Source organism: Protomyctophum bolini, assembly GCF_963924005.1.
Source record: "Protomyctophum bolini genome assembly, chromosome: 17".
In the NCBI taxonomy this organism is placed as follows: domain Eukaryota; kingdom Metazoa; phylum Chordata; class Actinopteri; order Myctophiformes; family Myctophidae; genus Protomyctophum; species Protomyctophum bolini.
This window is the reverse complement of record NC_137878.1, coordinates 1,271,050-1,343,138: the sequence shown is the minus strand read 5'-3', so window position 1 is coordinate 1,343,138 and position 72,089 is coordinate 1,271,050. Positions and strand designations below refer to the sequence as shown.

At 45.6% G+C, this 72,089-nt stretch overlaps 1 protein-coding gene and 1 long non-coding RNA gene across 2 annotated transcripts; both read right to left on the bottom strand.

Moving 5' to 3' along the window:
- Positions 1–30,858: 30,858 nt before the first annotated feature.
- On the bottom strand, positions 30,859–32,688 carry LOC308331546. Its single transcript, XR_013965616.1, has 2 exons — positions 32,639–32,688; positions 30,859–31,638 (listed from the first exon to the last, which is right to left on the bottom strand). It is a non-coding gene; the product is annotated as an uncharacterized lncRNA (long non-coding RNA).
- Positions 32,689–33,637: 949 nt separating this feature from the next.
- On the bottom strand, positions 33,638–63,489 carry LOC308332476 (receptor-interacting serine/threonine-protein kinase 3-like; the record flags this gene model as incomplete). The annotated part of the gene is made up of 9 exons (XM_080788383.1): positions 63,445–63,489; positions 42,869–43,030; positions 42,544–42,727; positions 36,156–36,305; positions 35,403–35,542; positions 35,240–35,289; positions 34,988–35,146; positions 33,726–34,408; positions 33,638–33,655 (listed from the first exon to the last, which is right to left on the bottom strand). The coding sequence occupies exons 2-9, from the start codon at positions 43,015–43,017 to the stop codon at positions 33,638–33,640; spliced, it is 1,533 nt and encodes a 510-aa protein (XP_080644509.1). The 5' UTR covers positions 43,018–43,030; positions 63,445–63,489.
- Positions 63,490–72,089: the final 8,600 nt, after the last annotated feature.

The following is a 72,089-nucleotide window of genomic DNA, read 5'->3' as shown; positions in this document are numbered from 1 at the left end:
TCTCTTTTCAGTGGAGTCAGTCAAGCACTGGGTAACTATGCAAAGATATAGGCATTAGGCAGCTTTACTCAAAGGCAGCACATTTAAATGATAAGCATTGTATTCAACCAGGGACTAATGTCATTTCTGCCAGTTGACCCATTTTTGCAGTACATCAGGTCAACTTGTGGCTCCAACATTTTCACTGCAAGCATGCATGGAAGAGCCTGAACAGGGACTTGAACCCTGGACCCTCAGATTAAAAGTCTGATGCTCTACCGACTGAGCTATCCAGGCTCTGCTTGGAAACCCAAGCAATCTTATTAGGAGCCACATGTGCATTACAAACATGCACAGGACAATTGAAGGGTTTTTCCTATGTATGACTCCTCATGTGTCCCTTTATTATGCTTTCTAGTCCACATCCTTTTGACCACAAACGGTGCAACTGAAGGGTCGCACCATTATTCTGACGATTGGCCTACCGTTGATTGAGCTTCTGATACACTTGCACTTAAGGGGAATTAGCTCAGATGGTAGAGTGCTCGCTTAGCATGCGAGAGGCAGTGGGATCGATACCCACATTCTCCAAGTTGTCATTTACCATGGCAATGCCTTGTCTCAATTTAATTCAAAATAGCCTTTCACAAACATTGAGTCCTACAAATGATGCTAGATTAGATAGATTATTTCCAATTTGTACTAATATTGTGTCATTTTAAGGTCACAAGTAATGTAAAGCTGTGGTTTGTTGCAATACAATGGATTTTTTTGTTCAAAGGTAAGATTCCACTTAACATTTTCTGGTGGAACATGTAGGCTTATTACCTCAGATTCTAGAGCGCTCACTTTGCATGCGAGAGGTGGTGGTTCTGATGTCTGCATTCTCCAAACCAGAATGTTCTATGCAAAAGTCTGGTTTCTCTTTTCAGTGGAGTCAGTCAAGCACTGGGTAACTATGCAAAGATATAGGCATTAGGCAGCTTTACTCGAAGGCAGCGAATTTAAATGATAAGCATTGTATTCAAGCAGGGACTAATGTTATTTCTGCCAGTTGACCCATTTTTGCAGTACATCAGGTCAACTTGTGGCTCCAACATTTTCACTGCAAGCATGCATGGAAGAGCCTGAACAGGGACTTGAACCCTGGACCCTCAGATTAAAAGTCTGATGCTCTACCGACTGAGCTATCCAGGCTCTGCTTGGAAACCCAAGCAATCTTATTAGGAGCCACATGTGCATTACAAACATGCACAGGACAATTGAAGGGTTTTTCCTATGTATGACTCCTCATGTGTCCCTTTATTATGCTTTCTAGTCCACATCCTTTTGACCACAAACGGTGCAACTGAAGGGTCGCACCATTATTCTGACGATTGGCCTACCGTTGATTGAGCTTCTGATGCAGTTGCACTTAAGGGGAATTAGCTCAGATGGTAGAGTGCTCGTTTAGCATGCGAGAGGCGGTGGGATCCATACCCACATTCTCCAAGTTGTCATTTACCATGGCAATGCCTTGTCTCAATTTAATTAAAAATACCCTTTCACAAACATTGAGTCTTACAAATTATGCTAGATTAGATAGATTATTTCCAATTTGTACTAATATTGTGTCATTTTAAGGTCACAAGTAATGTAAAGCTGTGGTTTGTTGCAATACAATGGATTTTTTTGTTCAAAGGTAAGATTCCACTTAACCTTTTCTGGTGGAACATGTAGGCTTATTACCTCAGATTCTAGAGCGCTCACTTTGCATGCGAGAGGTGGTGGGACTGATGTCTGCATTCTCCAAACCAGAATGTTCTATGCAAAAGTCTGGTTTCTCTTTTCAGTGGAGTCAGTCAAGCACTGGGTAACTATGCAAAGATATAGGCATTAGGCAGCTTTACTCAAAGGCAGCAAATTTAAATGATAAGCATTGTATTCAACCAGGGACTAATGTTATTTCTGCCAGTTGACCCATTTTTGCAGTACATCAGGTCAACTTGTGGCTCCAACATTTTCACTGCAAGCATGCATGGAAGAGCCTGAACAGGGACTTGAACCCTGGACCCTCAGATTAAAAGTCTGATGCTCTACCGACTGAGCTATCCAGGCTCTGCTTGGAAACCCAAGCAATCCTATTAGGAGCCACATGTGTATTACAAACATGCACAGGACAATTGAAGGGTTTTTCCTATGTATGACTCCTCATGTGTCCCTTTATTATGCTTTCTAGTCCACATCCTTTTGACCACAAACGGTGCAACTGAAGGGTCGCACCATTATTCTGACGATTGGCCTACCGTTGATTGAGCTTCTGATACACTTGCACTTTAGGGGAATTAGCTCAGATGGTAGAGTTCTCGCTTAGCATGCGAGAGGCGGTGGGATCGATACCCACATTCTCCAAGTTGTCTTTTACCATGGCAATGCCTTGTCTCAATTTAATTCAAAATAGCCTTTCACAAACATTGAGTCCTACAAATTATGCTAGATTAGATAGATTATTTCCAATTTGTACTAATATTGTGTCATTTTAAGGTCACAAGTAATGTAAAGCTGTGGTTTGTTGCAATACAATGGATTTTTTTGTTCAAAGGTAAGATTCCACTTAACCTTTTCTGGTGGAACATATAAGCTAAATTCCAATACCGCAACTTTCACACTCGCTCACTCTCCTCGCGTCCTCCACTCGCTCCTCGGCTCCGCCCCCAGCGAGGAGGAGAGGAGGAGGAGAGGATTCGATGCGAGGACAGAGTGGTGGTCGAATTTTCCTCTAGAATCGGAATGTACTAAGCTGTCATTTCAAAGCGACGGCACATTCCGCGATCACTAATGACGTGTATCAATTCAATTCAATTCAAAGGGCTTTATTGGCATGGGAAAACATACGTTTACATTGCCAAAGGAAAAGTGGTGGAACAATACAGTGTCACACAGCTGGATCACTGGAACTCCGAACAGAGCAGTACAGTCTACAGAATAGACAATTCATCATCTTGTGCATGTAACCGAGGCCAATGTGTATGTATTGGTAACATGTGCAAGGCAAGGCTATTTATTCCTGAAATAGTGAATAAGCGCCAGGAAGGATGCGCACACGTATAAATCCCCCCCCCTCCTGACAGACAGTCCTCCTCCGACAGTCTTTGCAAATAACGGACACTATAACAGGAATTAGGTATAGTCTCTCTGACTTACATATTCAGTACAGTCCACATATAAATAAATACATTTGTCATTCATAGCAGTCTGTGCATTCAGGCATGCACAGAGATAAATTAACTATAGCTTTTGAGGTGCGCACAATATAGCCGGCCTAATTTATATATCCTACTTTTATTATGCTTAAGTTATATCACACAACGCTTGTTGTGGTCCTTTCACTTTCACGGCACAGTGCGTGCGGTGCATGTGTGTGTTGGGTCAGCGACTCAGCCGGCCGGTAGATGGGGGGGGGGGGGGTGCATGTATCGGGTTTCAAGCAGTGTTTTCTGTGCCACACGTGGAGGAGGCGGACTTATGTCACTGGAAAAGGAAAAAAAACATGTACACGTGATGCGGAAATCCGCTGCGAGGAGACAAAATACCCCACCGAGCCTGCACCCGATGTACACTCGCTATATGCGGTCTCCTCGAGCCCACTCTGCTCCTCCACTCGACTATCCTCTCCTCCTCGATGGAGCACTTTAACAATCGGAACGTTAACCATTTCCGGGTCACGCTGGAATGACCCCGAGTGACCGAGTGGGAGTGAGCGAGTGCCCGAGATTTTGGGTATTGGAATTTAGCTGTAGGCTTATTACCTCAGATTCTAGAGCGCTCACTTTGCATGCGAGAGGTGGTGGGACTGATGTCTGCATTCTCCAAACCAGAATGTTCTATGCAAAAGTCTGGTTTCTCTTTTCAGTGGAGTCAGTCAAGCACTGGGTAACTATGCAAAGATATAGGCATTAGGCAGCTTTACTCAAAGGCAGCAAATTTAAATGATAAGCATTGTATTCAACCAGGGACTAATGTTATTTCTGCCAGTTGACCCATTTTTGCAGTACATCAGGTCAACTTGTGGCTCCAACATTTTCACTGCAAGCATGCATGGAAGAGCCTGAACAGGGACTTGAACCCTGGACCCTCAGATTAAAAGTCTGATGCTCTACCGACTGAGCTATCCAGGCTCTGCTTGGAAACCCAAGCAATCTTATTAGGAGCCACATGTGTATTACAAACATGCACAGGACAATTGAAGGGTTTTTCCTATGTATGACTCCTCATGTGTCCCTTTATTATGCTTTCTAGTCCACATCCTTTTGACCACAAACGGTGCAACTGAAGGGTCGCACCATTATTCTGACGATTGGCCTACCGTTGATTGAGCTTCTGATACACTTGCACTTAAGGGGAATTAGCTCAGATGGTAGAGTGCTCGCTTAGCATGCGAGAGGCGGTGGGATCGATACCCACATTCTCCAAGTTGTCATTTACCATGGCAATGCCTTGTCTCAATTTAATTAAAAATACCCTTTCACAAACATTGAGTCCTACAAATTATGCTAGATTAGATAGATTATTTCCAATTTGTACTAATATTGTGTCATTTTAAGGTCACAAGTAATGTAAAGCTGTGGTTTGTTGCAATACAATGGATTTTTTTGTTCAAAGGTAAGATTCCACTTAACATTTTCTGGTGGAACATGTAGGCTTATTACCTCAGATTCTAGAGCGCTCACTTTGCATGCGAGAGGTGGTGGTTCTGATGTCTGCATTCTCCAAACCAGAATGTTCTATGCAAAAGTCTGGTTTCTCTTTTCAGTGGAGTCAGTCAAGCACTGGGTAACTATGCAAAGATATAGGCATTAGGCAGCTTTACTCAAAGGCAGCAAATTTAAATGATAAGCATTGTATTCAACCAGGGACTAATGTTATTTCTGCCAGTTGACCCATTTTTGCAGTACATCAGGTCAACTTGTGGCTCCAACATTTTCACTGCAAGCATGCATGGAAGAGCCTGAACAGGGACTTGAACCCTGGACCCTCAGATTAAAAGTCTGATGCTCTACCGACTGAGCTATCCAGGCTCTGCTTGGAAACCCAAGCAATCTTATTAGGAGCCACATGTGCATTACAAACATGCACAGGACAATTGAAGGGTTTTTCCTATGTATGACTCCTCATGTGTCCCTTTATTATGCTTTCTAGTCCACATCCTTTTGACCACAAACGGTGCAACTGAAGGGTCGCACCATTATTCTGACGATTGGCCTACCGTTGATTGAGCTTCTGATACACTTGCACTTAAGGGGAATTAGCTCAGATGGTAGAGTGCTCGCTTAGCATGCGAGAGGCGGTGGGATCGATACCCACATTCTCCAAGTTGTCATTTACCATGGCAATGCCTTGTCTCAATTTAATTAAAAATACCCTTTCACAAACATTGAGTCCTACAAATTATGCTAGATTAGATAGATTATTTCCAATTTGTACTAATATTGTGTCATTTTAAGGTCACAAGTAATGTAAAGCTGTGGTTTGTTGCAATACAATGGATTTTTTTGTTCAAAGGTAAGATTTCAACATTTTCTGGTGGAACATGTAGGCTTATTACCTCAGATTCTAGTGCGCTCACTTTGCATGCGAGAGGTGGTGGGACCGATGTCTGCATTCTCCAAACCAGAATGTTCTATGCAAAAGTCTGGTTTCTCTTTTCAGTGGAGTCAGTCAAGCACTGGGTAACTATGCAAAGATATAGGCATTAGGCAGCAAATCTTAAATGATAAGCATTGTATTCAAGCAGGGACTAATGTTATTTCTGCCAGTTGACCCATTTTTGCAGTACATCAGGTCAACTTGTGGCTCCAACATTTTCACTGCAAGCATGCATGAAGAGCCTGAACAGGGACTTGAACCCTGGACCCTCAGATTAAAAGTCTGATGCTCTACCGACTGAGCTATCCAGGCTCTGCTTGGAAACCCAAGCAATCTTATTAGGAGCAACATGTGCATTTCAAACATGCACAGGACAATTGAAGGGTTTTTCCTATGTATGACTCCTCATGTGTCCCTTTATTATGCTTTCTAGTCCACATCCGTTTGACCACAAACGGTGCAACTGAAGGGTCGCACCATTATTCTGACGATTGGCCTACAGTTGATTGAGCTTCTGATGCAGTTGCACTTAAGGGGAATTAGCTCAGATGGTAGAGTGCTCGCTTAGCATGCGAGAGGCGGTGGGATCGATACCCACATTCTCCAAGTTGTCATTTACCATGGCAATGCCTTGTCTCAATTTAATTCAAAATAGCCTTTCACAAACATTGAGTCCTACAAATTATGCTAGATTATATAGATTATTTCCAATTTGTACTAATATTGTGTCATTTTAAGGTCACAATTAATGTAAAGCTGTGGTTTGTTGCAATACAATGGATTTTTTTGTTCAAAGGTAAGATTTCACTTAACATTTTCTGGTGGAACATGTAGGCTTATTACCTCAGATTCTAGAGCGCTCACTTTGCATGCGAGAGGTGGTGGGACTGATGTCTGCATTCTCCAAACCAGAATGTTCTATGCAAAAGTCTGGTTTCTCTTTTCAGTGGAGTCAGTCAAGCACTGGGTAACTATGCAAAGATATAGGCATTAGGCAGCTTTACTCGAAGGCAGCAAATTTAAATGATAAGCATTGTATTCAAGCAGGGACTAATGTTATTTCTGCCAGTTGACCCATTTTTGCAGTACATCAGGTCAACTTGTGGCTCCAACATTTTCACTGCAAGCATGCATGGAAGAGCCTGAACAGGGACTTGAACCCTGGACCCTCAGATTAAAAGTCTGATGCTCTACCGACTGAGCTATCCAGGCTCTGCTTGGAAACCCAACCAATCTTATTAGGAGCCACATGTGCATTACAAACATGCACAGGACAATTGAAGGGTTTTTCCTATGTATGACTCCTCATGTGTCCCTTTATTATGCTTTCTAGTCCACATCCTTTTGACCACAAACGGTGCAACTGAAGGGTCGCACCATTATTCTGACGATTGGCCTACCGTTGATTGAGCTTCTGATACACTTGCACTTAAGGGGAATTAGCTCAGATGGTAGAGTGCTCGCTTAGCATGCGAGAGGCAGTGGGATCGATACCCACATTCTCCAAGTTGTCATTTACCATGGCAATGCCTTGTCTCAATTTAATTCAAAATAGCCTTTCACAAACATTGAGTCCTACAAATGATGCTAGATTAGATAGATTATTTCCAATTTGTACTAATATTGTGTCATTTTAAGGTCACAAGTAATGTAAAGCTGTGGTTTGTTGCAATACAATGGCTTTTTTTGTTCAAAGGTAAGATTCCACTTAACATTTTCTGGTGGAACATGTAGGCTTATTACCTCAGATTCTAGAGCGCTCACTTTGCATGCGAGAGGTGGTGGTTCTGATGTCTGCATTCTCCAAACCAGAATGTTCTATGCAAAAGTCTGGTTTCTCTTTTCAGTGGAGTCAGTCAAGCACTGGGTAACTATGCAAAGATATAGGCATTAGGCAGCTTTACTCGAAGGCAGCGAATTTAAATGATAAGCATTGTATTCAAGCAGGGACTAACGTTATTTCTGCCAGTTGACCCATTTTTGCAGTACATCAGGTCAACTTGTGGCTCCAACATTTTCACTGCAAGCATGCATGGAAGAGCCTGAACAGGGACTTGAACCCTGGACCCTCAGATTAAAAGTCTGATGCTCTACCGACTGAGCTATCCAGGCTCTGCTTGGAAACCCAAGCAATCTTATTTGGAGCCACATGTGCATTACAAACATGCACAGGACAATTGAAGGGTTTTTCCTATGTATGACTCCTCATGTGTCCCTTTATTATGCTTTCTAGTCCACATCCTTTTGACCACAAACGGTGCAACTGAAGGGTCGCACCATTATTCTGACGATTGGCCTACCGTTGATTGAGCTTCTGATACACTTGCACTTAAGGGGAATTAGCTCAGATGGTAGAGTGCTCGCTTAGCATGCGAGAGGCGGTGGGATAGATACCCACATTCTCCAAGTTGTCATTTACCATGGCAATGCCTTGTCTCAATTTAATTCAAAATAGCCTTTCACAAACATTGAGTCCTACAAATTATGCTAGATTAGATAGATTATTTCCAATTTGTACTAATATTGTGTCATTTTAAGGTCACAAGTAATGTAAAGCTGTGGTTTGTTGCAATACAATGGATTTTTTTGTTCAAAGGTAAGATTTCACTTAACATTTTCTGGTGGAACATGTAGGCTTATTACCTCAGATTCTAGAGCGCTCACTTTGCATGCGAGAGGTGGTGGGACCGATGTCTGCATTCTCCAAACCAGAATGTTCTATGCAAAAGTCTGGTTTCTCTTTTCAGTGGAGTCAGTCAAGCACTGGGTAACTATGCAAAGATAAAGGCATTAGGCAGCAAATCTTAAATGATAAGCATTGTATTCAAGCAGGGACTAATGTTATTTCTGCCAGTTGACCCATTTTTGCAGTACATCAGGTCAACTTGTGGCTCCAACATTTTCACTGCAAGCATGCATGAAGAGCCTGAACAGGGACTTGAACCCTGGACCCTCAGATTAAAAGTCTGATGCTCTACCGACTGAGCTATCCAGGCTCTGCTTGGAAACCCAAGCAATCTTATTAGGAGCCACATGTGCATTACAAACATGCACAGGACAATTGAAGGGTTTTTCCTATGTATGACTCCTCATGTGTCCCTTTATTATGCTTTCTAGTCCACATCCTTTTGACCACAAACGGTGCAACTGCAGGGTCGCACCATTATTCTGACGATTGGCCTACCGTTGATTGAGCTTCTGATACACTTGCACTTAAGGGGAATTAGCTCAGATGGTAGAGTGCTCGCTTAGTATGCTGAGAGGCGGTGGGATAGATACCCACATTCTCCAAGTTGTCATTTACCATGGCAATGCCTTGTCTCAATTTAATTCAAAATAGCCTTTCACAAACATTGAGTCCTACAAATTATGCTAGATTAGATAGATTATTTCCAATTTGTACTAATATTGTGTCATTTTAAGGTCACAAGTAATGTAAAGCTGTGGTTTCTTGCAATACAATGGATTTTTTTGTTCAAAGGTAAGATTCCACTTAACATTTTCTGGTGGAACATGTAGGCTTATTACCTCAGATTCTAGAGCGCTCACTTTGCATGCGAGAGGTGGTGGTTCTGATGTCTGCCTTCTCCAAACCAGAATGTTCTATGCAAAAGTCTGGTTTCTCTTTTCAGTGGAGTCAGTCAAGCACTGGGTAACTATGCAAAGATATAGGCATTAGGCAGCTTTACTCGAAGGCAGCAAATTTAAATGATAAGCATTGTATTCAAGCAGGGACTAATGTTATTTCTGCCAGTTGACCCATTTTTGCAGTACATCAGGTCAACTTGTGGCTCCAACATTTTCACTGCAAGCATGCATGGAAGAGCCTGAACAGGGACTTGAACCCTGGACCCTCAGATTAAAAGTCTGATGCTCTACCGACTGAGCTATCCAGGCTCTGCTTGGAAACCCAAGCAATCTTATTAGGAGCCACATGTGCATTACAAACATGCACAGGACAATTGAAGGGTTTTTCCTATGTATGACTCCTCATGTGTCCCTTTATTATGCTTTCTAGTCCACATCCTTTTGACCACAAACGGTGCAACTGAAGGGTCGCACCATTATTCTGACGATTGGCCTACCGTTGATTGAGCTTCTGATGCAGTTGCACTTAAGGGGAATTAGCTCAGATGGTAGAGTGCTCGCTTAGCATGCGAGAGGCGGTGGGATCCATACCCACATTCTCCAAGTTGTCATTTACCATGGCAATGCCTTGTCTCAATTTAATTAAAAATACCCTTTCACAAACATTGAGTCCTACAAATTATGCTAGATTAGATAGATTATTTCCAATTTGTACTAATATTGTGTCATTTTAAGGTCACAAGTAATGTAAAGCTGTGGTTTGTTGCAATACAATGGATTTTTTTGTTCAAAGGTAAGATTCCACTTAACCTTTTCTGGTGGAACATGTAGGCTTATTACCTCAGATTCTAGAGCGCTCACTTTGCATGCGAGAGGTGGTGGGACTGATGTCTGCATTCTCCAAACCAGAATGTTCTATGCAAAAGTCTGGTTTCTCTTTTCAGTGGAGTCAGTCAAGCACTGGGTAACTATGCAAAGATATAGGCATTAGGCAGCTTTACTCAAAGGCAGCACATTTAAATGATAAGCATTGTATTCAACCAGGGACTAATGTCATTTCTGCCAGTTGACCCATTTTTGCAGTACATCAGGTCAACTTGTGGCTCCAACATTTTCACTGCAAGCATGCATGGAAGAGCCTGAACAGGGACTTGAACCCTGGACCCTCAGATTAAAAGTCTGATGCTCTACCGACTGAGCTATCCAGGCTCTGCTTGGAAACCCAAGCAATCTTATTAGGAGCCACATGTGCATTACAAACATGCACAGGACAATTGAAGGGTTTTTCCTATGTATGACTCCTCATGTGTCCCTTTATTATGCTTTCTAGTCCACATCCTTTTGACCACAAACGGTGCAACTGAAGGGTCGCACCATTATTCTGACGATTGGCCTACCGTTGATTGAGCTTCTGATACACTTGCACTTAAGGGGAATTAGCTCAGATGGTAGAGTGCTCGCTTAGCATGCGAGAGGCAGTGGGATCGATACCCACATTCTCCAAGTTGTCATTTACCATGGCAATGCCTTGTCTCAATTTAATTCAAAATAGCCTTTCACAAACATTGAGTCCTACAAATGATGCTAGATTAGATAGATTATTTCCAATTTGTACTAATATTGTGTCATTTTAAGGTCACAAGTAATGTAAAGCTGTGGTTTGTTGCAATACAATGGATTTTTTTGTTCAAAGGTAAGATTCCACTTAACATTTTCTGGTGGAACATGTAGGCTTATTACCTCAGATTCTAGAGCGCTCACTTTGCATGCGAGAGGTGGTGGTTCTGATGTCTGCATTCTCCAAACCAGAATGTTCTATGCAAAAGTCTGGTTTCTCTTTTCAGTGGAGTCAGTCAAGCACTGGGTAACTATGCAAAGATATAGGCATTAGGCAGCTTTACTCGAAGGCAGCGAATTTAAATGATAAGCATTGTATTCAAGCAGGGACTAATGTTATTTCTGCCAGTTGACCCATTTTTGCAGTACATCAGGTCAACTTGTGGCTCCAACATTTTCACTGCAAGCATGCATGGAAGAGCCTGAACAGGGACTTGAACCCTGGACCCTCAGATTAAAAGTCTGATGCTCTACCGACTGAGCTATCCAGGCTCTGCTTGGAAACCCAAGCAATCTTATTAGGAGCCACATGTGCATTACAAACATGCACAGGACAATTGAAGGGTTTTTCCTATGTATGACTCCTCATGTGTCCCTTTATTATGCTTTCTAGTCCACATCCTTTTGACCACAAACGGTGCAACTGAAGGGTCGCACCATTATTCTGACGATTGGCCTACCGTTGATTGAGCTTCTGATGCAGTTGCACTTAAGGGGAATTAGCTCAGATGGTAGAGTGCTCGTTTAGCATGCGAGAGGCGGTGGGATCCATACCCACATTCTCCAAGTTGTCATTTACCATGGCAATGCCTTGTCTCAATTTAATTAAAAATACCCTTTCACAAACATTGAGTCCTACAAATTATGCTAGATTAGATAGATTATTTCCAATTTGTACTAATATTGTGTCATTTTAAGGTCACAAGTAATGTAAAGCTGTGGTTTGTTGCAATACAATGGATTTTTTTGTTCAAAGGTAAGATTCCACTTAACCTTTTCTGGTGGAACATGTAGGCTTATTACCTCAGATTCTAGAGCGCTCACTTTGCATGCGAGAGGTGGTGGGACTGATGTCTGCATTCTCCAAACCAGAATGTTCTATGCAAAAGTCTGGTTTCTCTTTTCAGTGGAGTCAGTCAAGCACTGGGTAACTATGCAAAGATATAGGCATTAGGCAGCTTTACTCAAAGGCAGCAAATTTAAATGATAAGCATTGTATTCAACCAGGGACTAATGTTATTTCTGCCAGTTGACCCATTTTTGCAGTACATCAGGTCAACTTGTGGCTCCAACATTTTCACTGCAAGCATGCATGGAAGAGCCTGAACAGGGACTTGAACCCTGGACCCTCAGATTAAAAGTCTGATGCTCTACCGACTGAGCTATCCAGGCTCTGCTTGGAAACCCAAGCAATCTTATTAGGAGCCACATGTGTATTACAAACATGCACAGGACAATTGAAGGGTTTTTCCTATGTATGACTCCTCATGTGTCCCTTTATTATGCTTTCTAGTCCACATCCTTTTGACCACAAACGGTGCAACTGAAGGGTCGCACCATTATTCTGACGATTGGCCTACCGTTGATTGAGCTTCTGATACACTTGCACTTAAGGGGAATTAGCTCAGATGGTAGAGTTCTCGCTTAGCATGCGAGAGGCGGTGGGATCGATACCCACATTCTCCAAGTTGTCTTTTACCATGGCAATGCCTTGTCTCAATTTAATTCAAAATAGCCTTTCACAAACATTGAGTCCTACAAATTATGCTAGATTAGATAGATTATTTCCAATTTGTACTAATATTGTGTCATTTTAAGGTCACAAGTAATGTAAAGCTGTGGTTTGTTGCAATACAATGGATTTTTTTGTTCAAAGGTAAGATTCCACTTAACCTTTTCTGGTGGAACATATAAGCTAAATTCCAATACCGCAACTTTCACACTCGCTCACTCTCCTCGCGTCCTCCACTCGCTCCTCGGCTCCGCCCCCAGCGAGGAGGAGAGGAGGAGGAGAGGATTCGATGCGAGGACAGAGTGGTGGTCGAATTTTCCTCTAGAATCGGAATGTACTAAGCTGTCATTTCAAAGCGACGGCACATTCCGCGATCACTAATGACGTGTATCAATTCAATTCAATTCAAAGGGCTTTATTGGCATGGGAAAACATACGTTTACATTGCCAAAGGAAAAGTGGTGGAACAATACAGTGTCACACAGCTGGATCACTGGAACTCCGAACAGAGCAGTACAGTCTACAGAATAGACAATTCATCATCTTGTGCATGTAACCGAGGCCAATGTGTATGTATTGGTAACATGTGCAAGGCAAGGCTATTTATTCCTGAAATAGTGAATAAGCGCCAGGAAGGATGCGCACACGTATAAATCCCCCCCCCTCCTGACAGACAGTCCTCCTCCGACAGTCTTTGCAAATAACGGACACTATAACAGGAATTAGGTATAGTCTCTCTGACTTACATATTCAGTACAGTCCACATATAAATAAATACATTTGTCATTCATAGCAGTCTGTGCATTCAGGCATGCACAGAGATAAATTAACTATAGCTTTTGAGGTGCGCACAATATAGCCGGCCTAATTTATATATCCTACTTTTATTATGCTTAAGTTATATCACACAACGCTTGTTGTGGTCCTTTCACTTTCACGGCACAGTGCGTGCGGTGCATGTGTGTGTTGGGTCAGCGACTCAGCCGGCCGGTAGATGGGGGGGGGGGGGTGCATGTATCGGGTTTCAAGCAGTGTTTTCTGTGCCACACGTGGAGGAGGCGGACTTATGTCACTGGAAAAGGAAAAAAAACATGTACACGTGATGCGGAAATCCGCTGCGAGGAGACAAAATACCCCACCGAGCCTGCACCCGATGTACACTCGCTATATGCGGTCTCCTCGAGCCCACTCTGCTCCTCCACTCGACTATCCTCTCCTCCTCGATGGAGCACTTTAACAATCGGAACGTTAACCATTTCCGGGTCACGCTGGAATGACCCCGAGTGACCGAGTGGGAGTGAGCGAGTGCCCGAGATTTTGGGTATTGGAATTTAGCTGTAGGCTTATTACCTCAGATTCTAGAGCGCTCACTTTGCATGCGAGAGGTGGTGGGACTGATGTCTGCATTCTCCAAACCAGAATGTTCTATGCAAAAGTCTGGTTTCTCTTTTCAGTGGAGTCAGTCAAGCACTGGGTAACTATGCAAAGATATAGGCATTAGGCAGCTTTACTCAAAGGCAGCAAATTTAAATGATAAGCATTGTATTCAACCAGGGACTAATGTTATTTCTGCCAGTTGACCCATTTTTGCAGTACATCAGGTCAACTTGTGGCTCCAACATTTTCACTGCAAGCATGCATGGAAGAGCCTGAACAGGGACTTGAACCCTGGACCCTCAGATTAAAAGTCTGATGCTCTACCGACTGAGCTATCCAGGCTCTGCTTGGAAACCCAAGCAATCTTATTAGGAGCCACATGTGTATTACAAACATGCACAGGACAATTGAAGGGTTTTTCCTATGTATGACTCCTCATGTGTCCCTTTATTATGCTTTCTAGTCCACATCCTTTTGACCACAAACGGTGCAACTGAAGGGTCGCACCATTATTCTGACGATTGGCCTACCGTTGATTGAGCTTCTGATACACTTGCACTTAAGGGGAATTAGCTCAGATGGTAGAGTGCTCGCTTAGCATGCGAGAGGCGGTGGGATCGATACCCACATTCTCCAAGTTGTCATTTACCATGGCAATGCCTTGTCTCAATTTAATTCAAAATAGCCTTTCACAAACATTGAGTCCTACAAATTATGCTAGATTAGATAGATTATTTCCAATTTGTACTAATATTGTGTCATTTTAAGGTCACAAGTAATGTAAAGCTGTGGTTTGTTGCAATACAATGGATTTTTTTGTTCAAAGGTAAGATTCCACTTAACATTTTCTGGTGGAACATGTAGGCTTATTACCTCAGATTCTAGAGCGCTCACTTTGCATGCGAGAGGTGGTGGTTCTGATGTCTGCATTCTCCAAACCAGAATGTTCTATGCAAAAGTCTGGTTTCTCTTTTCAGTGGAGTCAGTCAAGCACTGGGTAACTATGCAAAGATATAGGCATTAGGCAGCTTTACTCAAAGGCAGCAAATTTAAATGATAAGCATTGTATTCAACCAGGGACTAATGTTATTTCTGCCAGTTGACCCATTTTTGCAGTACATCAGGTCAACTTGTGGCTCCAACATTTTCACTGCAAGCATGCATGGAAGAGCCTGAACAGGGACTTGAACCCTGGACCCTCAGATTAAAAGTCTGATGCTCTACCGACTGAGCTATCCAGGCTCTGCTTGGAAACCCAAGCAATCTTATTAGGAGCCACATGTGCATTACAAACATGCACAGGACAATTGAAGGGTTTTTCCTATGTATGACTCCTCATGTGTCCCTTTATTATGCTTTCTAGTCCACATCCTTTTGACCACAAACGGTGCAACTGAAGGGTCGCACCATTATTCTGACGATTGGCCTACCGTTGATTGAGCTTCTGATGCAGTTGCACTTAAGGGGAATTAGCTCAGATGGTAGAGTGCTCGCTTAGCATGCGAGAGGCGGTGGGATCCATACCCACATTCTCCAAGTTGTCATTTACCATGGCAATGCCTTGTCTCAATTTAATTAAAAATACCCTTTCACAAACATTGAGTCCTACAAATTATGCTAGATTAGATAGATTATTTCCAATTTGTACTAATATTGTGTCATTTTAAGGTCACAAGTAATGTAAAGCTGTGGTTTGTTGCAATACAATGGATTTTTTTGTTCAAAGGTAAGATTCCACTTAACATTTTCTGGTGGAACATGTAGGCTTATTACCTCAGATTCTAGAGCGCTCACTTTGCATGCGAGAGGTGGTGGTTCTGATGTCTAAATTCTCCAAACCAGAATGTTCTATGCAAAAGTCTGGTTTCTCTTTTCAGTGGAGTCAGTCAAGCACTGGGTAACTATGCAAAGATATAGGCATTAGGCAGCTTTACTCGAAGGCAGCAAATTTAAATGATAAGCATTGTATTCAAGCAGGGACTAATGTTATTTCTGCCAGTTGACCCATTTTTGCAGTACATCAGGTCAACTTGTGGCTCCAACATTTTCACTGCAAGCATGCATGGAAGAGCCTGAACAGGGACTTGAACCCTGGACCCTCAGATTAAAAGTCTGATGCTCTACCGACTGAGCTATCCAGGCTCTGCTTGGAAACCCAAGCAATCTTATTAGGAGCCACATGTGCATTACAAACATGCACAGGACAATTGAAGGGTTTTTCCTATGTATGACTCCTCATGTGTCCCTTTATTATGCTTTCTAGTCCACATCCTTTTGACCACAAACGGTGCAACTGAAGGGTCGCACCAATTATTCTGACGATTGGCCTACCGTTGATTGAACTTCTGATACACTTCCACTTAAGGGGAATTAGCTCAGATGGTAGAGTGCTCGCTTAGCATGCGAGAGGCGGTGGGATCGATACCCACATTCTCCAAGTTGTCATTTACCATGGCAATGCCTTGTCTCAATTTAATTAAAAATAGCCTTTCACAAACATTGAGTCCTACAAATTATGCTAGATTAGATAGATTATTTCCAATTTGTACTAATATTGTGTCATTTTAAGGTCACAAGTAATGTAAAGCTGTGGTTTGTTGCAATACAATGGATTTTTTTGTTCAAAGGTAAGATTCCACTTAACATTTTCTGGTGGAACATGTAGATGTTCCACCAGAAAATGTTAAGTGGAATCTTACCTTTGAACAAAAAACCTCTCACTTTGCATGCGAGAGGTGGTGGGACTGATGTCTGAATTCTCCAAACCAGAATGTTCTATGCAAAAGTCTGGTTTCTCTTTTCAGTGGAGTCAGTCAAGCACTGGGTAACTATGCAAAGATATAGGCATTAGGGAGCTTTACTCAAAGGCAGCAAATCGTAAATGATAAGCATTGTATTCAAGCAGGGACTATAATGTTATTTCTGCCAGTTGACCCATTTTTGCAGTGCATCAGGTCAATTTATGGCTCTAACATTTTCACTGCAAGCATGCATGGAAGAGCCTGAACAGGGACTTGAACCCTGGACCCTCAGATTAAAAGTCTGATGCTCTACCGACTGAGCTATCCAGGCTCGGCTTGGAAACCCAAGCAATCTTATTAGGAGCCACATGTGCATTACAAACATGCACAGGACAATTGAAGGGGTTTTCCTATGTATGACTCCTCATGTGTCCCTTTATTATGCTTTCTAGTCCACATCCTTTTGACCACAAACGGTGCAACTGAAGGGTCGCACCATTATTCTGACGATTGGCCTACCGTTGATTGACCTTCTGATACACTTGCACTTAAGGGGAATTAACTCAGATGGTAGAGTGCTTGCTTAGCATGCGAGTGGTGGTGGGATCGATACCCACATTCTCCAAGTTGTCATTTACCATGGCAATGCCTTGTCTCAATTTAATTCAAAATAGCCTTTCACAAACACTGAGTCCTACAAATTATGCTAGATTAGATAGATTATTTCCAATTTGTACTAATATTGTGTCATTTTAAGGTCACAAGTAATGTAAAGCTGTGGTTTGTTGCAATACAATGGATTCTTTTGTTCAAAGGTAAGATTCCACTTAACATTTTCTGGTGGAACATGTAGGCTTATTACCTCAGATTCTAGAGCGCTCACTTTGCATGCGAGAGGTGGTGGGACCGATGTCTGCATTCTCCAAACCAGAATGTTCTATGCAAAAGTCTGGTTTCTCTTTTCAGTGGAGTCAGTCAAGCACTGGGTAACTATGCAAAGATATAGGCATTGGGCAGCTTTACTCAAAGGCAGCAAATCGTAAATGATAAGCATTGTATTCAAGCAGGGACTAATGTTATTTCTGCCAGTTGACCCATTTTTGCAGTGCATCAGGTCAACTTATGGCTCTAACATTTTCACTGCAAGCATGCATGGAAGAGCCTGAACAGGGACTTGAACCCTGGACCCTCAGATTAAAAGTCTGATGCTCTACCGACTGAGCTATCCAGGCTCTGCTTGGAAACCCAAGCAATCTTATTGGGAGCCACATGTGCATTACAAACATGCACAGGACAATTGAAGGGTTTTTCCTATGTATGACTCCTCATGTGTCCCTTTATTATGCTTTCTAGTCCACATCCTTTTGACCACAAACGGTCCAACTGAAGGGTCGCACCATTATTCTGACGATTGGCCTACCGTTGATTGAGCTTCTGATGCAGTTGCATTTAAGGGGAATTAGCTCAGATGGTAGAGTGCTCGCTTAGCATGCGAGAGGCGGTGGGATCGATACCCACATTCTCCAAGTTGTCATTTACCATGGCAATGCCTTGTCTCAATTTAATTAAAAATAGCCTTTCACAAACATTGAGTCCTACAAATTATGCTAGATTAGATAGATTATTTCCAATTTGTACTAATATTGTGTCATTTTAAGGTCACAAGTAATGTAAAGCTGTGGTTTGTTGCAATACAATGGATTTTTTTGTTCAAAGGTAAGATTCCACTTAACATTTTCTGGTGGAACATGTAGATGTTCCACCAGAAAATGTTAAGTGGAATCTTACCTTTGAACAAAAAACCTCTCACTTTGCATGCGAGAGGTGGTGGGACTGATGTCTGAATTCTCCAAACCAGAATGTTCTATGCAAAAGTCTGGTTTCTCTTTTCAGTGGAGTCAGTCAAGCACTGGGTAACTATGCAAAGATATAGGCATTAGGCAGCTTTACTCAAAGGCAGCAAATCGTAAATGATAACATTTTCTGGTGGAACATGTAGGCTTATTAGCTCAGATTCTAGTGCGCTCGCTTTGCATGCGAGAGGTGGTGGGACCGATGCCTGCATTCTCCAAACCAGAATGTTCTATGCAAAAGTCTGGTTTCTCTTTTCAGTGGAGTCAGTCAAGCACTGGGTCACTATGCAAAGATATAGGCAGCTTGTGTGGCCCCTCTGGAGTGAGTGTTCATTAAGTGAAGGTGGGGGCCGCATGTGGCCCCCGGGCCGCCAGTTGCCCACCCCTGGTATAGGGTAAAGAAAGTCAAGTATACTAACTAGACTACCAGGTAGTATACAGTCAACAGCGACATCTGCTGACCAAAAGGCCACTACCTTAAATCTGGAAGAATATATAAGTAATATCTTTTCAACTGATTTTGAGCAGGCACGATCGTATAAATACATAATGTTGTTTTCTTTTGTTGGTTTGTTATTTTAAATGATTCAACAATTTTTATAGCTATTTTACCTATTATTGAGTGGTGCAACAGCAATGTCCCTATACAGTAGTGGTGTGTGTCCCTACAGTAGTGGTGTGTGTCCCTACAGTATGTCCTAAGCTGACTACTCCTATGGTCACTGATACGTGTGCCAAGGGCTCATCCACACGCAAACCAGTGTCGATTTCGTCGACTAAAACTAAGACGAAAATGTTCGTCGACTACCTTTTTCCACTGACGAAAACTACATGGAAACTAAATAAAAAATTAAGCTATAGGCCTAATGACATTTTAGTCTTAAATTACATTTTTAGACTAAATATACAAATACAAATTAGACTAAAATGTTAGGAAGGGACTAGTGGACAAGAGATCCACTATGAGTCATTTTACAATTAATTGCATGCTGAAAATAGACGATCTACAAGCTCACAAGTTGTGGCAATACATTTTGTTCGACTAAATCAACTGTAGATGTAGTTATATTATATGTTGTCGACTAAAACTAGACTATAACACTAAAACATTCTGGGTGACTAAAATGTGATTAAAACTATTCAAGAGACTATATGACTAAAACTAAAATCTAAATTAGCTGGCACATTTCTGGCCACTTTAAATCACTATCTTTGAGAGTTATTAGTGAGGACTAGGCATGCCACGGTATGATATTTTACAGTACGGTACGGTGCCGGTATTGATAATCTATACCTCGGTATTCCACGGTATTTATAAAAAAAAAAAAAAAAGACCCCCCCCCCCACCTATGTCTAGACTACTACCCCCACCTCCTTATAAGCCCTTCTTTGTTCCCCAACCTGCAGGCCTACATATCTTATTTTTTTATTTTTACCTTTTATGATAATTTGAATTTTGTTATTTGTCATGATTATGAATTGATTGAAAGTCCTTGTTGTCTTGTTTCCATTCGGTCCTGGGCCAGGGACGAATGGAACAAGACAGCAAGGACTTTTTTCAGTGATCCCTTTGTATTTGTACCCTATACTGATTACATTTCTGCCAATGAAGTATTCAATCAATGAATCAATAGATATTCCCCACTGTATTTCACTGTACTATTGCTCCCCCTAATGGCCGTTTTAATGGCGTACCCTGTACGCTGTAGCAGCTGGTAGTGCAATCTGCGCATGCTCACAACTGTCACTGTATGCCTCGTGTTTGTTGACACTAGTTCACTCTTATAGTACATATGGAAATATGGAATATACAATTGGATCTGGGTGTCTTTCAGCAACACTAATTCAAAGGTAGGAAGCAACTTTTCAATCTACTGCAGCTGTGTGGTGAAAATAAATGTTTTGCCTTAGTGTGCGAGTGGAGTTGCTTTGCATATGCGCAGCATGCGCCGCCCACCGACGCTGTATTAAAATACCGTATGCTCGGAAATCTCACGGTATCAACACCGTGGCTGTTCCTGTTGCGGTATTACCGAAATTCGGTAAACCGTGGCATGCCTAGTGAGGACCTATTATATGAAGAGAGGTTGAAAAGTGGTGAAGTGGTCCTTTAACCAACTTGATTTGGACCAAACCCAGTTTCATCACAAACACTTTATTGATCAATCAGTCTGTGGTGTTAAAATGAAACAGATGGCTGTTATTCATTGATTACATGTTACATTACATATGAATAATGGAAATATGAATTATCCTCTTGAACCCCAGCATGAATATTCTGGGGGGAACATTTCCCAAAATAGCACAATACTCAATACCCCCCCCCCCTGACGGGTGGTAGCTCCAGGCACCACAAAGGGTTAATCAGGTGCTGCACATACACATAACTATTACTAGTCAATGCATACTGTAACTCTATAAAACTATTTCACAAATCCAATAGCGTGTCAAACCACATGAATAGTCGTACCATCCTTCATCATAAGCATACCACGCAGCACAGTCTTGTCCTTCACCACCATTAGGCTCATCACGCCGCCAGTACCTGTAGAAGTAGACACATGAATACATTACAATACCTTCACAACGAGGATTCTATCTGAATGTTTAGGTTTTTTTTTACTTCAAATTATATCACATTATAATATAATGTAATATAATTTGAAGTCATGATTAAAAAAAAAAAAACATTCAGATCAAATATATATATAATGATTATATATGTACGTACAAATTAACTGGACAATGAAATAGACAACGGATACAGAGTAACTGTTGTATTATAGCCTTTGATTCCATGTAGAAATAAATATGAAGATGAAATAATGTGAAATGTAGTTTGCTGAAAATAAATGTAGTTAAAATGTTTTCTTTAACCCATTCTGGGTACAGTATGTAGGCCTACGGTATTAAAAAAATAAGAAAATGTGATGCTGCTATATTAGTTTTTCAGAAAACTCAGGTCAGTATTTAGAAGGAGTTTTTAGAATGGGCCTCAGTAGAATAATGAAGGTAAAGTCTTACGTTGGTGTGGTCAGTGGTGTTCCATCCACCCACTTCCACACTCCTTCCTCGTCCCTGTCGGTCAATCCAATCCACACAGACCTGGATCTGACGAGTCTGACAACAAAGTCCTGGACAGACGGAGATGGAGTAGGTTACAGCATGCACTAATGCACGCATGCACTAATGCACGCATGCACTAATGCGCCTGCACACACACACACACGCACGAACGCACACACTAAAGCGCACACGCGCACACACACACACACACACACACACTGCACCTGCTTCTCTCTGCTCTTTATGGTCATCAGGTCAGATTGTCCGGCTGTACAGTTTGCTCTGCTGTCCTCCCAGGTCTTCTTCTCAGTAGAGTAGTAGTAGTAACACACACCATCACCAAATGTAAATCCATGTGATTCTAACCACAAAATATAATGTTAGACACTGTTTTTAATGTGATGATGAAAATGATGAACAACATGATATAAGAATGTATAAACACAGTGACGTCTCACTGACCACAATGAACCCTCTTCAGTTCGGTCAGGTTGGTATGTCTGCTCAGTAACTCATCAAAACTGGTCTGCAACTGGTCTCTCTGGTCAGTCATGGTGTTAAGGCTGGTCTGCAACTGGTCTCTCTGGTCAGTCATGGTGTTAAGGCTAGTCTGCAACTGGTCTCTCTGGTCAGTCATGGTGTTAAGGCTGGTCTGCAACTGGTCTCTCTGGTCAGTCGTGGTGTTAAGTCTGGTCTCTAACTTGTCTCTCTGTTCGGTCATGTTGTCAAACATAGTCTTCCACTGGTCTCTCTGGTCAGTCGTGTTAAGTCTGGTCTTCCACTGGCCTCTCTGTTCAGTCATGTTGTTAAGTCTGGTCAGTAACTGGCCTCTCTGTTCAGTCAGGTTGTTAAGTCTGGTCAGTAACTGGCCTCTCTGTTCGGTCAGGTTGTCATGTCTGGTCTGGAACTCATCAAAACTGGTCTTCCACTGGTCTCTCAGTTTAGTCAGGTCCAAATCTGCAAGAAAGATGATCAACAAACTGATTAGTATTACATCCAGCTTCATTGTGATCGTAAGTCTGCATTTGACAATGAGACAAAGAGAGGTGTCTGGTTGCTACAGGGGTTGAAGTTCTAGGAGTCTGAATCTGCCATGTTGCGTTTGTCATTGTAAAGTTTCTATCTATGTGTCCACATGGACAGACTTAGTGAATCTGCCATGTAATGTTTGTCATTGTAAAGTATCTATCTACAGTATGTGTCCACATGGACAGACTTAGTGAATCTGCCATGTAGCGTTTGTCATTGTAAATGTGCATAACATTTGCACTAAACCTTTTTTTTCTTCTTTTTTACATAATGTCCTCTGCAAAGTCCTAGTAGTAGAAAGTAATAGTAAGGTTGAAATCTCTTTTTTGCAAGTAGAAATATAATTATCCAGGTCTTGCAGGGTTAAGTCCACTATAGTGTCCACAGGGACAGACAGTCATTCTGTTATGTAGCGTTTGTCATTGTAAAGCCATTAAGTCCACTATGTGTCCACATGGACAGTTAGCAGACAGGACCAGGTCCTAAAGGTCCACACTGCAGTCATTTATTTTGGTGTTGGTGGATACCTGTTCATGACAAAATGTCTATAATGTTGGCTGTATATGCTCTGCATGCGTCAATGCACTCCTATTGTGACATATTGCATAGACACACACACACACACACACACACACACACGCACACACACTCATTCATCCTCATCTACAGAATGTTCTGCTTTTCCCAATAATAATAATAATGATACATTTTATTTATAAGGCGCCTTTCAGGGCACTCAAGGTCGCCGTACAGGTTAAAAACAGTACAAGAACACAGTTAAAAGCAGAACAAAACTAGGGCACAGATTGCCATCATGGGCACACTTCCCATACACTGATCCTGCTTTGATGTATAGCAAATGTCTGATGCTTTTTAGTCACTAGGAATTTCCGTTGCTTAGTTTTTATTTATTAGTCCTCATTGGTCGCGTTACTAAACGTTCCTGTAATCACTTTGAGCTTCTTCGGTAGTGGGTACTGTATTTATGAGCATTGTATGTCTGTCCTGTTTTTTGTTGTGTTTATACAGTAGTGTTTATAAAATGCTACTCACTGAGTATGCCCAGGACAATGATGCCAGCCAATAGGAGCAGCCCCACACACGCTGCAACAGCTTTGAAGAAATTCTTTTTAAATCCTGAATGTAAACATCAGACACATTTTCACTATTATTGTATACATTAAGGCATAATGTGAATAAAAGCGAATTCCATTAAACACAAGAGAGGCACTGTGAGGTGGCTGCCGACAACTGCTATTGCGTAAGATCGATAGATGTGTTACTTAAATCCTTTTATTATTATTATTATTATTATTGAAGTAGTAGTATAGTGGTATTATTTTTTCTTTTTTTTTACCTCCATGCTGTGCTGTGTTCCCAGGGTCAGAACCTCGGAGGTTTTGGTAGACGGTTAGTTCTATACCTCCACCTCCATGCTGTGCTGTGTTCTCAGGGGCAGAAACACGGAGGGTTTCATAAGTGTCGTCGGTCGGCTCTGGTGTGGTGTAGATGTCTTCAGACATTTTAGGTTGAGTTGAGTTGAGTTTCTGAGTTGAGTTGACTCCAGTTGAGGTGTACACGTCTTCAGATATCGTAGTGGGTTTTCAGACTGCTCTCCTTGCACGGCTTGATCGGACAGAAGTCACAAGAGGACGTTTGAAGATGGACTCTTTGAGAGAACAGCGATGTGGTCAAATTGCACTGCTTCCAGCCAATCAGAAAGCAGCTACTGTGGTGTGAATTTCCTCAGCAATGACACCGGTGGATTGACTCATAATATGTGTCAATCCACCGGCATCATTTCTGAGGAAATTCAAAACAAAGACATGCATGCACTGCCCACTTTGACAGGCTGGCATGGCTTAGGGTCGACGACAGAGTACAGCATCTTGCAATGGGTCTGGTCCACAAGATTCGATACACTACCAAGATACCCATGTACCTGTCTAAATACTTCCTTAATGTAAACGAAGTCCACACCCACAACACCAGAGGGAGTGCAACAAACCATGTGCAACCCAGATTCGGCACAAACAAGGGACTAAATTATTTTCGCTCCTATGCCACCAAAATGTGGAACGCCCTACCAACAGTCATTAAGACATGTGAATTTACTCCTTCAAAACCGCTCTCAAAGGGCACCTATACGGACGGCTGCAATTCGAAACTGGCCCCTGTAAAATCTGAACACTACAGATCCTGCTCTGGGGGCCCTCGTCCGTCCCCTAGGGTCCCCTGGCTACACTACAGATCCTGCTCTGGGGGCTATCATCCGCCCCCTAGGGGCCCCTGGCTATAGACTACAGATCCTGCTCTGGGGGCCCTCATCCGTCCCCTAGGGGCCCCTGGCTATAGACTACAGATCCTGCTCTGGGGGCCCTCATCCGCCCCCTAGGGCCCCTGGCTATAGACTACAGATCCTGCTCTGGGGGCCCTCATCCGTCCCCTAGGGGCCCCTGGCTATAGACTACAGATCCTGCTCTGGGGGCCCTCATCCGTCCCCTAGGGGCCCCTGGCTATAGACTACAGATCCTGCTCTGGGGGCCCTCATCCGTCCCCTAGGGCAGTGTTTCCCAACCTGTGCTACGTGGAGCTATGGTGCTCCTCTTGATGTCTCCAAGTGTTCCGCCTGATTTTAACTAAATTAACACTATCCCTCCCCCGAAAGCAAAAGCTATTGAGCTGCAGGCTATTCCTATTGTTGCGTCGTTGTTGTCACACGTCTAACCATTAGACATGCGCCGATAACTACAACACGGAACAATAGACTCTAACGACCCTCGGCCATTGAAATGTTAATGCTTAGATGCATGCAGAAGACGCTACATTTCACTCCCTCCAGAAAGACTGGAGCGCGCAGAGTGCATATGCACGTAGACGGCAGACACACACAGTCCCGACCCAAACACTGAGGAGGTAAAGTAAACGTGACGTTGTTGTGATTAAACATAATGTGCCACGAAAAATAGCTGTCCAAAATAGCTTTCCATAGATGTCCAAACATGATCGCCTCGTTCGGCCAACAAAATATATCTCCCTCCCTTCACAGAAGCGCAGCGATGCCTGATTTATTCTTCCTTCTTCGTGGTACACGTGTTATGCTTGCATGCTGAAAATGGCTGATCTGCAAGCTCACAGCGCGTTGCGGACGCAACGCGTTGTGAGCTTGTCGATCAGCTATTTTCAGCACGTGGAAATAAGCAGGCTGTGAGAACTGAGACCCTTCACAATAAAAACATGCAGCATTCACAAGTTGGCTCATAATAAAGAAAGGAAAAGGATTAGGTGGCATTTCACATTTCATATGAGCAATTTTTTTTAAACTGAGGCTCTGTCTCTGTCCTTTTCTTTCTCTTTGAAGTTATTTGATGAGTGCTGTCATGTGTGTTTTTAAAAGTATATTTACTTTTACGTTTTACTATATATTTAATATATATATATTTAATATATATATATATATATATATATATATATATATATATATATATATATATATATATACACACACCCCCCCCCCCCCTAGGTGTTCCCCGAGATTTTAGGGCTATGAAAAGTGTTCCCTGGGACAAAAAAGGTTGGGAAACACTGCCCTAGGGCCCCTGGCTACACTACAGATCCTGACTAAATCACTTCCGGCTCTGGCAGAAGTGACTCTTCTTCTCTGTATATTTTCGCTCATTTCTGTGGCACTATAGCGCCACGATCTCTCCTAGAGGTCTGGGCATTGATGTGACACTTTGGAGCATTGGAGCCCTCAGTGTGTGTTTCTTTATGACGGATATAAACGGAACAGACAACATGACGTCTAATGATGACTTGACGTGCCATTAAGCCTCATTGTAAACAGAATACAGTTCCGGTGTTCCACTCTGGAGGGAATCCCATGAATGAAAATTACCCGTAAGATATTATGGACTACACTATGTAAATATCTGATATGCTGTGGCCATAATATTGAGTTGTCATGCATGTCTGGTTGTTCTGCTCTTGGTCTCATCGGGGCTTAATTGTCCAATGAAATAGAAATGGAGGGGGAAAATAGCCGATCTACAAGCTTCGTGGATTAGACAGTTTCACTATTGCAGATATAAGTTCTCATGTAGGATACAATTGTTTCTTTTGGGCATGTTTTCATAGTAGTAGGCCTACCTGAGAGAGAGAGGTTTGATATTGTTTTCTGCTTTTGCTGCATTTGATGCTTTCAATACTGTAGTTGTACCAGTGTTGATTTTCACAGATTGTTTTCATTTATTTCGTTTTACTCATATAGCCTTTTTAATAAAACTTGTTTTAGTCATATTTTAGTCACCTAAAATGCTTTAGTTTTAGTCAACCAACTATCATAAGATGACTTGACGTGCCATTAAGGCTCATTGTAAACAGAATACAGTTCCGGTGTTCCACTCTGGAGGGAATTCCATGAATGAAAATTACCCCTAAGATATTATGGACTACAGGACTAGTACACTATGTACATATCTGATGGTGATCCTTATCTGTTGCTACATTTAAAGAAGTCCCACCTACAGTCATTTGAATTTCATACACCTTTTTTTGTGTTTCATTCTCATGATGTGAAAGAGAGACTGTTTCAATTGTATTAAATTCTTTGAAGAGTCTGTTTTCACACATTTGCCATTCATACAAAGACAATATATTGGACTGTAGGCTGTAGGGGTCAGGGTCAGGGTCAAGGTCGAGGTCAGGGTCAGGGTCGAGGTCAGGGTCGAGGTCAGGGTAGTTTGTATAAGTGGTGACCCTCTGAAGCACAGCTCTGCAGCAGATAGAACCCTTCAGAAAGGCCTAGTTGAACTGAAAGGGTCAATTACCTTTATTGTGTCTTGTGTGTGAGAGAGAGAGAGAGAGAGAATAGAGAAGTTGGTATAGTGGCATTACTGATGAAGACATGTCGGTGTGAGAGAGAGAGAGAATAGAGAAGTTGGTATAGTGGCATTGTTGAGAAAGAGACTTACTGTCAGAATCAAGGGAGAGACGGGAACCCACAGGGGAGACGTTGTCAAGGGTGGAGCTGCCAACTGCAGAATTTCAAGTACAACTCAATGCAAAAAAATACAAAAACTGCATAAAGCATTACACTTGTGCGCCTGATGGAGGGGAAAGGAATGGGTTGGAATAATGTGTTCCCTTCCACGCGCTACGTCCAACCATGCAGGGAAACTCCCCCCTGTCAGGTGTAAAGGAGCAACTTGGACACTCGGGCATGAAGGAAGCATGAGTTCAAGTCCGTTGCTCTCCCCAGGTTGGCGTAGGGTATCACATTAGATGATTGACACAGGGGGTGAAAAATTACTGACAAAATCGTGGAATAAAAAATAATAAAAAGTTTGGGAATCTATACAGTAAACAAAGTACATCAGTGGTTTTCAATATTTTCTTTAACAAGGTCCATTCTTTTCTCAGCATCTGAGCCACGGACCACCATTTGATGGCATTTAGCCTCTCGGACCCATTTGAGCCACGGACAAGCTCACATAACGTTGTTGTGAGCTTGTAGATTGGCTCTGTTTTTGGATAAGGTTCTAGAATTGTAGATGCTGCATGGGTTCAAATGAAGTGTTTCTTCCACCAGGTGGCAGTAAAGGGTTACAATGAGGCGTTGTGTAAAGTTTGGTGGCAGTGACTCAACTCTCTAGTGATGTCTAGACTACAAAACCTTGTTTCAACTGCACGTTTTACACAAATAGGCCTATACTGACAACTTAAACATTCAATGTGTTTTATATCAACAAGCTACAGCTGCTGAACAATGGACACAAACTCACAGCAAACCACATGAACATTTATTAATTAAACTTGGAAACAAAAGAGTTTAAACTACAGAAATGAGAGTAGCCTATAGGCTAGTAGCCACCACACCACAGCAGGTGAACTCAATGCTCCAACTATAAGTCCAAAGTGTGTCAACTCTTATCTGAGACATTTAAAGGATTATTTTACAAACGGACACAACGAGAGATGAACTTGTGGATTCTACAAAGAGCAGACAGACAATAAACAAAACCAACTGAAGAACAATGCAGGAGCAAAAGGCAGGGAGGAAGCGCCACTTCATCTTAGAAGGTAAGGCTCATCTAGAATATAAATATAAATTATGTTTAATTTAGTTACAATGCTGTGTGTTGCCGACATGACGTGTTGGTGCTACTTATTGCGCAGCTGTGCACTTTGATGAGGTTAATTATGCTGTTTGGCTGCTGGTGCTTGTAGGTCCCCATGAATAAAAAGCATAAATCACAGACATGCTTGGTTGTGTATTTAGAAGAACATTGTTTGATTTGTGGTGCATATTTGTTTACATTATATTAGCTGTGGCCATATTGAGTTGAATGTCTGGTTAACCGGGTGCCCACCCGCAGCGCAACCCCCCCTCCCCCCCTGGTGCGCTTTCAGTTCACAACGAACACATTACATTGTTTCAGCATCTTGTTTCAACATTTCAGCATGATCAATGAGTAAATAATTAAATTGTTTCAGCCATAGTGGCGGGTGGAGTCCAATAATTTAATTATTTGCACCCGGTGGACTGTACCTTTAGGTAGGCTAGAATTGCGTGGGACGACGACGAAGATTTATTAATTTCCCAGAATCCAGATGGTCTTAACCCTTGGACTACTAAACCCGGAATAAACGGAATTAATCGAAAAATATAAACATGCCACATACGGAATAAACGGAATGTATTGACTGTCAGTTATTGGGGCTTCAACAGAGAAAAAATTAGCATTTCTTAGCTAATATCGCTAATGTTGGATGTAATCTACCAAAAAACGGCCGAAATCCGCGTGATCGTGCGCCATCGCGCACGCGCGCCGTCTCTATGTGCGTCGCTGTGAAAAAATGTGATATTTTGCGATGTTTTGGGGTTGATTTGAGGTTAATATGACTTAGTTATAAAAATATGGCATTAGCCTAGCATCCCCGAAAGTCACGGCAGTGACTCGGGTCAAACTACTGCCGGATGTTGATGATCATTTGAACCGGAAGTGACTCCCCTAGATTCCTCTATTTTTGTCAAAATCAGCATAATGGTGCATTCTCGCCATCTGGTGGCAATTCCGGAGAAGACACTAGGGTCGTCAGTCTCATCTAAACGATCTATTCAAACCATCAGATCTTTCTATTAATGTTAAAATGATGAATTAAAAATAAGCCAATTTGTTACCCAAACAAAAAAATTGGGGGTGGCTGTCCAAGGGCAATGCCATGATTTGACCAACGCGAACGTATTACCAATCTCGTACACCATTGCTCACAAGATCCTTATTGACCCAATTGCAGCCACTGCATCTTACCTTTTTAATTAAAAGTAAAAGTAGTCTGAGGAAAAGGAACAGTTTGAACTGTTAACCGGACACTGTTTTGGGATATTTTGGCTGAGATGGCTCTGTTAGTCAAGTCTCAAGTCAGCGTGGAGATTTCCCGGCGGTGTTGCTGCCCTCCCCTCCCCTCCCCTCCCTCCCGGCTCAGGGCTCTCTACAGACGGGCCGACAGCTCTGCTGACCGTGTCAGTGTAGTGTTGCTGTAGCCCTGGTCTCGCTGTAAGGACTGGACCAGGGCTAGTGTTGCTGTAGCCCTGGTCTCGCTGTAAGGACTGGACCGGGGCTAGTGTTGCTGTAGCCCTGGTCTCGCTGTAAGGACTGGACCGGGGCTAGCGTTGCTGTAGCCCTGGTCTCGCTGTAAGGACTGGACCGGGGCTAGTGTTGCTGCAGGAGTGTGAATGAACCCGTGCGGTCACTGGAACAAAGCCACGTTTGAATACCTGTTCTGTGAACACCGCAAAGGTGTGTGTGCAAAATGACCAGGGGGAGGGGAGCTTCAGCCTTCAGTCAGTGGGTGCTATTTGGCTTACTATTGTGTCAGTGGGTGCTTAAGCCCTCAAGCACTCCCGGATAATTTGTTTACACAATGCTGTACCTCCTCCAACTGTATATACTTTATGTTTACACAATACTGTACCTCCAACTGTATATACTTTATGTTTACACAATGCTGTACCTCCTCCAACTGTATATACTTTATGTTTACACAATACTGTACCTCCTCCAACTGTATATACTTTATGTTTACACAATGCTGTACCTCCTCCAACTGTATATACTTTATGTTTACACAATGCCGTACCTCCAACTGTATATACTTTATGTTTACACAATACTGTACCTTCAACTATATATACTTTATGTAAATATTTATGTTTCAACATTAAACACAGGAAAGAAAAGTCAAATGATGCTGTTCTGATATTTATTTATTTTTTAGCTTTTTGAATCTCATCCCTGAGTGACACCAATACATTAGGCCGACAATAAAAACTTAAACTAATTAAAAAGAAAACACATTTTCACAGAATCTAAACTAAACCTGCTTTAAAAACAAAGGAAATTTAACATTTTCCTAGACAGCTCCAAGTACAGACAGAGCCCTGGAGAACCCCGCTCAGCTTTTAGTATAGAGGTTCAACATGTTCACCAGATCTCACAGACCTTTGCTGTAGATCCATGACCAACATATAACCCTGCATACAGAGGTCGTGTGAAGGTCGTCCTCTCTGTGTGAAGGAGACTCATTGTGTTTCCGCACACATCATAGAAACACAGAACACCTGCTGGGGGGTCTATATACACCCCCACCCTGTGGCTCCCCCTTGTGGAGGGAACCGGTCCTGACACTGCAGTAATAATGCTGTTGTGACGGAACATGTATCGTTTATTACTATCCGAGTAATATAACTTCCATGACTGAGGAGTGGCTCCAAAGCATGATAGACCCCCCGTTCTGCTGACGTCATCCTGGCAGAGTGCTATACCAACCCCCCCTCCACTCCATTCCACTTCAAAGTAAAACAGGTCAGATATACATTCTTTACTCAACACATTAAAGTAAATGGTGAACCTCTTGGGATGACGTGCATAACCTTGGTCTACATCTGTCCCAGTCACCTTCCTGTTGTTCTTTGACAGGCGGAGTTCTCTGAACGCTGTGTTTGGATCCAACGACAGAGGAGAGGAATCTGTTGGAGGAAACACAGGAAAACACACGTGATGAAATGGACTGACACGCGCACGCACGTTTCAACCTCATAACAAACTGTGTGTGTGTGTGTGTGTGTGTGTGTGTGTGTGTGTGTGTGTGTGTGTGTGTGTGTGTGTGTGTGTGAAGACTGACACGCACGCGCACGTTGTGTGCGTCTCTATCTCTCTATCTCTCTCTCTATGTCTCCCCACCTCTCTCTCTATGTCTCTCTCTATGTCTCTCTCTGTCTCTCCCCCCCTCGCTCTCTCTGTCTCTCTCTCTCTCTGTCTCCCCCCCTCTCTCTCTCTCTCTCTCTCTCTCTCTCTCTCTGTCTCTCTCTATTTCTCTCTGTCTCCCCCCCCCTCTCTCTCTCTCTCTCTCTCTCTCTGTCTCTCTCTGTCTCTCTCTCTCTCTCCCCCCTCTCTCTCTATCTATCTCTCTTTATGTCTCTCCCCCCCTCTCTCTCTCTCTCTCTCTCTCTCTCTCTCTCTCTCCTGGACTGACAAGGAAACACAGCATTACGATGGCACAGTTTTTTTTGGCACATCTAAGCTAGCAAATATAAGACAATATCTTCAAAATAAGAGTACCCTCTAGAGCAGTGACATAGAGTCTGTGGGGGCCGGAGGGCGCCCCATGAGGAATTTCGGGGAATTGCACCCAACACACTGTCCAACACCGCCCTCCCCTGGCTAAACCAGGCATGGGCCCCCATGAGGATTATGAAAACTATTCCTTTCTGCTCTAAGTGGACACTGGACAAAAGACGGCTCCGCGAGGCAATAACTGTTGTGACATATGCAGGCGTTCAGAAAGATGTCCTCTACCACACCCCACTCTCCGCTAAGCGGGAGAGGTGTAACATTCCGGTAGAAGGAATTTGAGGAAATTGTAAAGGGCAGATTAATAGTTGTCAGGGCCAAGTATAAACTTTTTACTATGGTATTTATTAATGTGTATGCTCAATGTGTAGAAGCTGTGTGTCAACAAGGACTCACGTTTTAAAAAGGCCTTTCTGTTGGTGCTCCCTGGAGCAGGAGGTGGAGCATGAACAGGTCTCAGGGTGACGGTGCAACTCCTCCACTTGGGAGGAGGAGCAGGAGGAGGAGTCAGGGTGTCGGTGCTCCCTGGAGCAGGAGGTGGAGTCATGGTGTCGGTGTTCCCTGGAGCAGGAGGAGGAGTCAGGGTGTCGGTGCTCCCTGGAGCAGGAGGTGGAGTCAGGGTGTCGGTGCTCCCTGGAGCAGGAGGAGGAGTCAGGGTGTCGGTGCTCCCTGGAGCAGGAGGAGGAGTCAGGGTGTCGGTGCTCCCTGGAGCAGGAGGTGGAGTCAGGGTGTCGGTGCTCCCTGGAGCAGGAGGAGGAGTCAGGGTGTCGGTGCTCCTCCTCCCCCAGGTTCTCTTCCACCACCCTGGAGCAGGAACAGGAACAGCAGGAGGAGGAGTCAGGGTGTCGGTGCTCCCTGGAGCAGGAACAGGAACAGCAGGAGGAGGAGTCAGGGTGTCGGTGCTCCCTGGAGCAGGAACAGGAACAGCAGGAGGAGGAGTCAGGGTGTCGGTGCTCCCTGGAGCAGGAGGAGGAGGCAGGGTGTCGGTGCTCCCTGGAGCAGGAACAGGAACAGCAGGAGGAGGAGTCAGGGTGTCGGTGCTCCCTGGAGCAGGAGGAGGAGTCAGGGTGTCGGTGCTCCCTGGAGCAGGAGGAAGAGTCAGGGTGTCGGTGCTCCTCCTCCCCCAGGTTCTCTTCCACCACCCTGGAACAGGAACAGCAGGAGGAGGAGTCAGGGTGTCGGTGCTCCCTGGAGCAGGAACAGGAGGAGTCAGGGTGTCGGTGCTCCCTGGAACAGGAACAGGAACAGGAGGAGGAGGAGTCAGGGTGTCGGTGCTCCCTGGAACAGGAACAGGAACAGGAGGAGTCAGGGTGTCGGTGCTCCCTGGAGCAGGAACAGGAACAGGAGGAGTCAGGGTGTCGGTGCTCCCTGGAGCAGGAGGTGGAGCATGAGGAGTCAGGGTGTCGGTGCTCCCTGGAACAGGAACAGGAACAGGAGGAGGAGGAGTCAGGGTGTCAGTGCTCCCTGGAACAGGAACAGGAACAGTAGGAGGAGGAGTCAGGGTGTCGGTGCTCCCTGGAGCAGGAGGTGGAGCATGAGGAGTCAGGGTGTCGGTGCTCCCTGGAACAGGAACAGGAGGAGGAGGAGGAGGAGTCAGGGTGTCGGTGCTCCCTGGAACAGGAACAGGAGGAGGAGGAGTCAGGGTGTCGGTGCTCCCTGGAGCAGGAAGAGGAACAGGAACAGGAGGAGTCAGGGTGTCGGTGCTCCCTGGAACAGGAACAGGAACAGGAGGAGTCAGGGTGTCGGTTCTCCCTGGAGCAGGAACAGGAACAGGAGGAGTCAGGGTGTCGGTGCTCCCTGGAGCAGGAACAGGAACAGGAGGAGTCAGGGTGTCGGTGCTCCCTGGAGCAGGAACAGGAACAGGAGGAGGAGGAGTCAGGGTGTCGGTGCTCCCTGGAGCAGGAACAGGAACAGGAGGAGTCAGGGTGTCGGTGCTCCCTGGAACAGGAACAGGAGGAGGAGGAGGAGTCAGGGTGTCGGTGCTCCCTGGAACAGGAACAGGAGGAGGAGGAGTCAGGGTGTCGGTGCTCCCTAGAGCAGGAGGTGGAACAGGAACAGGAGGAGGCCTCTTGTTCCTGTTCCAAGGAGGAGGTCTCAGGAGGTCACAGGCAGCAGAGATTCCCTCCTCGTGTCTTGAAAAAACTCCACGTGTCACTTCAACACATTCTGAAATGAAAAAAAAACACAATTTTTCTTTATTTTTAAAAGATATTATTGGGAGCTTTTTGCCTTTATTGAGGGTTTTCCAGTAGTTTGACAGGAAAGGGGGACAGGGATGGGGGAAGACACGCAGCAAAGGTCGTCGTGCTCGGGACTCGAACCCGCGACATTACCAGCCTAGGGTGCCTGGACCGCTAGGCCGGCCCAGGCCAAGTCCTCACGTATTCAAGAGTCCAGCGAGGCGACTCTCTGTGAGAAATGGCAGATGATATTAGAAACTATGACATAGCCTGTCGACCAATCATAAGAGGGGGCGGGGGCTAATTGAAGTTCGACGCTAAGCCACGGTCACGCCATTTTACGAAAACTCACGCTTTTGATAACTTTTCATCGTTAAGGACTTTTGTGTACGCTGAGCGAGTTTTATTAATTTTTTCACCTCTTATGATTGTGTGCAAAAAGCTGTGCAACTTTTAGAGTACCTTTAGCGCCTCAAAAACAAAAACGCTTTTCATTAGTGCAAAGAATAATCTTTTGTGATTTCAATAGAGCTTCTCACTGGTGCAGTGACAAAGGTAGATTTACCTCCAAACGAAGGTCTCTTGTTGGGCTCAGAGTCCCAGCATCTCTGCATGAGCTCCACCAGCTCATCTAATCCAGCTGCTTTCTGGACATCGATTTTACGAAGATCTGGTCTCGCTCCCTTCTCGCGAATGTGGAACTCCAACAAGGTCCGACCCAACTCTACATAAAATACAGGAACATTTACATTGTGTGTGAGTGTGTGTGTGTGTGAGTGTGTGTGAGTGCGTGCGTGCGTGCGTGCGGATAGTTTACCTGGATAGGGTCTCTCTCCAGTGAGAATGGTCCAGAGAAGTATGCCGTAGCTAATAAAAAGACGGGAAAAATCCAAGCATTAGAAAGAGGTTTTCACACTATAAAAAAATGTGTGTCACTTCATTGTATTTATTATGACTGATGTACTAGCAACAGAATCCACCTGTAAACATCGTAGGAGCGAACACGGTGGTATTTGTCGTCAAAAGCCTCAGGGGGGGTGTAGGAGGCAGTGCCTCCTTTGTTTGTACGGTTGGTCGGCCTGACACTGTTGCTCACCGTAGACAGGCCAAAATCTGCTATCTGTTGACGGAAAGAGGAGGCATTTATGATTGTGTTTAAGCAGGACATGCAGTGACGAGAACTGTTCATTTCAAGAGCAAATTTGGATTTAGTTTTAGCCAGTCCTTTGAATACAGTTTCATTTAGTTTTTGTCAGATTTTAGTCACGTGAAATGTTTGTTTTAGTCTAGTTTTAGTCAACTAAATCTAAAGTTGACCTAGCCATTTTATTTAAGCGGGCCTTGATGGCGTCATATGGAACACATTGTGACCTTGCAGATCTGCTATATTTCAGAGTGCAACACCCGAGTGCAACCGAGCATAAAATAACTTTAGTATTTTAGTTCTACTGATCTCTTCTCCACTAGTCCCTCCCTGACATTTAGTTCTACTGGATCTCTCCTCCACTAGTCCCTCCCTGATATTTAGTTCTACTGGATCTCTTCTCCACTAGTCCCTCCCTGACATTTAGTTCTACTGGATCTCTTCTCCACTAGTCCCTCCCTGACATTTAGTTCTACTGGATCTCTTCTCCACTAGTCCCTCCCTGACATTTAGTTCTACTGGATCTCTCCCCACTAGTCCCTCCCTGACATTTAGTTCTACTGGATGTATAATATTGTATATTGTGTACCTTGGCATTGAAGTCGGCATCCAGCAGGATATTGTCTGGTTTCAGGTCCATGTGCACAAGGTTCTTCTTACAGTGGAGGAAGTCCATGGCTAGCGCCACCTGGTGGGCTAGACGGAACGCCAGGGGCCAGGGTGGAGGTTTAGACTCGGTCTGTAGAAAGGTTAAGAATAGTTTTTTAGTGTTAGCTTTAGTTCTTTATTATTATCCCCCCCCCCCCCCAGCAGCAGGGTTCATAGGTCAGAGTAAGTAGGCCTGTCGTGTACTAGGGCAGTGGTCTCCCCCCCCCCAGCAGCAGGGTTCATAGGTCAGAGTAAGTAGGCCTGTCGTGTACTAGGGCAGTGGTCCCCCCCCCCCAGCAGCAGGGTTCATAGGTCAGAGTAAGTAGGCCTGTCGTGTACTAGGGCAGTGGTTCTGGCCCTGTTACCTCCTGACCTAGCTGACGCACCCCCACATGGAAATAAGAAATGCATAAGCTATAGAGACATATATTTCCTATATGCACATAATATGAACCTGAATATGGCATATATATGCAGCATAGGCTATATTATACATATAGACCTATACTTGCCACAATATGTTAATATATTTTAAATAAAACCATAGCACCACCATTAGCCTTTTCATGTCACGCACCCCCTAGAAGGTTCTTGCGCACCACAAGGGGTGCACGCACCACAGTTTGGGAACCACCAATGTGTACTAAAAACTCAATAAAAGATAACTTACCTCCAACTTACCTTTTTTAGCAAAAATCCTGGAAAAGGTTGTTGCAACTCAGTTACAGGCCCACCTCTCCAACAACAACCTATATGAACAATTTCAGTCCGGATTCCGCCCCCACCACAGTACAGAAACAGCCCTAATAAAAATCACCAACGACCTCCTGTTAGCAGCCGACTCTGGACAGTTATCTATTCTCATCCTTCTCGACATGACCGCAGCCTTTGACACCATCTCACACTCCATCCTCCTCGACCGTCTAGCCTCCATTGGCATATCCGACACACCCCTACACTGGTTCCACTCCTATCTCTCCGACCGCACTCAGTTCATTCAGCTAAAATCTTTCATATCCCACTCCTCTCCCCTCTCCTCTGGTGTTCCCCAAGGCTCTGTCCTTGGCCCCATATTATTCATTATATACCTCCTCCCACTTGGCTCAATATTCCGCAAACACAACATCAATTTTCACTGTTACGCGGACGACACCCAGCTCTATGTCTCCTCCACACCTACCTCCACCCTCCCACCACCCTCCCTCTGTGCCTGTCTCCACGAAATTAAAGACTGGTTCACCTCATCCCTCCTCAAACTAAATGGCAATAAAACCGAGTTAACCCTCATTGGCACCAAATCCTCACTCACCAAGCAGCCCAGTTTTACACTCACCATAGACAACTCCTCGGTTCCCCCTTCCCCCCAGGTCAAGAGTCTGGGTGTCGTCCTCGACAGCACCCTATTTTCCATACCCACATCAATAACACCATCCGGTCAGCCTACTTTCACCTCCGCAACATAAACCGCCTCCGCCCTTCACTCACCCCCAACAACACTGCCACCCTAGTCCTTTCTCTGGTCATCTCCCGCCTCGATTACTGCAACTCCCTTCTCTTCGGTCTCCCCCACAAACTCCTTCATAAAATCCAACTGGTCCAGAACGCTGCAGCCCGCATCATCACCAAAACCCCTGCCATCTCCCACATTACCCCCGTTCTTAACCAACTCCACTGGCTACCCATCAAATACCGCATAGATTACAAGATCCTCCTCAACACATTCAATGCCATCCATAACCTCTCCCCCCCATACCTGTCTGATCTCATCCATATCAACACTCCCACCCGGTCACTTAGGTCTGCCTCCTCCACCAACCTCACTGTTCCCCCAGCTCGTTTGTCCACCATGGGGGGTAGAGCTTTCAGCCGCTCTGCCCCTCGCCTCTGGAACAGCCTTCCCCCCGACATTCGAAACATGGACTCACTCCCCACCTTCAAATCCCACCTCAAAACTCACCTATTCAGACAAGCGTACTCCCACCTTGAGTAGAAGTCTGCTGCAGGCCTTTGTGTATATTTTAAACTTGTTTTATTGTATTGTATATTGTATTTCTCTTCTGTTTTGTTAGGCGACCTTGAGTGACCTGAAAGGCGCCATATAAATAAAATGTATTTGTTGTGAATTATCTGCATGCTGTCTTATGCTGTCCGCCAGAGAGATACTGCAAGACTCCTCTCACCGGGAAATGAGTGGACCATGAGGGTCGACCTGGGGAAGCAACTCCAGTTCCCCAGGGAGATCGTGGAAACAGCGCTGCGGCCAGACCTAGTCATGTGGTCAGAGGCTTGCAAGACAGTCCTTCTGGTCGAACTCACTGTCCCATGGGAGGGAGGTTTGGAGGCTGCTTATGAGCGGAAGCGAGCCAAGTACTCAGACCTGGCGGCAGAGTGCAGGGAGGCTGGCTGGAAAGCTGTTATCTGCCCTGTGGAAGTGGGGTGTAGGGGCTTCGTAGGTTCCTCAACTGCCCGCCTACTCCGCGACATTGGATGCACAGGAGCGGGGCATCGGAAAGCCATGAAAGAGCAGTCTGAGGAGGCGGAGAAAGGCAGCTTCTGGCTGTGGCTAAGGATGAAGCATAAGAGTTGGGGGACAAACACCTAGGGCATCAGCAGGGGGTGGCAGGGAGAGATCCCTGCCACCGCTCCGCCACCATGAGACGTACTGGGGTTAAAGGAGCGAAACGTTGATGAATGGTGGTCCCCAGCTGATGACCCGTTTAGGCCCACAAAGGTGTTCAGTGAGGTGTCACAGCACACCTGTTCAAAAGGCACTGGAGGAGGTGCGTCAGGCAGCAATGCCCAGCAGGAATACCATCACCTGTATCTGATATGGCAGCCTCCGGTGGACACTCCCCATTCCCTGCATCCACAATCACACATTGCCATTACACCACTCAACTCATTAGTTAATAATAATATGTATTCCATTTCTTATATCTTGCTTGTAGAAACCATGGATTAAGGAGATAATAAACCTGGCCTTGTTGAGAATATACCTTGGTGTCACATACTCTCTCTGACCGGGGATACTTGGGTGGTCAGCTCATAGCCCACAAACCCAACCAGCAGAATATTTATTATGGTCCTTCGAGCCGGATTAGCTGACTACCAAAGGGTGACATTGAGGTCCATCCAGGATCTACCCACCGTGGTAGAATCCATGAGGAAAGCTGAAACTGAGTACAACTATCAACTGGAACTCATGAAGAGCAGAATGACGGAGCTTGATAGGAGAGACGGGGAACGACGAACATTGTTAAAACACATCAGCACATGGCTGGTGTGTGATCAGCTCCAACATGGAGAACAAGGGGGAGCACCTCCCCATCACCATTTGACTGCACAGAAGCAGATCATGGTGGTCATATGCACACCGGTTCAGGTGGTGCATTCACACCCTACTCTTCCCCAGCTAAGCCCGGCCTATTCTCAGCCAATTCTGCCACTCAACCAGCTCAGTCCTCCTCCTGCTGCACCTCCAGTCCTGGCGCCTCCTGCTGCACCTCCAGTCCTGGCGCCTCCAGTCCTGGCGCCTCCAGCCTCGGCGCCTCCAGTCCTGGCGCCTCCGGACCTGGCGCCTCCGGTCCTGGCGCCTCCGGTCCTGGCGCCCCCAGCCTCGGCGCCTCCAGTCCCGGCGCCTCCAGTCCCGGCGCCTCCAGTCCAGGCGCCTCCGGTCCTGGCACCCCCAGCCTCGGCGCCTCCAGTCCCGGCGCCTCCGGTCCTGGCGCCTCCAGTCCTGGCGCCTCCGGTCCTGGCGCCTCCAGTCCTGGCGCCTCCGGTCCTGGCGCCCCCAGCCTCGGCGCCTCCAGTCCCGGCGCCTCCGGTCCTGGCGCCTCCAGTCCCGGCGCCTCCAGTCCTGGCGCCTCCAGTCCTGGCGCCTCCGGTCCTGGCGCCTCCGGTCCTGGCGCCCCCAGCCTCGGCGCCTCCAGTCCCGGCGCCTCCAGTCCCGGCGCCTCCAGTCCAGGCGCCTCCGGTCCTGGCACCCCCAGCCTCGGCGCCTCCAGTCCCGGCGCCTCCGGTCCTGGCGCCTCCAGTCCTGGCGCCTCCGGTCCTGGCGCCTCCAGTCCTGGCGCCTCCGGTCCTGGCGCCCCCAGCCTCGGCGCCTCCAGTCCCGGCGCCTCCGGTCCTGGCGCCTCCAGTCCTGGCGCCTCCAGTCCTGGCGCCTCCAGTCCTGGCGCCCCCAGTCCTGGCGCCTCCAGTCCCGGCGCCTCCGGTCCTGGCGCCTCCGGTCCTGGCGCCTCCAGTCCTGACGCCTCCAGTCCCGGCGCCTCCAGTCCCGGCGCCTCCAGTCCCGGCGCCTCCAGTCCCGGCGCCCCCAGTCCTGGCGCCTCCAGTCCTGGCGCCCCCAGTCCTGGCGCCTCCAGTCCCGGCGCCTCCGGTCCTGGCGCCTCCGGTCCTGGCGCCTCCGGTCCTGGCGCCTCCAGCCTCGGCGCCTCCAGTCCTGGCGCCCCCAATCCTGGCGCCCCCAGTCCTGGCGCCCCCAGTCCTGGCGCCTCCAGTCCTGGCGCCCCCAGTCCTTGCGCCTCCAGCCTCGGCGCCTCCAGTCCTGGCGCTTCCAGTCCTGGCGCCTCCAGTCTCGGCGCCTCCAGTCCTGGCGCCTCCAGTCTCGGCGCCTCCAGACCCGGCGCCTCCAGCCTCGGCGCCTCCAGACCCGGCGCTTCCAGTCCTGGCGCCTCCAGTCTCGGCGCCTCCAGTCCTGGCGCCTCCAGTCTCGGCGCCTCCAGCCTCGGCGCCTCCAGACCTGGTGCCTCCAGACCTGGCGTGTGCATCGCCTCCAGACCCGGCGTGTGCATCGCCTCCAGCCCCGGCGTGCGCATCGCCTCCACACCCGGCGTGTCCAACGCCCCCCAATCCAGCGTGTCCAACGCCATCCAGTCCGGCGTGGTCATCGCCTTGCCTAGTACCCCTTCTAGAGCCTCCAGTCCGGGGGCCCACAGCCACTACAGGTCCACGTGCACAGGATGCAGCAGATCCGCCTTCTGAGCCAAGCCAACCTGCCGCACTACTTCCTGCCTGGTCCTACCTGCATCAGCGACCTCCGGTGCGGCCCAGCCGAAAGCACCGGTCTCCCTTGTGGCTCCACTCCTCCAGGTATCCTACAGACCCTCCAGTACGGCCAAGCCAGCGTCGGCGGTGTCCAGTCTGGCTCCCCTACAGCGGTCGCCCGCCAGAGTGGTCGCGTCGACGGCTGCAGTCTCCTGGGTGGACCCAACCACCTGGTCACCACCTGCACCTGCGTCCGTCGTTCCTGACTGGGGCGGCTAGTCCCGCTCCTACCCAGCCTCCAGGCCGTCCGCCTGAGGTAACCTCCCATCACCAACCCAAATATCTGGTCAACACGGGGCGGCTGACTGCCTCCCCTCACCAGCCCCAAGTTTGTATCCCATGGGGCGGCTGAACGCCTCCATCTTCCCAGACAACGTTCTACCCCCGAACTAACAACTGAACATTTTGTGTCCATCCCAGCACACTACACCGGTTGTCCCTGCACTACACTCACTGCCACCTCAACAGCAAAGACAATTCTCTATATTCACAGTAGCTGAGCTACTGTGGGGGCGGCTGTTGTGAATTATCTGCATGCTGTCTTACTGGCAGCCTCCGGTGGACACTCCCCATTCCCTGCATCCACAATCACACATTGCCATTACACCACTCAACTCATTAGCCAATCACAGTCTAGGTGTGCCACATATAACCAGCAACTCACCCCACACTCCTCACTCAGTCTCCAGCCTTCACACAGGCAACATGCAGCACCTGCAGACCTCACTGAGTCTATCCACTACTCCAGCCATGCGTACTTGACCAAAGTAAGCCTTTGTTCCCCTGTACTGTATTAACTGATTTATTCTATGCTATGTTGTATATACTATGATTGTTCACATATGTTCTAGTGCATATTTACCTGTCATTCAATATGGTCCTTCATTGTCATGCTATAGTTAATAATAATATGTATTCCATTTATTATATCTTGCTTGTAGAAACCATGGATTAAGGAGATAATAAACCTGACCTTGTTGAGAATATACCTTGGTGTCACATACTCTCTCTCTGACCGGGGATACTTGGGTGGTCAGCTCATAGCCCACAAACCCAACCAGCAGAATATTTATTAGTATTATTATTATTATTATTATACATATATATATATATATATATATATATATATATATATATATAATAATATATATATCACAGACAAATATAATTTCAAACAATTTGTAAACACACAACACACTTTCAGTTAGTTAACGTCTTTGTTCGTTTTCAGTTTTCAGTTTTAGTTGTGGTTATTTAGTTAGTTTCAGTTGAATTATAAAGACCTTGGTGAGCAGAAAGGACTTCAGGCAGCCTCCCTCCATCAGCTCCATCACTATACCCTGCACCTCCTTCTTGCCCATCAAGGGGGGCCGGCCACGGTACATCCCATAGACCCTGGGAACAAACTGCTCTACATCCTCCATGTGACTTGCCTCGCGACACAGGGCAGCATACAACGTACCAGAGCTGCAGTACGGGGTCAGTTTAGGAGTTAGAACCCAACATGTTATAATAATATATAATGTTATAATTATGTAAAACTGACTAAGTGTGAATGAATATAATTAATCAATTATAGATACATTATGTAGCTCAGTGTTATCATACCTGTCATCATAATTAAGCACCTTAATGGCCACTCCAATGCCCAGGAGCTTGTGTGTGGCCTTAAAGACCCACCCAAAGCCCCCTGAGCCCAGTAGTTCCCAATCCTCCAGACTGTCGTCTCCAATTGGCCCTCTGCCACTCTCTGCCATCTCTCACCGAAATCTAGAGGGAGACAAAGTACAGGAAAATGTATGTGTCCAAGAAGTGTCCAAACTATATCATTATAGTGATTTGATCATTGATGAACGAATCATAAACATATGGATAAAGGCTTGCGTGTGTGCTGGTATGTGTTGGCGCTGCACGCCGCGGTCCCGTCCTCCCGACCCCCGAAAATGATCTCGCTTTTATCTGAACTGTCAAAGCACTTATTTAAATGGTGAATGATTAAGCCCCTTTCTTACGCCTATAGCCTGCTACAATTGCAAATAGGCAAGCTGTATCCTTGTCATTGTCACTTGGAAATAAAGGCGTGCAGTCCATTTATGCCTTTTTTTGAGTGGTGCAACCACTCCTACAACCAGCAATGTCCGTGTTGGTCATGCACCTATGTGACGCTAATGAGCACCAGCATGTACCAGTAGGGGCCAGTAGGGGTGCTGTAGCACTGCACTGTTGCCTGCTAATGAGAGAGAGGGAGAGAGAGAGAGAGAGAGAGAGAGAGAGAGAGGGGAGTTGCAACACTCAGTTCACACGGGTGTGATTTTTTATAACATCACAGTGATTATATAGGCATCTGATGTCACGCTCATGCAGCATGCGCTCCCAAATCATCTCACAAGTGCGCTCACATAACAAGGCCAGTAAAGCACTGTTTGATTAAGCACAAACTAATACAATTGTAAACATGTTATATTGTTTTTAATTGCGCGATTTTAATTACTTTTTTTTTTTTTACATGTATATACATACATGTAAATTGTATATTAACATTTTAGGAGTGAAAACATGTTTAGATGCCTGTGACAGCGTGTCAGCAGTTCAGACAATGCTGCTCCGCTTGTGTACGACAGAAAAACAAGTTCAATTTCAAGCTTTGGCGGAAATGGTAAATGCCGACAATTGCGGTAATTTCGGCGTGCACCCATATTTTGGCGTGCGCACGGTTGATAAATGAGGGCCCAAGTGTCCAAACTATATCATTCTGTTAACGGGCCGACGGTAGGCCTCAATGAAGTTGCATGGGATCAGGTCACAAGGGGTGGGCGGCAGGACACCAGAGATAAAGGAAGGCGCGAAAATCAAGCGCTGGTTACAGAGCAGGGGCGGGTGAGTGTTCAGGACAGCTCACAGTTGAGGAAAGGGTCACCGCGCCGGCTAGTGGCACAGCCTTCCGGTTATGAGGAAAGCTTTCCCAGGTTGTTTACTGGGAGACCCCAGACTGATAAAAGCACACAACAACAGTGGGGTCACGGGGCTTACAATAAGTACACCAGGGCGGAGGAGTTATCTCCCACCTTTCATGTGCAGGAGGCACGTTCTTGCCAGGATGGCAGGGCCCGTAAATCTTCTCCTCCAGCTATGGATGGTTACAATGGAGAAGTCGGGGCAAGGGACCGGGATATGAGAACCGAGCAGAGAGGTCCGGTGCTGCCCCAGGGGAGAAGGGTCGACGGTGTCAGAGTTGAAGCAGGATTCAGGGCAGGACGTGTGAGGGGCCGAGGCGGAGCCAGTGTGAGACCTTACCGCAGGGCTGAGGATTTTTAATAGATCCACAAAGCAGGCCCACAAAGAAGGGATTGTTTTTAGTGATGAATAAACTAAAGTAAATGAGATCTTTAGTATATTTCAGTTAAATGATTGTTTGGTATGGAACCATATTTACTTTTAAGTGCGTATAAAGATGCCTTGGTTTTTTGTTTGAATTTGTTTTGGTTTTGCTGTATTTGAGTCTAGAGATAAGAGGGAAAGATGGAAAGATAACAGGTTGTGTGTGTGTGACAGATCTAGTTGTTAACTGTCCCCCTCTCTGCCCCCCCCCCCCCCTTCCCTGACGGTCAGAGGATTAAGGGAAGGGTTGTACCCCAGCCCCTCTCAAGGAAGAGAACAGGATAATTATGTGTTTTTATTTTCATTTATTGTGTCGCTTTTTAGGATATAGTTCGATTAATGGGATAGAAGTATGATGTTCCGTTAAACAAAGTTTTAGCGTAACATACCCACTAAGAGTCTTACTCATGGAACGGTTTATTATTTTGTTTTTGTATTTTAATGTTTTAAAAGTGTGATTACAAAAGAAAAGGGGAAGATTTTTCACCTCCCTGCCAAAAATAAAGAGAAAAGGATAGAGTAGTGAGTTTTTTAATATAGATTGTGCATGCCTTTGGTAGGATTAAGCTTCCAGATGTGCATGTTAAGAGTAGTGTTTAAATGTGTGTACTAAGGGTATCTGAGTCATAATTTTGAAGGAGGGATTAACATTTTGAAGTGTTTGTAATAACAAAGTCATGAAACAGGCCAGGGCCTGATGGTCAAAGAAGATAAGGATTTGGGAGGAGGGTATTTGAGGAGGGAGGCTAGAGGAGAGAGGAACCTTTTTTCCCCCATTGCTAGCAGTGTCCTCAGGAGAGAACAGTCCTCTGTTTTTGTGCTCCCGGTGAACATTGAATTTTTTCCCTATAGTTTTAGATAAGTTTTTTTTTCCAGTCATTTCCTTTTTACCTATTTGATATTCTCTTTTCAACGGATATTTTTCCTATATCCTATAGCTTTTTGTAACTTTTTTTGGTTGTATTTTTGACTATTTTGCCATTTAACCATTTTTCTTTGCTGTAAACCGTATATCTGCAAATTATCTGGAGAAATAAACACATTTTGGATTAACAAACAACTTCCGCTTGCCGTTCATCTATGCTGGTGAGTAATATTGATGTGTTTGTATGAGTGTATGTTTATATGATGTTATGAGGCGGATTTTAATCCCTGCCTCATTTTATGTACTATCTGCTGTTATCTTATCATAGTTGGTATATTTTGGACAGATGCAAAGTGAACAGGTAATCTGAAGAATTACACCGGAATTGTGCAGCAAGCAGTGTCCACGGGCGAGTCACTGGGAACTCTTGCTGTTTTTCCTGTCAAAGAGGTGCTATCCCGCTCTATATGAGAGCCGGTTTGTACCCTCTCAGGACACCTGAACAGTGGTATTTCCTGGGTCCTATTGCCAAGGGCGGTAGGGGCCTGGGATCTGACTGCATCAGAGCGTATACCTGGATTTATCACTATAACCGACAAGGGGTGTGATCGTCGGAAATCGAATCTACAACAGGGAAAGATTTGTTGCGGTGACACGCTCAACTGGTCGACATGGCGTCCCTGGGTCTTTTGTAGGGTGGCGTGCGTGGAACGCATGTCCCTGCGATCGGACCGTTAGACTATTGGTAAACAAACACAGTGGGTGATTGTGTTTTTTGGAGGAACTGGGCACAGGGTGCGGGATAATCGTGCTGAGTGCTGTGTTTGAAAGGGGGAAGAGAAGGACGCGGACAGAGAGCCTGGTGATCACAGGCAGTCTGTCTGGTCAAGTGTGGGAAGCGGTGGAAACCTTTTTCCGTATGGACAGCTCTGCGCCTAATTGATTGCTGTATCCGGAAGAGAACCAGTCATAGACTTGTGAAAATAAGGCCTTATCAGGTACCAGGGGCGGTCGTGGTGGTTTTAATGAGGAATTACCATTACGACAGAAACAGCTTATGAAGGACAAGAGGCGATAGAAACAAAAAGTAAGAGCTGAGACCTAGTTGCACCAAATGGCTGAAGGAGGTGCAAAGCAGGAGGGTAATTCGACAGTTTTTGAATTTGATTCCCAGGATTGGGAAACACGTTCAGAGACTGAACTGTCCGAGATAGGGGCAGGGAAACCTGTGCTAGGACAGGGAGGGGACGCCGGGATGGACGTCTCTGCTCTACAGGTGGTTAGCGGAGCTAACACGGGGACTGGGAATGAGACGCGATATGTGGATGCTGCCACGCTGGGAGTTAACATAACCGTTCCGTTTGAAACCACTCAGACCTTTTGGGAGAGGCTGGGGGCTAGAAGGGGAGAGGCTGGGCCTGTCTCCTCCAGGCTCCAAGGGTCAGCTACCGTGGTAGAGTTGGATCAAAAAGTGAGGACCCCAGGGCCCAAGGGGGAGATTTCAGGAAGGACAGCAGGCAGGATTAGGGTGATTCCCACTCTGCTGTCAGAATATCGGCCGCACCAACGTGCACTGTTAATCAATCCAGCGAATATTATGCTCACAAACGGCCGGGGAATGGCTGGGGCAATAAGGGAAATGGCAGGGGAAGCATTTCAACGAGAATGCGATCTGAGGGTGGGACCAGAGGGTTCTAACCCCTTGGCCCCTGAGGAATTGTTCCAGACCAAGCCGTATGGTTTAGGTGAACATTATGTCGCAATCATTAATGTGCCTGTGCCCAAGAAGGATAATATGACACCAGAGCAGAGTCATAGGGCTCTGAAGAGACTATATGAGAGGGTATTTTCACACTGTAGCCAGCCTCCAGGTCACTTAATAGTGATGAGTTTGTTTGGGTGTGGGACTTACGGTCATACAGTGGAAACATCGGTGAATGCTTTTCTGGAGGCTGCGGAAAGCAGTCTGGGAGAGGCGTGTGTGGATGTGTTGATCCCGGATCCTTTTGATGCAAGATATCTCTCCTTATATTTGGAGTCAATTCGCTTTAAAGAGAACCGGGGAAGGCTCACAGGATATGGGCAGCCTTATAAGGCACGCATGCGAAAGGAACACGGACAAGGGGAGGAGGAGGAGAGGGTACTCTCATCTTCCCCAATTGGTGAAACATTGCAGCCGGCAGACCCTGGGAAGGAAAAGGGGGTCTCCACTCACAGGGAGATAACAGGAAACAACCCCTTTCTTTCAAGCACAGAACCTACTGGGATGGGGGTGATAAAAGAGCCTAAAAGAGTGGCTCTGCAGCCCCCACAAGGGATTGGGGGGGCGGATTCGGCCCCCCACGGGGAGCAGGAAAGAACCCTGAGGGGAATGCAGAATAGCCTTTATGTCCACGAAACCAACCCGTTTAAGAATAGTCACCCCCATACCAAAGAACAGCATCGTACAGAAATAATAGCGACCGATTCAGTGTGTAACTTGGAGAATCTGGAGGTGATACTGATCAAGGGTTCCCCTGCAGTGGACTTAGGGGACAGCAGGGGGCCCCTGATTGTGCTGGCTTCCACTGACCTCATGCTGACTGAGGCGCATGACGCCGAGATAAGACGTTTAGGGGGAGCAGGTTTTAAAAGGGGAAAAGCGGTGTTAATGAATGCGATTGACAATGTTCCCATTGCTAAGGGAAAGGTGTTAACAACTGAACCCTATGGGCTGAATCGGTGGTACACTAAGATCAGACATTTGACCTTGTTGGACCGAGACATAACGGTGAAAAGGGGACAGACACCGAACCTGAAGGGGTTGACGGAGGTTCTGTTCTCCATTTTGAATGACGAATCGGTTTGGGAGGATCAGGAGATGGCGGTGCCCACCTTGACCCTGCGTTTAAGAACACAAAAAGGGTCCTATCATGGTTTGAGAGGAAAGTGGTTGGCTCAGGTTACGGCCAGGGCTATTTTGGCGTTGGACAGGGTGTCTTCACGGCGATTGGTAATATTGTTGGACACAGAGGATGACAGGGTACAAATGATGAGAGACATATGTCAGGGAGGAACGCAAATGGAGGACAAAGAACCCTCTGAGGGGGGAGTTTCTGGGGAGGAAGAAGAATGGAGCGGCTCGGAGGAGGAGTTGAAAGTGAGTTTTGTTAACACGAAGGCGCTGCCTGGCAATATCTCTTATGCACCGGAGGCCCGTGACCCTGACCTCAGGAGGGAGGTGAGGGTGGAGAGGAGGCCTACTCCCGCCCCAGGTTTACAGGAGGAAGGGTTTCCATTAAGAGGAAATCCAGTGAGAGGTCGTAATAAAAGCGCCAAACCAATTCCTTTTAGGCCTTTGGGGGAGGGTCCACCCCTGGAGGAGCCGGTCTACCATACTGTGGAGGGAGACCCCTGGGGGCCAGTGGTGACAGGTTTGAGTGGACCAGGGGATGAGAGTTTGAGGCCTCCCCCTGGTTTTAACGGTCTCAGAGGGTCTCAGATAAATCCTTATTATCCGGTTAAATGGGAAGAGGCTTACAACCTATCACGGGCCCCCAGTGCACTGGATATATTGGGGGCCAGGGAGGTACCGTCTACTTGGAAGGCATCCTACATGACCTCTGGATATGATTACATGAGGGAAGGGGTGTTGAAAAGAGACCAGGCAATGGCTAGGAGGCAGGCTGCGCCCTGGCTTGGAGGCCAGCGGGAAGGACCCCCCAGCCCGATACAGGACCGAACGAGGAGCGTGGTAAATAACTTACCCGGGAGTAGCTATCAAGCTATGCCCGGTCAGGTATACAATCCTCCTCAGGAGACACCGGCTTATGGGGCATATTTAGGGCAGGCTCCCAACGAGTACCGTTACCCGGTAACGTCAACTCCTGGTAACACTCTCCCCTTACCACAATTTGGGCATATCATAGGAGGCCCGAGAGGGATGGATTTGTTGACCCTGAATAAAACTCTGAAGTCCCTCATTCCCCAGCGGCGAGACGGAGAGGGTGTATCACAATACCTGACTCGACTGTTGGAATCGAATATTGACCAGGCCATATTGGAGGACCCCAGAGCGTCAAGCTATTTAAACAATCAATACGGAATGCAGATCCCTCAGGGGTGGTCCATACTGCAGGCTTGTCAGGAGACTGTGTGCACCCCGGGCCAGGATTTGGGGGAACAACTAGCCATGGAGTTGGCATCCCGAGTAACAACGGGGGAAATAACTTTGACAATGGCAGCATATACCTTGATAGGCCGAACACGCAGTGAAAGGCATACATTAATGCTGGAGAAATTGTTCAACAGAGTGCCAGGGGGGATGGAACTGGCAGCTGCTGTGAGCTACTGGACAGCGGGGGAGTTAAGAACTCATCTGAAAATGTATGACGCAAGATCAATATTGGTGAGGGAAAAGAGAGAGCGGGGAGCGGAGCAGAAGAAGCAGGGCCCTACAGGTCCTAGGCCCTCTCAGTCACGGCTTAACACTGACCCTCAGAAAGTGACGCAAGGTCAGCCGAGGAGTGAACCGGCAAAAAACGGCAAGGGCGGCCCACAGAGGGCCGCACAGACCACGGCACAGCAGGGATTTTCCACACCAAGACAGTCCGCTCGCGGACCCCCACGAGTGGACGACGAGACGTGGCAGAAGATGTCCCGCTAGGAACGGACAGCATTGATAGAAGCCAGAAGGCTCTGGAGGGACAATCAGCCGGGGGAGAGTACAACTCAGGTGACCACCACCGAATCAAACAAGTCCGCCGCATAATAACTATCGACTCCAGTCAGCAGCCCCTAGTAGCGCTGTTGGCGGAGAGGACCCAGGAACAGGGGGGAAAGCTGATCTGTACCATCGAGAATGAGGAATATACAGTGGACACAGGAGCAGATATATCTGTGCACAGTGGGGGGGTGCAGATTGGGCCTATGGTGGGGGTGGAGTTGGCAGATGGACAGATAACCAGATTGCCTTTATGCCTGAAGCATGGTATAGAAGGAGTGGGGGTAAGTCCAGGCCAGGAGCCTCTACTCGCAATGAGGGATTTGGGGCAAGTGCCTAGGATAAAACATATTAAATATATGAAGCCAGTTGATGTCCCTGCGGAGATGGAAAAATTAATTAATGATTCCGACTGTACACAGAAGGACAGGCTGAGAGAAATCCTAAGGAGGGGAGAATATGCACAGTTTAAGAATGATTGTGGAACAATGGGTCCAGAATTCACACACACCATCAGGGGATCAGTTCCCCCTCGGCAGTCTCAGCACCGAATTAACCCAGAAAGCGTGGGGGAATTGAGTCAGACAATTAAGGAACTGACTGAACTCGAAATATTGAAACAGCTTGACCATGCGATCACAAATACCCCAGTGTTTGGTGTTCCGAAGCCCGATGGGACGTGGAGACTGGTACACAATTTGATCGCGTTGAATAAACGGTCGGTCAGTGACACCCGGTCATTGTTGAACATGACAGCCACAGTACGCACCCTGCCAAATCAGAAGTGGAAGTCCTCTTTGGATATGGCGAATGGATATTGGAGTGTAAACATTTGTCCTTTGTCAACCGCCAAGACGGCTTTCACTTGGCAGGGGAGGAGTTATGGGTGGCAGCGGCTTCCGATGGGTTATAAGAATGCGGCGGCAGTTTTTCAGAGTGCATTAATGACTGTTTTAGAGGGTTTGGAGGTCACTGTATACATAGATGATGTGTATTGGAGTAACGAAGACGAGACACAGCACCTGGACCTGTTGGAGGAGGTGTTGAGCCGGCTAGCCAAATCAGGGCTGAAAGTAGGCATAAAGAAATGTGAAGTGGCAAAGCACTCGCTAAAATATCTGGGGTTTAATATCACGGATACAGGGAAGGAGGTGAGCGGGTCTTATTTGAAGGAGATAGCAGAAGGGCCTTTACCCAACACCCTGGAAGAGTTGGAAAGATTACTGGGGAAAGCCCAGTGGATTTCTAATCATGTGGCAGGATTATCACAAGTGTTGGCGCCTCTGCACAGATTAAAAGGCCACATGATAAGAAGCAAAATGACGACCTGCCCCGACTGCTCCGAATTGGTGTTAAGGGTAAAAGCAAAAGTTTCACAGGCGGAGCCCCTTGAGAAGAGAGAGGTGGCTCAACCCCTGGAGGTATATACGTCAATAGAGGATGGGGGTCTGACCATCACATGCAAGAATTACAAGAGTAAGCTTCCTTGCCTGTATTTGTCGTATTCTTTCAACCAAACAGAAGGAAAATTCAAACCGGAAGAGCAGACATTATGTGGAGTGTACAGATTCTATCGGGCCCTGAAGGAGCTGTCGACCAACCAGAAAATGTATGTGTACACCCCTTTTCCTGCTCTGCATGCTGCTTCCAAGCAGTCCTTGGAGGGGGCTAAAGCTTTGCATTCTAGATGGGCAAAATGGGATTTAATGTTGATAGACGAAGAGGTGACAATGCAGTGTCCGGGGCAGGCCAGGCCGCATGTCCGGGCCGAGAAAGGGGTCAAGGTTGAGAAACCGACGTGGATTCTATTCACAGATGGCAGCAAGAAGGGAGGGGATGGAGATTATGCTAAATGGGCATATATGGTAAAGAGAGAAAATCAGGTGATAAAAAAAGCGACAGGCTGGGTGACAGGGTCAGCCCAGGCCGCAGAGGTGGCTGGAATGTTGGAAGGATTCCTGTGGTGTAATAAAAAAAAGATAAGAAGAGTTGAAGTAGTAACGGATAGTGACTACTGTTACAGGGCAGGAATTGAAGATTTGGATTATTGGAAGGACAGACAATTCCAAACTGTCAAGGGTCAAGCACTCTCACACGCTGTCCAGTGGGAGATCATTTTGGAACAAATCCGGACCATGAAAGTAACATGGAGGAAAGTAGAGAGTCACTCTAACCTCCAGGATTATTGGCATGTTGGGAACCGGGAGGTGGATGCATTGGCAAGTGACAGAGGCCCGGCACTGAAGGTGCTAGGGGTAAAAAGGGTCAGGCTGATGGCGCAGCAGGCCTGGGTCCAGTCCAATGGTGACGTGAAGGTGCCAGATGGAGAGAGTGAGCAGATCGTAAAATTAACGCATAATGAGCTGGGACATGTGGGAACAGACCGCTTATTATTGTGGTTGAGAAATAACCACGTGTTAATAAAAAACGCAAAGAAACTGTCGCAGAAGGTCAGAAGCGCATGCCCACAATGTGCGCTAACAGGGGGTTTTAAAAAACCTTTTCAGACTCCCGGAAAGATTGCTGTAAAAGAAAGAGGAGAACATTTCTCTGCGGATATTGCGGGACCTTTCTCCAGAGCAACTAGGAGGGGGAGTCGCTATATCCTGGTGTTGGTAGATAATGGGCCAGGAGCCATAAGAGTGAGCGCACTCAGGACCCCCACTGGGGCTAAGATAGCTGAAGAAATGTCACGGTTGTTCAAAGAGGAAGAAGGTGCTTTGAGTATTCGCATGGATAATGCTTCCTATTTTTTGTCAGGACCGGTGCAGGAGGTATTGGAGGAAGTGGGGGTGCAGGCAGTGTATTCGGTGCCCTATCAGTCCCATACAAACGGGGTAGCGGAGCGGGCAGTGAGGACAGCCAAGGAGTATATTCAGAAGTTTATTGATGAGCATGGGAACACATGGGATGAGCCCCATCAAATGTTAAAAATGCATTATTCAATAAATATGGGTCGAAAAATTAGGAAGTTTAAGGGAACTAAACATGTTTTGCCTTCTATTTTTTCTCCAGGTGACGAAGTTTGGGTGTCACGGAAACCTGAGCTGGGAAATCCAGGAGCCAAAATTAACGGGAAGGACCACGTGGAAGAGATTGTAGACAACAATTTGATCAGATTGAAGAATTACGGGTTGGTACATCCTTTTCAGATCAGAAAGATCCAGTAGGGGTGTCATGTCATCGACTCATAACAGCGTGCTCCCTTTTGCTATGAGATTAGCGGAGGTACGAGCCCTAATAATAATCGCCCCGGGGAAGGATGGAACAAACATATGGGCCAGTAGGGACAAGGAATTGCTCAGTTATGCCCAGCAAGGGTACGAGGTGGACAGACCGGAGAGGGAGTTGCTGTGGAGATCATATTCGCCTGGAAGGTGTAACCTGTGTGACATACCAACTGCCTGGGTACGATGGAAAGGACTGTTCAAGAATAAGCCTAAAATCGTGCCAGATAAGGGCAGACCATCGTTTGTTCTTCGCGCCTCAGGTGAGATAGGGCCCAGGGAGGGTCCGAGGGACTGTAGGGTTTTATTATGCAGACAGTGTAGTCTGCTTTGTGGGGCACGGATATTGATTGCGGGATATCCACCCATGAATGAGACCTTAGCACAGGAGTGCAGATGTACTTGGAATGGTGTGACATTAAAAAAGTGCCACCTTCATCGCGTGGTGGAGCTACACGCGGGCATTCATATTCAACGGGGGCAGGGGAATTTATTGGGTTGCGACACCCCTGTCCGTAGTCCTCACAAGAGTGAAGCAGGGATACAATTCCATGGAAGTAGTGAGGATGTAAATCTGTTGTTATTATCTGAGTTGGAAATAATGATCAACCAGAATTTCCCTCCTATGATCCCATCTCGTGTGGAGAGACACAGTGTCACTCGGGGACCTGAGTTGCTGTCAATAGGGGATTCCAGGTCAAGAGCTGAAGTCCTAACTAGTGAAAAGATCAAAGGTTTGGACATTGACATGACAGTGCAAGGAATCCTGAAAACTATGCTGGGAGCCAGGAAAGTGATCAGGAAGGATGTGGATAAAGTTTTGTTCGAGACGGGACACGACTCATCATGTCAGTGGGACTGGTTCACGGAGTGTTCTACACACAAATTCCACACTACCAGGGAAATGTTGACATGGAAAATAAGAGTGAAGGAGACCAAGGCAGTGGCCAGAAGCGGTGTGTTTGCCGCAGAGGGGGTGACTCGACGGCCCACACTGCGATCTGATTATCAATGGACAGAGACACAGATCATATTGGACGTGTCTCGAAGGGGGAATATCAAGGCCATGCACGTATGGTTTTGTCCCTGTGATGAACCAGACGATGAAAAAGTCCAGGGAGGCAAATTGAGGAAATGGTTAGCCCGTGAGAGGAAGAGGATTTCCTGGGTCACGGGTCACTAACATTTATGTTTATTCTACAGGAGGGAGGGGAGTGAAGACGCAGGATGGAGGTCGACGACGCAGCTATGGAGCCAGCTGAGATAAGGAGGGCTACTAGACCTATGAAGAGGAGGATTATAAACGTCATTGGAGTTGCCACTTTAAAAATGGGAGTGATAGCGATACTCGTGACAATAATCGCGGGGACCACGCGTCAAGTGATCTTCCCTAACTCTCGTGTGGAATGGGAATGGCAGCAGGTCCGAACGCTCAAGAAGCCTGCAAGTGAGATAATCCAACTAAGAGTGTCTTGGCCTCTTCCATGTGTGACATTTGATGAAGCTGATATTACACTAACAGAAAGGTGGATTCGCATCAAGGGAATTGAGAAGAAATGGGGAAAGGCCATCAAGGCGGTGACTGACGGATACTGCCTGTTGCCGACCAAGGGGCGTCGGGAGGAGGAGATGTGTTGGCTGCGGGATCCCACTAGAAGGTGTGACCCAAACTCCACTTGGGAACGGATAGAAATGTCACAACGAGAGGCCCTTGCAGGAAGTTTCGTTCACTTAATCGACGACAGTACCTTACACCGGAAGAAGGGGGAGCTTGTGCAGATCATACTTATGCTGAGTGAAACCCCCAGGCCGGTCTGGTGTAGGGAAGCACTGGTGAGGAAAAGAGTGAAGCCCAGTCCTCATTGGAGTGCATGGACATTCGCCGCAAACTGCTCTTTCCAGCGGATGGAGGGCCACAGGGGAGTGCACAAAGTTGACAGAGAGAAATTGGCACCGGAGGGGGTTAATAAAAGTGCGAGCGGAATAATAACCACTACAGTTCGATGGCCATACTCTCATAAGGCTCACGTGAGGCAGTTGTGGTTACAACTTCAGCAGCAGTCCTTTAAGCCACCAGATAAAAAGCGGGGGCGGAAGGGGAGAAGTGTGGTCTACGAGGCAACAGGGCGGGATGCGTCAGTGGGGGCAAATAGACACAGAGTTGACCCCAAGGACCCGGCTGATACACTGAGAGAAAGCGCAGGATGTGGAAGAGAAGTGCAAGGGGGTTTCTTCAAGTGGGTCATAGCTCATGGCAAGGCCAACTCTGGGCTTTTATCTTATCCACCTGGGCTGTCATGGCTACGAGAGAGCCCCACCTCCGAGGGCCGTTTGTATTACATGTGGGTACCGACTATGGTGCCTGGAATACGAGGAGCCATAATGGGAAAGATAGGATCAACCATTCTGGACCATTTGTTAAATTGCGTGGCTGATGCATTGACCCCCACGGATATCATCACGCGCATGCAGGATGAATACGGTAACTGGGGATACAATATCTCTCAGATGAGAGAGGGGACATTAGCTCCTATGTGTGGCTCAGATCCGGAGAGCGGAAACCGAACTTGTCGTCTGCCCTATAGGGAGAGACTCAGACGGTTCCGAATGGCCGTTTGGGATGGATCGGGGGAGGAAAACAGTTGGAACAAGTTGGCAGGACTAGGTTTCACAGATGACGAGTTGAATCTGATTAATCAGAACCAGTGTTGGCAGTCATCACACGAGACCGAAGAGGATAAAATCCGAATGTTTATCCATCAACAATTTGCTGCAATGTTTACCGGTTTTCACCTACACATGTCACGACGGATAGGCGGAGAGCCATGGCCTGGGGGTTTGAAAATCCTGGTGGCCAAGATGCAGGCGGAACCAAATTTAGAACACTTGCCCCTAGACGACCCGGCAGGGGCCACATTAACTCTACCACCTCCAGTTATTTTGGCATCAGGGGGGGAGGATCAATGGACCTTGAGGTTGGGAATAGACTCGGTCATAGGGGCAAGGGGAGCTTATCTGGGTCTATATCCTAATACGCATTTTGGCTACTATAGCAGGGACTATTGTACAACCGAGGACCGCAGTTATTGCTATGATATGGATTATTTTCCGGAACTGGCTCGCAGGGAGTCAGCAGGAATGCTAGCAGATGTGGCGCAGACCCGCACGGTGGTGCCTCTGAGGAATAATTTAACCTGGATCGGCTGGGGGAGGAAATATGATAGAGAAAAGGCATCCAGATGTAATAATCCTCCCTCTGAAGAATATTATACCGATAGGAACCCCCCGCCCCAGGAAAACGCATGGACAAGAATGTTTTGGTACGATAGCCCTATCATCAGTGTGGCCTCAGATGTGGAGCGGTGGAGCGTGATATTGGGACGAAGGGGCCTGGAATACAAGGGCAGCAGGAGTGGAAGCAGATTCCGTGCTATTCCGGAAATAGTACATTATTGCAGCTATGGACCGGGTTGTTCAAAATTGCAGAATGTATGGAAGGAAGTTTTGAGCGAGGGATTTCCCTATTTCACACCACCAAATGAATATTTGCTGGGACGGTGGTCTTTCACTAATTATAGATTTTGCAATAATGATGAGAAGCCAACGGCACCATGGGTGAAGAGCCAGGAAACAGGGCACGATTTTGATTTATTTGCCCCATGGACATCACCAGGACCCGGTTTATTGGAGGCGGGTTTGACCACAGCCCATTATTCACTAAAGGGGCTGTGGCCTGAGAGCCATATGATTAACATGACTGAGGGTAATTGCTCCCAGCGGACAACATTGCCTGCTCATGCAGGATGGAATTGGTGGAAGGCCGCTACTATTTCCACGACTATGATGATTGGCACAGGAGCGATTGAGATGGGAGATGGAATAAGTGAATTGGCAAGAGATACAGTGGGATGGATTGCAAGTACTATACAGGGGATGCGAGAAACCCTAGTACAGGTCGTTGCCTGGGTACTACCCATAGTATTGGTCATCCTGGCTATGATCATGTTGGCCGTTTTGAAGCGTATGGGGGTCCTGGCGGTGATAAAACATGCATTTAAAGAAGTGATTATGGGGGGACGAATGAAGAGGGCGCTCAACAAGAGAGCACCAATCAGGGGAAAATTATAAACAAATATATATGCGTATGCATGTATGTATGTATATATATATAGGCAAGCGTTTTATTTGGGCGCCAGTAGCTTTTCTGACAGATATAAATGCTGATGAATATATAAATGTGTGTGCATAAGTATAACCAGTGTGTGGACTCTAATCAAATATACTAAATATTCTCTATGTACCCAGGGAGGACAAGCTGAGGGAGAGATGGCACCAGGTGATAAGGGAAGACGGAGTGGAGATAAGAAAGTGGGAAATCCGCAGGCTGAGCAGCATGAAGATTTGTTTCGGGCTTCTGTGGATAAGGAGCAGGCACTGGAGGCGTGGGTAGAAACTGCGACCACTCTGACACAGGAGGAAAAAGATAAGGGTGACTCGGTGAGTACGTCCCCACAAGAAGAGGCGCCCATAGGACGTGAGGAGGTATCGCACGGAATTACCACAGTTACGCCTTGGGCTGGGAGCATAGACATAAAACCAGTTATCACTGTGCTCCCACGGTTAAGGGCAGAAAATATGGAAGCAAGCAGGCCTCATCGAATGCACTTATACTATGTTAATGGTGTGAAAATAGAGGATGATGCGTTATTGGATGTGGCCACCTGGTACGATATTGCAATGGTAAAACCAGGATTCACACCAAAGCATGATGCGTATTTCCCGTTCACCAGTGAGACACTCCAAGTGTTACAGGAGGACTCCGTTTTGACAGCCTATTCTGATATAAAAGTTTTATGGAAGCCGGAGGACCGACAGGATGTCCGAACCTCCATATTCAGAAAGGGCGTGTTAAAATGGGCACGAGTGGACCTTGTAACACGTGAAGAGGGTTCTCAACCCCATACTATTGCTTTGTTAGTCTCAAGGCAGTGGGCCGATGAGGGCAAGGTGGGGAAGGAGGGCAAGAAACGAAAAAGGAAGGGTCAGGTACAGGGCGATTGGGTGATTCAGGAGTGGATCATAAGGAGAGGTTTTTGCTGTACATAAAAGAAACGGAGCAGGAAATGAAGGGGAGGGGCTGGGACTGATAGCCTATATATCGGTTCTGCAAGCTTTCATAATGATTCCCCACTATAAAGTGTAAATAATGATCAGCAGGAGGAAAACTAACAATCAAATTTCTCATTTCTACATAGGAGAATAAACACCGCAAAAGGGAGCGCAGCAGTCACGTGGCCGAAAAGGAAAGGAAGCAGTCCAGACCTCGTACAGAGGGCGCAGGGAGGCGAGCTGTAAACAAATCTCCTGGTGACAGGGAGATGGAGGGCCTGGTGCAGTCAGATGACAGGGAAAGAGCGGCAAGAGGCAAGCAGATCGAACCGGAAGAGGGGGCTCGGGATGCCGGAAACGGTGTGCGTACAACGGGAGTCTCTCAGGTCCAGTCATCATTCCGACAGGGGGAAACTAGATCCTCTCCAATGTTAACAGACAAGAAGGGGATGAAGACCATCCTGAAAAAAAAAAAGGGGAAAGACACAAGGTACATGGCCCCGCCCCTAACTCCACCAGGCCTGAGGGACATGGAGGAGGACGGGGGAGAGAAGGCGGAAATAATTATTGACAGTCAGAGCTCATTCGGAGAGGAGGAGGACCTGAAGTCAGATGACGAAACTCTAAAGTACGAACCGCGGAGGAAGAACACAGCGCTATATGATCCGGAGTATCCGTCAATGCTCCCGATCGGAGACAAGCCCGCGGTTGACAATGACGTTCCCGATACTGAGGAAGAGCAGTCCTCGGAGGAGGAAACGGAAGCTGTCAACAAGGGAAAAGGGCATGCACCGCTCTATGCGCCTTGTAGCCATGGGGGCGGGCCTACTGTGTTTAGGTCTGAAGAAAGATTCAAGAAGGATACTGACACAGATTTATGGTCGAACTTCGAGGTAGGACGGCGAGTAGTGCTTCCCTCACGCGAGGAGGAGGTACGACTGCAGTTCTTCGGGGTCAATGGGGGCAAGATCGCCCTGAAGCATTTGGCCGACCCCAGGAACTGGCAGGATATCGCTATGATGAGACCAGGAATTTGCCCTATCCCCACCAGGGGGGGGGTGTTCCAGAGCTGGTCGGCGATGGGGAGAATAGCGGCGATAAATGCCTCTTCTTTGCTGGGTGGTTCAGTAGTGATGCCCATTGTACCACTGCTTCCTGGGCAATACCAGGCGATAGTTACCCTATATGAAGTGAAGACTGGTACCTGCCGATACTGGGCAGAGGTGAAGGCAATCAACAAAGTAGGAGGGATACAGGTAGTGATGCAGGAAGTCATTCTAGGAACTCCAAAGGGGCAAATAAGGGAAGTCGGTAGAGGAGTGATGCACCCAAGGGCCCTACCTGGTAGAGAGAATGAGGTGGTTAAAAAATCGCCCATGAAAATGTCCGGAGGGGCAGCAGAAGAGCCTGTCACCAGCAGTATGAGGGGAGCGACCCCAGAAACTTCAACAGGGGGTGTTAACAGGCCGACGGTAAGCCTCAATGAAGTTGCATGGGATCAGGTCACAAGGGGTGGGCGGCAGGACACCAGAGATAAAGGAAGGCGCGAAAATCAAGCGCTGGTTACAGAGCAGGGGCGGGTGAGTGTTCAGGACAGCTCACAGTTGAGGAAAGGGTCACCGCGCCGGCTAGTGGCACAGCCTTCCGGTTATGAGGAAAGCTTTCCCAGGTTGTTTACTGGGAGACCCCAGACTGATAAAAGCACACAACAACAGTGGGGTCACGGGGCTTACAATAAGTACACCAGGGCGGAGGAGTTATCTCCCACCTTTCATGTGCAGGAGGCACGTTCTTGCCAGGATGGCAGGGCCCGTAAATCTTCTCCTCCAGCTATGGATGGTTACAATGGAGAAGTCGGGGCAAGGGACCGGGATATGAGAACCGAGCAGAGAGGTCCGGTGCTGCCCCAGGGGAGAAGGGTCGACGGTGTCAGAGTTGAAGCAGGATTCAGGGCAGGACGTGTGAGGGGCCGAGGCGGAGCCAGTGTGAGACCTTACCGCAGGGCTGAGGATTTTTAATAGATCCACAAAGCAGGCCCACAAAGAAGGGATTGTTTTTAGTGATGAATAAACTAAAGTAAATGAGATCTTTAGTATATTTCAGTTAAATGATTGTTTGGTATGGAACCATATTTACTTTTAAGTGCGTATAAAGATGCCTTGGTTTTTTGTTTGAATTTGTTTTGGTTTTGCTGTATTTGAGTCTAGAGATAAGAGGGAAAGATGGAAAGATAACAGGTTGTGTGTGTGTGACAGATCTAGTTGTTAACTGTCCCCCTCTCTGCCCCCCCCCCCCTTCCCTGACGGTCAGAGGATTAAGGGAAGGGTTGTACCCCAGCCCCTCTCAAGGAAGAGAACAGGATAATTATGTGTTTTTATTTTCATTTATTGTGTCGCTTTTTAGGATATAGTTCGATTAATGGGATAGAAGTATGATGTTCCGTTAAACAAAGTTTTAGCGTAACATACCCACTAAGAGTCTTACTCATGGAACGGTTTATTATTTTGTTTTTGTATTTTAATGTTTTAAAAGTGTGATTACAAAAGAAAAGGGGAAGATTTTTCACCTCCCTGCCAAAAATAAAGAGAAAAGGATAGAGTAGTGAGTTTTTTAATATAGATTGTGCATGCCTTTGGTAGGATTAAGCTTCCAGATGTGCATGTTAAGAGTAGTGTTTAAATGTGTGTACTAAGGGTATCTGAGTCATAATTTTGAAGGAGGGATTAACATTTTGAAGTGTTTGTAATAACAAAGTCATGAAACAGGCCAGGGCCTGATGGTCAAAGAAGATAAGGATTTGGGAGGAGGGTATTTGAGGAGGGAGGCTAGAGGAGAGAGGAACCTTTTTTCCCCCATTGCTAGCAGTGTCCTCAGGAGAGAACAGTCCTCTGTTTTTGTGCTCCCGGTGAACATTGAATTTTTTCCCTATAGTTTTAGATAAGTTTTTTTTTCCAGTCATTTCCTTTTTACCTATTTGATATTCTCTTTTCAACGGATATTTTTCCTATATCCTATAGCTTTTTCTAACTTTTTTTGGTTGTATTTTTGACTATTTTGCCATTTAACCATTTTTCTTTGCTGTAAACCGTATATCTGCAAATTATCTGGAGAAATAAACACATTTTGGATTAACAAACAACTTCCGCTTGCCGTTCATCTATGCTGGTGAGTAATATTGATGTGTTTGTATGAGTGTATGTTTATATGATGTTATGAGGCGGATTTTAATCCCTGCCTCATTTTATGTACTATCTGCTGTTATCTTATCATAGTTGGTATATTTTGGACAGATGCAAAGTGAACAGGTAATCTGAAGAATTACACCGGAATTGTGCAGCAAGCAGTGTCCACGGGCGAGTCACTGGGAACTCTTGCTGTTTTTCCTGTCAAAGAGGTGCTATCCCGCTCTATATGAGAGCCGGTTTGTACCCTCTCAGGACACCTGAACAGTGGTATTTCCTGGGTCCTATTGCCAAGGGCGGTAGGGGCCTGGGATCTGACTGCATCAGAGCGTATACCTGGATTTATCACTATAACCGACAAGGGGTGTGATCGTCGGAAATCGAATCTACAACAGGGAAAGATTTGTTGCGGTGACACGCTCAACTGGTCGACACATTCTATCATTCAAATACAGTATTTATACTTTATAGCAGACTAAGTTCCTTTTGACACATTTAAAGATATGAGAGCCATGAATATTCATGCATAGCATAACCTCCATATTGTTTACACATGCTCCAGCCCTGCAGCTGGCCAGATGCAGCCAGCGCAAATTATGGAATACTTTTTTTGTTGTGTTTTGGGTCAATGTATTAATTTATGTTAGGTAGTCATGTAATAATAATAATAATAATATAATAATGTAATAAGAGGGATAATATCTGGCTAGGTGGTGGATATAATTCACCTTCAGGGAGGGTGAATTATCTCCCGACAACGGAAAGGAAAGGTACTATGTTCACCCAGGGTAACTGGACTAAGGAAAGGAAAGGTACTATGTTTACCCTGCAGGGTAACTGGATTAAGGAAAGGAAAGGTACTATGTTTACCCAGGGTAACTGGACTAAGGAAAGGAAAGGTACTATGTTTACCCAGGGTAACTGGACTAAGGAAAGGAAAGGTACTATGTTTACCCAGGGTAACTGGACTAAGGAAAGGAAAGGTACCATGTTTACCCAGGGTAACTGGACTAAGGAAAGGAAAGGTACTATGTTTACCCAGGGTAACTGGACTAAGGAAAGGAAAGGTACCATGTTTACCCAGGGTAACTGGACTAAGGAAAGGAAAGGTACTATGTTTACCCAGGGTAACTGGACTAAGGAAAGGAAAGGTACTATGTTTACCCAGGGTAACTGGACTAAGGAAAGGAAAAGTACTATGTTTACCCAGGGTAACTGGACTAAGGAAAGGAAAGGTACTATGTTTACCCAGGGTAACTGGACTAAGGAAAGGAAAGGTACTATATTTAACCAGGGTAACTGGACTAAGGAAAGGAAAGGTACTATGTTTACCCAGGGTAACTGGACTAAGGAAAGGAAAGGTACTATATTTAACCAGGGTAACTGGACTAAGCTCAATAACTTGTTTACAGCCAGGCCCTGCTCATAGAATATTTCATGGTAGGGGTTCAATGCCTTGTCCAAGGGCACTTCAGCGGTCGTAATTTTAACGTGCCGGTCCGGGGATACGAACTAGCGACCTTCCGATATCAAGACCGCTCCGCAAACCGCCCGGCCACCGCCTATAGCCAGATATTATCCTTTACTTATTGCATTGTGTTTCCATGTGTTTCAAATTTAACTTATTAAGATCATTGAATCTTCTTTCAAATATTATACATTAGTATAATAATAATAATAATAATAATAATAATAATAAACAATATTTTCCTATTTCTTACCTGTGCGATGGTGCTCGATCCCCTCTCTCTCTCTGTCTCTCTCTCTGTCTCTCTCTCCCTATAAATAGGCGTGGGTGGAGAGACAGAGACTGAGACAGAGAGAGAGAGAGGTCTAACTGGTCCGAGTGGTCAGCCTGGATTTACGCATATGGGCTGAACTGGTCTAAAAGTGGGAGTCAACCCTTCACGTAGGCGTCGCTCCAAATTATGTGACGTCAGGGCTCTGAGCGGTGTGCACCAAGGTTATAATAGTTAACTAACTATTAGTTAACTAACTAAAAAACGAAAACTAGAATTAAAAAAACATTGTAGTTAACTGAAACTAATAAAAACTAAATTGTGTGTTCACAAAACTAAAACGAACTGAAATATCCTTAGTTTTAGTTTTTATCAATATTTATATGCCTTTCGGATATTTATAATATTAACCTTTTAAATTAATTCGATTAATTTCCTCATTTCTCCAAGACGTTTTACGACAGTTTTCAGCAGCGTACGGCTGCATGTAGCCACTCTTTACGTCGCTTGTTTACATTCTGCACTGCCTGAAACTGACTGCATGTTACTTGGAGAGAGACGCAAGGAAGTGCCTTGTGGAAAAGGATGATGGTAAAATACGCGGAGCACGTCTGAAGGGTATATAGACCTATTGTATAAGGACCGGGCATTCGTGGAATGAGCAACACAGATAAATGTGTGGGTATAGCGCCAGACGAGCGCAAGACAGAACTCGTCATCATTAAAGGCAATCTCAATGCAGTGAGATTCTGGAGCAAGTGGCGATCCCATAGCTGGGACCTAACGCCATCCTCCAGGATGACAACGCTCACCCCATAGAGCCAGGATGACAACGCTCACCCCATAGAGCCAGGATGACAACGCTCACCCCATAGAGCCAGGATGACAACGCTCACCCCATAGAGCCAGGATGACAACGCTCACCCCATAGAGCCAGGATGACAACGCTCACCCCATAGAGCCAGGATGAGGATGACAACGCTCACCCCATAGAGGCAGGATGACAACGCTCACCCCATAGAGGCAGGATGACAACGCTCACCCCATAGAGCCAGGATGACAACGCTCACCCCATAGAGCCAGGATGACAACGCTCACCCCATAGAGCCAGGATGACAACGCTCACCCCATAGAGCCAGGATGACAACACTCACCCCATAGAGCCAGGATGACAACGCTCACCCCATAGAGCCAGGATGACAACGCTCACCCCATAGAGCCAGGATGACAACGCTCACCCCATAGAGCCAGGATGACAACGCTCAACCCATAGAGCCAGGATGACAACGCTCACCCCATAGAGCCAGGATGACAACGCTCACCCCATAGAGCCAGGAACACAGAGTACCTCCACAATGTAGGAGTGGATTGATTGATTGATTGATTGAAATATGTATTAACAGTTTGCAGAATTACAGTACATTTCAAGCACAAACTCAATACAAAGACTGTTAACTGTGAGTGGACGACCCAATTAAGCATTACACTTGTTTACAACAGGGTCCACCATGTTCAATTCATCAAAACATTTAGAGACGTACAAATAGACACTTCTATATAGTCAAAGAACAGAACAGGAATTCATCATAAAGGAAGCAAAAAGTAAAAAGAAACATATACAGTGAAGGGGAAAAGGGGGGGGGGGGGGATTCCGATTTTACGGGGGCCAGTTTCGAATTGCAGCCGTCCGTAGGTGCCCTTTGAGAGCGGTTTTGAAGGAGTCAAGGGATTCACATGATTAATGACTGTTGGTAGGGCTGGAATGGCCGTGAGTCCAGACCTCAACACTTGTGGGATCAGCTTTGGCGTGCTGTACGAGTGTATGTGCTGTACGAGTGTATGTGCTGTACATGCGACCAACAGAACCAAGTGTTGTTCTTTCCTTATTACTGTGTACTGTGCCCAGACGGTTACGCCACCGCCTGGGCCCAGTTCCACCAATTTCTGCGTGGTTAAATGTTGTATAAGAACATATGACAGGTTGTTGGGGGGGAGCTAGTTCATTTCGGCACGGCCTGCCACTGTAATATTGGTCTTTTACATTTTAACATTAGGAAACGGCCTTAAATGGTGCAGAGAAAGCAGGTATAGGGATGTAGCTCTGGTCCCAGAGTAAGGCTATTAGGCCATATTGTGAGGTCCCTTTTCGTTCAGTTTCGTTCCCGCGTCATAGGCATTACACATTCAATGCATTATTTCATAGATAATACCCTTCTGGACTTTGGGTTAAAAGTTCTACTCATAATATCCTGCAGTATTTTGTCACAGGCCAGAAATCTATATAAAAGTATATAACCTAGAAAATGAAAATCTTGTGCTGCTGTTTTTGCTTGTAAAATGTGTTGTATTGATTTTGGCAACACAAAATCTTTCTCAAATGTCATAAATACATATACCTAACATCTGAAACAATTAAGTACTGGTGCCATAGTTTACTCACATGTGAATCTGGATAATCAACTTAAGTTCACCATAGACAGCACCTCAGTTTCCCCCTCCCCTCAGGTTAAGTTCACCATAGACAACACCTCAGTTTCCCCCTCCCCTCAGGTTAAGTTCACCATAGACAACACCTCAGTTTCCCCCTCCCCTCACGTTAAGTTCACCATAGACAACACCTCAGTTTCCCCCTCCCCTCAGGTTAAGTTCACCATAGACAACACCTCAGTTTCCCCCTCCCCTCAGGTTAAGTTCACCATAGACAACACCTCAGTTTCCCCCTCCCCTCACGTTAAGTTCACCATAGACAACACCTCAGTTTCCCCCTCCCCTCAGGTTAAGAGAATGGGGGGAGGAACTCCCTCCCCCCATTCCAAACTCACCTCAAAACACACCTGTTTAGGCAGGCTTATGTGTGACCTGTGTCTTCTGCTGCAAGCTGTGTTTTGTTCTGCTTTTAACTGTGTTCTTGTACTGTTTTTAACCTGTACGGCGACCTTGAGTGCCCTGAAAGGCGCCTTATAAATTAAATGTATTATTAATATTATTAAGTGATTGGCACACAGCACATGAAGCATACACATAGTAAATTTAGCCAAAAGCTTATATTTCATACATTAAAAAATCACAACCTACTGTGTAATGAAAGGTAGAAAAGAAAAGCAGTGCACCTCGGCCCACAAAGGCTACAAATCTATCAAATTGTTACCACACCCCCCTAAATTGAACAATGCAAAAAATGGACAAGACTAAAGACAAATGCAATAAAGGTCAGAATTATTACAACATATGGTATGAAACATTTATTCAAGTATCACAAAGTGTCACAGCATCTGACATTAATGCACAGCTGGCGACCTTTGGGGTCGCCATCGTGACCTCAATGGCTGCTAACTAAAACAGTTTTGGCTATAAAAACAGATGAGCTACACATGCAAACTTTGTGTCTGTCATGTTTTTGGACCATTACAAACTCGTTGGAATGTTTATCATTATGATTGGGTGTGTCTGGAACCCTATGGCTATGTGAAAACGAGTGAACTTTTGAAATTTTTGACAAACGTGGTGTTTATTTTAAACACATTGAAATGATCTGATGTATGATTACATCTATATAGAACACTGTAATATACACATTCCTATTGATACAGATACAGTAGGAGTATTAAATACTGAATGCACAAAATCTCTGTACGTGCATATACAAGTCCATCTAGTAGACGTATCTCGAAAATCGTTCAACCGACCAACTTCAAACTCGGCATGTGCGTTGCTGCTGACTCCAGGTACATTTCTATGTCCGATGTCGAGTTGATTGGATAGGTAGTTGTCCAGAACCACCTACAGTATGTACGCCCAAACGCCCATACATAGGTGTTGGCGTAACAGTATAGTATAGTATAGTATAGTATAGTATAGTATAGTATAATAGTAGTATAGTATAGTATAGTATAGTATAGTATAGTATAGTATAAATCCAGTGGCGGCCGGTGACATTTGTCCTAGGGACGGCGCTATAACAAAATCAAGAAAACATGCACTAGGTATCATAGATTAAATATCTACTGAGGGAGCCTGTCTAAAGTTTATTAAATATATCTACTAAGGGAGCCTGTCTAAGGTTTATTAAATACATCAAAATGTAACAAAAGGTTCATATAGGGTTAAAGAAACAAACCTGAGACAGAAGGACCAGTGCCATAAAAAAGTGCAATGGCTCAAAGCCACATGACCTTGCTACAGTGGCTTTAACATTAACAAAAAAATAAACAAAACGTCCTTATAAAAGAACCCTCAAAGCCATGACTCTGCCACCTTATGGCTTAATTTTTACTTTTTGTACATACATTTGTGATGATTACATCAGGTTTGTCTGGACCCAGCTCTTTAATTCTTATTTTTTCTTGCAGTGTCCTTCTCTCAAATGGTGTTTTCTGCAGTGATTTCACAGAGTTTTATTTTTCCTCTTATTTTTCCATTATGCAAGTGAATTAAACTATTATTATATTGACTTTACCTGGCTCCATTCATCTGTCTCATCCCTCGTTTTTCTAGCGTATGTTGTTGTGGCTGTAAACCCTATGTCAAACTGTGCTGTAATGTGTATGCTGCCCCCAAGTGTTTTGTGGTGTGAATAACGTCATGGATCGCACATATTTCGCGACCCAGTGGCTTCCTATAGTTTGTATTGAAGACATGTGTACCGCAATGCATTACTCTTCAGTGCTGAGAATCGAGAGCTCCAGATGAACGCGCACCAACACGTGACACACACTAACCAATCAGAAACGTCATACAACGTAAATAACATTTGACATTTCATGGAGGCATAATACTAACGTGGCAGCATATTACAACTTTTAATCACTGCCTTTGGTTAGTGGCTACTTTCTGGATTGCTAATTTTAAATAAATTACAGGCTGTAGATTTCGTTTCTCAGTCATTCTTATTCATGTTTTATTCAGGGGGTGGGCATGGTGGTGCGGCGCACCAGCGTCCCCTATGGACGCACCGCCACTGTATAAATATAGTCTAATGCCTTCATTAGAGCTATGGGACTGTTGTCTTCCTGCACTCGCATGAAATGCAGACCAGCCTCTCCTCTGCTGCGGAAATATAAATACTTTTTACCTATACTCACCAATACAAAGGCGGCTTGTGTTATTAGAAAGCCTACTTTCCACTCTGAGCTCCCCACCACATGTATAAAATCGTCACTCACCGATGGTGAGTGACTACATTGGCCCCCTTCAGTTTGCATACCAGGTGGACATTGGCTTTGATGTTTGATGATGTCATCTATTCTACATGCTAAACAAGGCATTCATACACCTTGACACCCTGGGGCGAATTCAGAAACGGGTCTCATGGTCGCAGCTTACATCGAGATGAACCTGTTTAGTTTATGGCTGCTCCAGCAGTAGTGGCAACATTCCAAAAAACAAAAGAAACGGAATGTCAAAATATCCACCGCGGGGCCTGAGACCAGAGCCATTGAGGCATTGAAATGCTACTTTAAATGCTTAGTATGACCTTTCACTGTTTCGTCTCAACCATTACTCAATGGCTCTGGTCTCAGACCCCACGGTGGATATTTTGACATTCCGTTTATTTTTATTTTATGTTGCCATTGCTGTAAGGTCACAGGCTCGGGCGCCCTATAGCTATATATATATATATCATTAGAGCATGCCCTGGGCTACATCCGGGCCAAATTTGGTCCCTTTAATATTGATTGGCATGGACATATCCGTAAGGCCCGGGACTATTGCTGAAATGTCAGATAAATGTTGCATGTTATAATTCTGACCTTTATTGCATTTATTTTTAGTCTTTTTTTGCATTATTCCAAGGGGGGCGTGGTAACATTTTGATAGACCAGCCATTTTGGGCCAAGGTGCGCTGCTTTTCTACCTATCATTACACAGTAGGTTGTGACATTTTGAATGTATGAAACATAAGCTTTTGACTAAATGTACTATGTGTATGTTTCATTGTGCTGGGTGCCAATAACGTTAGTTGAAGCGGTTTTATTTTAACAAATTTGCTACATTTCATGATCTAGATTAACGTATGAGTAAACTAAGGCACCAGTACTTGTTTCAGATGTTAGCCGTATATGTATTTATGACATATAAAGATTTTGTGTTGCCAAAATCAATATAACACAATTGTGACCAAATTTGACTGAGGGACTGCCATTGGATTTTTTTTTTCATTTTCGTTTTTTTCATTTTCGTTTTTTTCATCATTCAATCATAGCTTCAAATTGACATATTGGTTGTTCAGTTTGACCCACCAGTTTTGGAGATATGGCTTATAGAGTATAATGTCTTGCAGAAAACAGCGAGTTGAGAAAAAAGACTTGAAAGGTTCACTTCTGTGGTCTCTAACATTACATCTAGACCTAGCTACATGTTTAAGCCTTTATTTCATATTTACATGTCGATTTCAGCTCTGACGCTTATCTCACACATGCTCTAGTATGTGAAGAGTCTGCCTGTGCTATTAACTCATTTTGAAAGAAAAAAAAAGATTTCCTCCTCTGGTGAAAAGCTGGAATTTGCGCAATGGCAGGCTCTCAGTCCAATCTGCTCACATTTTACAAGCAAAAACAGCAGCACAAGATTTTCGTTTTTTGGTTATTATAGCCTACTTTTATATACATTTTTGGCCTGTGACAAAATACTGCAGGATATTATGAGTATAACTTTTAACCCAAAGTTCAGAACGGTATTATCTATGAATAAATGCATTGAATGAGTAGTGCCCATGACGCGGGAACGAAACTCATTTTCTAGGCACTTTTTCTGGGGTCGGACAACTGGAACTGAGGTGATCGACTCTGTACTTTGACTTTTTACAATAATTTCCAATCTAAGCTCACATAACGTTGTTGTGAGCTTGTAGATCTAAACTCACATAACGTTGTTGTGAGCTTGTAGATCTAAGCTCACATAACGTCGTTGTGAGCTTGTAGCTTGGCTCTGTTTTTGGATAAGGTTCTAGAATTGTAGATGCTGCATGGGTTCAAATGAAGTGTTTCTTCCACCAGGTGGCAGTAAAGGGTTACAAGGAGGAGTTGTGTAATGTTTGGTGGCAGTGACTCAACTCTCTAGTCTAGACTACAAAACCTTGTTTCAACTGCACGTTTTACACAAACAGGCCTATACTGACAACTTAAACATTCAATGTGTTTTATATCAACAAGCTACAGCTGCTGAACAATGGACACAAACTCACAGCAAACCACATGAACATTTATTCATTAAACTTGGAAACAAAAGAGTTTAAACTACAGAAATGAGAGTAGCCTATAGGCTAGTAGCCACCACACCACAGCAGGTGAACTCAATGCTCCAACTATAAGTATAAAGTGTGTCAACTCTTATCCGAGACATTTAAAGGATTATTTTACAAACGGACACAACGAGAGATGAACTTGTGGATTCTACAAAGAGCAGACAGACAATAAACAAAACCAACTGAAGAACAATGCAGGAGCAAAAGGCAGGGAGGAAGCGCCACTTCATCTTAGAAGGTAAGGCTCATCTAGAATATAAATATAAATGCTGTTTTATTTAGTTACAATGCTGTGTGTTGCCGACATGACGTGTTGGTGCTACTTATTGCGCAGCTGTGCACTTTGATGAGGTTAATTAGATGCTGTTTGGCTGCTGGTGCTTGTAGGTCTCCATGAATAAAAAGCATAAATCACAGACATGCTTGGTTGTTTATTTAGATTTAGGTTGTTTGATTTGTGGTGCATATTTGTTTACATTATATTAGCTGTGGCCATAATATTGAGTTGTCATGCATGTCTGGTTGTTCTGCTCTTGGTCTCATTGGGGCTTAATTGTCCAATGAAATAGAAATGGAGGGGAAAAATAGCCGATCTACAAGCTTCGTGGATTAGACAGTTTCACTATTGCAGATATAAGTTCTCATGTAGGATACAGTTGTTTCTTTTGGGCATGTTTTCATAGTAGTAGGCCTACCTGGGGCCTATTTCACGAATCTTGGATTAACTAATCCAGGATATAGGCCAAAGCGAGGCTTTTTAAATCCTGATCTTTACAGCCTGGTTTATTCCGTTCCACTAAAGCCAAGCGAGGCTCAGAATTGGCGGATTTGGCGAGCCGGGCTCAGCAAGCCTCGCTTACAAGCGCGTGCACGCATTCCTTGAAAAGCCATGATGCCGATCATAGATTCCTTGAGCGAAACCAATCATGAACCAATCTACAGGGAGAGCTGCGGCGTTCACAGATGAGGAGCAAGAGAGTTTAATGATCTACTACGAGGAAGCTAAGGAAATCATAAAAAAGAAAGGAAACACAAGTGCTATTAACAAGGGGAGGGAGAGAGCGTGGCAAAATATTGCCGACAGATTGAACGCGTAAGTTGTAAAGCATATTATATATATATAGGCCGTGGAGGGTGAGCTATAGTTCCAAACGAGCTTAAACTTTAAGGGCACTTTCTCGAAATAGCGCACTGAGCTCATTTGCGCAATGCAAACGCCAAACTAATAGGCGAGTGCGCTCCGGATTCGGTACGGTATGGAATTATATCCTACTAATCTACATGTATTGTGCGCCATGAAATGTTACATTACATTAAGTCTGTCTGTCTATCTGTCTATCTGTCTGCATGCACTGTAGTGTCACGATTGCATGGCATGGCAATA